This window comes from Panthera leo, chromosome E3, assembly GCF_018350215.1.
Source record: "Panthera leo isolate Ple1 chromosome E3, P.leo_Ple1_pat1.1, whole genome shotgun sequence".
Lineage (NCBI taxonomy): Eukaryota > Metazoa > Chordata > Mammalia > Carnivora > Felidae > Panthera > Panthera leo.
This window is the reverse complement of record NC_056694.1, coordinates 21,364,461-21,418,218: the sequence shown is the minus strand read 5'-3', so window position 1 is coordinate 21,418,218 and position 53,758 is coordinate 21,364,461. Positions and strand designations below refer to the sequence as shown.

General features: G+C 48.4%; 2 protein-coding genes across 3 annotated transcripts; one reads left to right on the top strand and one right to left on the bottom strand.

Moving 5' to 3' along the window:
- The first annotated feature begins 17,345 nt into the window (after window positions 1-17,345).
- AQP8 (aquaporin 8) lies at window positions 17,346-25,244 on the top strand. 2 transcript variants are annotated; one of them, XM_042922326.1, is made up of 7 exons: window positions 17,346-17,357; window positions 17,774-17,923; window positions 18,066-18,319; window positions 19,694-19,820; window positions 21,411-21,625; window positions 23,422-23,556; window positions 24,792-25,244. In XM_042922326.1, the coding sequence occupies exons 2-7, from the start codon at window positions 17,912-17,914 to the stop codon at window positions 24,838-24,840; spliced, it is 792 nt and encodes a 263-aa protein (XP_042778260.1). In that variant the 5' UTR covers window positions 17,346-17,357; window positions 17,774-17,911; the 3' UTR covers window positions 24,841-25,244. The 2 variants fall into 2 exon arrangements, with proteins under 2 accessions (XP_042778260.1, XP_042778261.1); XM_042922327.1 differs by lacking the exons at window positions 17,346-17,357; window positions 24,792-25,244 and having other exon boundaries at window positions 17,627-17,923; window positions 22,562-23,514.
- A 9,976-nt stretch (window positions 25,245-35,220) lies between these two features.
- ZKSCAN2 (zinc finger with KRAB and SCAN domains 2) lies at window positions 35,221-50,600 on the bottom strand. Its single transcript, XM_042922453.1, has 7 exons — window positions 49,848-50,600; window positions 48,589-48,775; window positions 45,346-45,437; window positions 44,868-44,994; window positions 41,348-42,031; window positions 38,885-39,376; window positions 35,221-36,301 (listed from the first exon to the last, which is right to left on the bottom strand). Exons 1-7 carry the CDS (start codon window positions 50,250-50,252, stop codon window positions 35,379-35,381), a joined length of 2,910 nt encoding a protein of 969 aa, XP_042778387.1. The 5' UTR covers window positions 50,253-50,600; the 3' UTR covers window positions 35,221-35,378.
- Window positions 50,601-53,758: the final 3,158 nt, after the last annotated feature.

The window sequence follows — 53,758 nt, the reverse complement described above, 5'->3', positions numbered from 1 at the left end:
GGTGACCCAAGTAGCGAATCCTTTTGCAGGTATGGGAAGGTTTTGTTGCTTTCAACAAAATTGAAGGGGATACGATAGGACTGTCAGATGGATTAAAACATTTGTAAAAGGGGCGCCTGAGTGGCTCACTCGGTTGAGCGTCCGACTTCGGCTCAGGTCATGATCTCAGAGTCTGTGAGTTCGAGCCCCCTGTCGGGCTCTGTGCTGACAGCTCAGAGCCTGAAGCCTGTTTCAGATTCTGTCTCCCTCTCTCTCTGACCCTCCCCTGCTTACGTTCTGTCTCTGTCCCTCAAAAATGAATAAACATAAAAAAAAAACTTAAAACCCCACATTTCTATAAGAATAGACACTACGTTATATTTGGCATATAACTCAAACAGTGTTCAAAGAAGTGTGCAGCGTTGCTCTAGAAAACGTCTTACAATCTCCTTCTATTTATTTTTGTGAAAGGTCTTTCCATGCCTACATCTATAAAAATGAAAAATGGAAATTGAATTGATGTTGAGCCCTGACTGGTGGAAACAAGCTAGAGTCGTCTTGAGATATATAAACTCATTGAATAAATAAGTAAAACCTGCTCTATCCATCCCATTAAAAGATGCATTTCCAATGAAGTTTTAGTTTTTATGTTTAATAATTATCAACATTTGTAGTACATTGGGTTACATGGATTGATTGCCTACTACTAATGATTATAATGATAACTCAATCCAGAAGGGAATAAAATTAACTTTTAGAGCCAATAGTCACAGTGAACTTTTATAAAAGTATTCTCTGTGTATGTATGTGTGTATATATACACATATATGTATAATATATGCAATATACCATAATATATTTCAAGTATGTAATTATTAGGGGGAGAGGTATGACAGGATGACCAATAAAAAACTTTGAGCTTAACAAAATCTGGGAATGGTGGGGAGGGGGTTAAGTTAAATGAAAATGGAAGTTCAAGTTACTCCTTGAAAGAACCACGTTAAGATTTCCGACTCCTGAAGTTGAGCTTGTCTGTATATATTTTTTTCAATATATGAAATTTATTGTCAAATTGGTTTCCATGCAACACCCAGTGCTCATCCCAAAAGGTGCCCTCCTCAATACCCATCCCCCACCCTCCCCTCCCTCCCACCCCCCATCAACCCTCAGTTTGTTCTCAGTTTTCAAGAGTCTCCTATGCTTTGGCTCTCTCCCACTCTAACCTCCTTTTTTTTTTTTTTTTCCCTTCCCCTCCCCCATGAGTTTCTGTTAAGTTTCTCAGGATCCACATAAGAGTGAAAACATATGGTATCTATCTTTCTCTGTATGGCTTATTTCACTTAGCATCACACTCTCCAGTTCCATCCACGTTGCTACAAAGGGCCATATTTCGTTCTTTCTCATTGCCATGTAGTACTCCATTGTGTATATAAACCACAATTTCTTTATCCATTCATCAGTTGATGGACATTTAGGCTCCTTCCATCATTTGGCTATTGTTGAGAGTGCTGCTATAAACATTGGGGTACAAGTGCCCCTGTGCATCAGTACTCCTGTATCCCTTGGGTCAATTCCTAGCAGTGCTATTGCTGGGTCATAGGGTAGGTCTATTTTTAATTTTTTGAGGAACCTCCACACTGTTTTCCAGAGTGGCTGCACCGATTTGCATTCCCACCAACAGTGCAAGAGGGTTCCCGTTTCTCCACATCCTCTCCAGCATCTATAGTCTCCTGATTTGTTCATTTTGGCCACTCTGACTGGCGTGAGGTGATATCTGAGTGTGGTTTTGATTTGTATTTCCCTGATGAGGAGCGACGTTGAGCATCTTTTCATGTGCCTGTTGGCCATCTGGATGTCTTCTTTAGAGAAGCGTCTATTCATGTTTTCTGCCCATTTCTTCACTGGGTTATTTGTTTTTCGGGTGTGGAGTTTGGTGAGCTCTTCATAGATTTTGGATACTAGCCCTTTGTCCGATATGTCATTTGCAAATATCTTTTCCCATTCCGTTGGTTGCCTTTTAGTTTTGTTGGTTGTTTCCTTTGCTGTGCAGACGCTTTTTATCTTCATAAGGTCCCAATAATTCATTTTTGCTTTTAATTCCCTTGCCTTTGGGGATGTGTCGAGTAAGAGATTGCTACAGCTGAGGTCAGAGACGTCTTTTCCTGCTTTCTCCTCTAGGGTTTTGATGGTTTCCTGTCTCACATTCAGGTCCTTTATCCATTTGAGTTTATTTTTGTGAATGGTGTGAGAAAGTGGTCTAGTTTCAACCTTCTGCATGTTGCTGTCCAGTTCTCCCAGCACCATTTGTTAAAGAGACTGTCTTTTTTCCGTTGGATGTTCTTTCCTGCTTTGTCAAAGATGAGTTGGCCATACGTTTGTGGGTCTAGTTCTGGGGTTTCTATTCTATTCCATTGGTCTATGTGTCTGTTTTTGTGTCAGCTTGTCTGTATATTTTTAAAAATAGTTGTCAACTACATATGAAAGTCACTATGATATTTGTATTTTATTGCTTAGCTTTGAAATAATAACACTTAAGTGACAATTTTGACATTAGCTCAGATCATGATCTCACAGTTGGTGGGTTCGAGCTCCGTGTCGGGCTCGGAGCCTGGAGCCCGCTTCTGATTCTGTGTCTCCCTCTCTCGGCCCCTCCCCTGCTCATGCTGTCTCCCTCTCTCAAAAATAAATAAACATTAAAAAAATTAAAAGAAAAGAAAATATTTTCCCTAAGGCTGAAGTTTGTCATTTCACCCCCTTACAAAATTTTTTGAAGAGCTAAAATTGGTATCAAACCTCAGAATTCTTTGTCTTGCCTAGCTCTAGATCCTGAAGGTATTCTCTTATGTTTTTTTTCTAGAAGTTTTATAGTTTTAGAACTTACATGTAAGTCTATGATAAATTTTGAGTTCATTTTTTATGAGATGTGAGACTCTGGTTGAAGTTCTTTTTTTTTTTTAATTTTATTTATTGTTGCCTATGGATATCCAATTACTTCACCATGATTTGTTGAAAAGGTCTCTCCTTTGGATTGCTTTTGCAACCTTGTCAAAATTGTCAGTCTTTTTCTGTACATGGTATGTATTTTATGTCCTGCTCAGACAGGTCGTCCCCATTTCAATAGTAAAAATTAATCTACATTCTTCTCGATGTTTTTACATCTAAATTTTTACTCTATCTGAAGGTTATTTTAGTTTGATTTTTAAAAAAAACATTTATTGATTTCGTTTGAGAGGGAGAGAGTGAGCTAGTGGGGGAGGGGCAGGGACAGAGAGGGAGACAGAGAACCCCAAGCAGGCTCGGCAGTTGTCAGCGCAGAGACCGACCCGGGGCTCGGTCCCCGCAACTGTGATTATCACTACCTGACCCGAAACCAAGAGTCGATGCCTAACTGACTGAACCACTCAGGTGCCCCAAGGTTATTATTGTCTTTTGTAAGGAAGAGCTAATGATCCAGTTTTCTTTTATTGCCCCAAAGGTTACCTAATGTCCCACTATCCTTGTACTCCCACTGATTTGAAACCTCACTTTTATCATAAACTAAATTCCTAAAAATATTTGTGGCTGTTCCTGGGCTGTTCATTCAGTCCCAATGGCTTGTCTGTTTGTTTCCTCTCTACTCCTAAACTGTTGAATCTATTTTAATTGTTGTTATTTGGAACCGGGTAGAGCCAGTTCCCTCTACTTCTCCTGTTTCTCTCCTGGATATTCTCACGTGTACTTTTCCTTAGGAAATTCATTGGCAGGTGTAGTTAGCTATCCCCCAGACATTCCTTCCTTCCTTCCACAGTGGTGGGATGATGGGTATGAAGCTGCTGGCCAGCCTCAGACTACATTTCCCAGCATGCCCCTCCCTCTAAGATGTGGTCATGTGACTAGGTCTCACCAATGGGATGCCAGGGGAAATGATAAGGGTCCTGCTGCCCCTGATGGGGCTAAGAAGTGGGTCTCCTTCTCTACCTTTTCTATTCTCCTTTTCTGACAACCTTGGGAGCCAAAAGTTTATAATTGTGGGGACGTGGGATGGAAGCAGCTGGTCTCTGAATCACTGCGTAGATGGTCCCCTGCTGAACACTCAGGCGTGAGAACAAAAACAGCAAAAAACCCCACTACACATTTGGTGTGTTTAGCCAGTGACATGAAAAGTTTGTGTCACAGCAACTCCTGGTATTTTAATGGCTTTAATATCACTTCAGCAAATTCTCCAAAACTCCTCGTCTTACTTAGGGTGGCATTGAATTTATAACTCAGAGAGACCTGGTATCATCACAATATGGAACATGACATCTTTCTGTATAATTAGGTCTTCTTTTGTGACCATCAGTAGAATTTAAAACATCTTTCTTACCATCCAAAGATAGTGATAATTAATATATGGGGCTATATTTCAGGAATCTCTCCATGCAGTCATATACGGTATACATATTTACTTTTCCCTAAATGGAATCATATGACACATGCTGTAATTTTATAAATATGCATGTTTTTTCATGTTTATTTTGAGAGAGAGAATGAGCGGGAGAGGAGCAGAGAGAGAAGGGGATGGTTTTTGAAGCAGGCTTTGCACTGACAGCAGAGAGCCCCTGAGCTGAAGTTGGATGCTTAACTAACTGAGCCACCCAGGTGCCCCTATAAATTACATTTTTATTCCAAAATGTGTACAACACTACATAGAGACCTACATACAGAGGCTGGAAAAATTGTTTTAAAAGGCCAGATCATTAATATTTTTGACTTTGTGGGTCCAGAGTGTATTATTACAGAGGTACTTAACCATTTAAAATGTAAAAACCTGCTTAGCTTTTATTCAATAAAATAACAGGCAGCCAGCCAGAGCTGGCCCACAGGCCATAGTTTGCCAATCGCTAGTACACATCATCATTTAAAAAACTACTTCCTTAAGTAGTCTTATGTTCATGTACATTGATGTGGCCTTCCATATCAATTTGCTATTGTAAATACTGTGGCAACATTGTGTGTAAACCCCTTCACACTAATGTATTTACCCCCAAAGGGTAAATTCCTGGAAATAGAATTGATAGGTCAGAACATATGATATTTTACTCTGTGATACATACCATCAAAATATTCTCATTTATGTTTACAGTCTCATCGGTTATGTGCAAGACCTCCTGTTTCACCACATACTTATCAACACTGGATATTATCAAACTTTTGATTTTTTCGGTCCAATAAGTGGGAAAAAATGATGTCTCACTGATGTTCTTACACTCACTATGGCTATCTTTTTGCATATTATTGTGAATTTATTATTTATGAATTCCTTCTTTGTGCGTTTTGCCCATTTATCTCCGTGATTTTTTCACATTGATTTGTAACAACTCTTTGCATAATAGAGATAGTAACACTTCATCATTTGTGGGCAATATTTTCCCCCCCAGTTTTTCATTTATCTTATTTCTGGTAATCATTTTTCCTTTCCATTTTGTAAGTTTTATATTTTATCTGGTTCAGGTCGTTAGAAACTTTTACTATGTAATAAGTGTCTGGTATGCATTACCAAGCCTCTCCCCTTTTATGATTACAAAAGCATTTGCCTGTGTTTTGTTTTAGTGCTTTTATGGTCTGTCTTTTACATTTTAACCTTTGGTTTATTCAGAATTTATTTTGAAGATTCACCCTTATTTGTTTGTGTTTTTTTTTTTTTTAATAAGGCTAGCCAGTTTTCCTAACCTTTTTTTTAATGTTTATTTATTTTTGAGAGAGAGAGACAGAATGTGAGCAGGGGAGGTGCAGAGAGAGAGGGAGACACAGAATCCGAAGCAGGCTCCAGGCTCCAAGCCGTCAGCACAGAGCCCGACGTGGGGCTCGAGCTCACAAACAGTGAGATCGTGACCTGAGCCAAAGTCGGACGCCCAACTAAGCCACCCAGGCGCCCCTGTATAGACATTTTTAATCCACAATTTTGAACCCTGTTATAAATTTCCATGCATTTAGCCTAAAAAATGTCATTGAAAAAACTCACCAGATATCAAGGAACTGAGTATTTTGATTCTAGCAAGTTATTCACTTCTGGCTTTAAATGAAGAATTCCTTGAAAAATGAGGTATGCCTTATCTTTGACTGGAAGCTTTTTTACCTGATGGCAATTTGTGTATCAAAGATAAAAGTCTTATTATTCAGGTGGATAGGGTTGTTTGTATGTCCCCTGAGCGGACAGATACAATTATTTAGAATTGAGAAATACAGCTATACTGTTGCTGTGCAGCTATACTTTGCGTGTATGTGTGACCACGATTACAGACACGAACAAGTTTGCACAATGGGTCGCCAAACCTAAATGTGGGGTGTCCCGATCGGAACGGGGCAGGGGCACCAAATGTAGGGTGCTCTGATTGGGTGGCAGCCGGTGGTGCGGGAGGTGAAAGAATTCACCCAGAGCAGAACAGAAGAGATCAGAGTTTATGGAATATACTGCAGGGGGGCAGCGGGCAGGACAGCAAAGGAGAGACTGCCTTATACAGGGGTGTTGAGGGGTCGCAGTTATAGGGCAGAGTGAGGGATCCTGGGGATGGATGGAATTTTCTGTTTTTTGGGAACTTAGGCACTGTGCCCGGTTGTGACTGGTCAGTGAGGGCCTCTGGCTCTTTTGGGGTGGGTCGCCTAAAGAGCCTGTTTGCATTCAGCTCGGTGGCTTTGGGCCCTTTGGTTTTGCTCTATGCTAAAGAGTTAATGATCCTAAGATGACGTTTCACCAAATTTAAAGAAATTTTTTTTTTTTAACGTTTATTTATTTTTGAGACAGAGAGAGACAGAGCATGAATGGGGGAGGGTCAGAGAGAAGGAGACACAGAATCTGAAACAGGCTCCAGGCTCTGAGCTGTCAGCACAGAGCCTGACGCGGGACTTGAACTCATGGACCGTGAGATCATGACCTGAGCTGAAGTCGGCCACTTAACCGACTGAGCCACCCAGGTGCCCCACGTTTCACCAAATTTAAAGAATAGAAAAGGCACCAGTTTGGGTGCAGCCTTGCATCCAAATTCCAGCTCCAGAGTTCACAAGTCTGTGGTCCTGAGCGCGGCCCTTCCCATGTCTGGGCCTCCGCTCTCTCATCTGTAAAATGGGTTAATAAGTATAACACCGATCTCATACTGCTGTTGGCAGGACTGGAGGAAAGCTGTAATCTGCTGTGGCCGGGGTTAGCCGCTGACACCCCAGTGCCCTCACGCCTGTGGTCTTAAGGTAAACTCCCTTTTTGGGACAACAACCGAGGTGTTGATGGTTTCTGTTTTGTTTTTTGTTTTGTTTTGTTTTGTTTTTTTGTTTTGTTTTTTTTAACAAGGCACAGTACATGTAGCAGAGTCCTTGACCTCGGCTTTGTTCCTGCCCACCCCTCCCCCACTGCTCCCGGGGTCCTGCACCCACCGCAGTCTAGTGCCACTCAACTTCCATTCTCACCCCAGCCCGGAAAGCCCTGGCCCAGCGTGGGTGGGACCTTGTTGCTCCATCCAGAGCTCGCCCTGTCCTCTGAGCCCCCTCTGCATTGGGCTGCTGGCTGGGGTCCCACTTGGTCCCGCCACCTTTCCCTTCCCTTGGAGGATACTTACCCCGAGGTGTCTACATTCCCAGAGAGGATGATCGGGAATACGGATGTCTGCTCTTACTGTCCGACTTCCTGGCATCATGACAAAGAGGCTGTCGGATGGCCCAAAGTCAGGTCATCAGGGTGGCAGCCATCCATTCCAAGGCACTTCATCGGAAGGTGGCTTTTGCCCTCACACTTTGCCTTCTGTAACAGTTCTTTATGTGCCTGGCACATGTCCCTGATTCACGAGAACTTATCTCTTAATCATCTCTCTTCTGGGTAGGCAGGCGTGCCTCTGGGTGACTAAGGCCTTGCCCTGCCCTGCACCCACCAACAATTGTCTGTGGTCCTGACACAACAAGGACAGGTTTGCTTGCTCAGATTTCAGAATCCTGAAATCTGAAAAAACAAAGGAAAGCTGGAGAAGAAAAGAGAGTGTTGTAAGTAGGAGTCTTTTTTTTTTTTTTTTTTTTTTGCAAGGGACAGAAACCCAGCTCCAACTGGCTGAAGAAGGACAAAGACCTGATCGGGGAAAATCCAGCCTGGCTGGCTCGGGGCCCGGTGGGCAGACAAAATATCGAGCTCATCCACCTTGTGCTCCGTTTGCTTTCTTTTCCTCGGTGAGTTTTCCGTTCTCTTTGGGCTCATCCATCATGGTGGCAGTGATGGCCGCTGGTGACTCCTGGTCCCTCCGCCCCTCCGAACCGCCACCACCTTCCCAGGAACTCTGGAGGAATAGCACATCTCGTTCCCAAAAATCTCCAGAAAAAATGCCCGGAATTGCAAGTCAGGGCCTGACTTGGACCATAAGCTCATCCCCAAGTCAGTCAGGATGGCCTGAGTGTTTGACTGGCTCGACCCAGGTGGATGTCCTGCCCTTGAAGGGGTGGGGAGGACAGGTTGGGGAGCTGAGTGGTGGCAGAAAGCTGTCAGCTCTTCCCAAATTGTGTGAACCGAGAGAGCCAACGGAAGACCTGTGGTTTCCCCCGGGAAAATCAAGAGGCTATCACCCAAAGAAAGAGGGATTAGGTCTTAAGTAGACACTAATGCCAGGTATCCATTACGGGGACAGAGCAAGAGAGAGAGCAGATGAGAGAGAGACACATACAGAGAGACGGAGATATTAGGGAAGCCGACCACTGACACAGAGGAAAAAGACATTTGCAATTTTAAGAAAAGAAGTTCCTTTTTTTTTTTTTGTTAGCAATCAAGAAAGAATTATTATACCCATGTTCCTAGTAGCATTATTCACAATAACCATAAGGTGGAAACGACCCCAATATCCATCGATAGATGAATGGATAAACAAAATGTGGCATATCCGTGCAATGGACTATTATACGGTCTTTAAAAGGAAGGAAGTTCTGACACCTGCTCCCACCTGGGTGGCAGCTTCATCGCAGGAGTTTTTACCCAATACCCGGGATTCGTTGTCTTGCCACTTTGAAGCATGAAGAGGTGGACAAAAGTTTATTAGAGCATCCGATCAGAAAGGAAGATTAGCAGGAAAGCTCTCTTTACAGAGAGGGGGCATCTGAAAGTGAATGCCCACGGACTACAGGTGAGGGTCCTTGTTTTATAAGGTCCTGGTCAGCCCTCCCTTCCCTTCCCCCTCGTTCCTTCTCAGGTCCTACCCTTACTGGCTGGATAGCTCTACGTGCTGGGCTGTGCGGTCCTGACCGGCTCGACTCCATTGTGTGAGAGCTCAGACTGGTCTGTGGCCATATCATTCCTTGTGGGTCATAGTTTTATGATCCACTACTTATCTTTTGTCATGTCTTTTGTCAGATTCCTGAGGGGAACCTGAGGGGCGTAGGTGGTGTCCGTTTCATTCTTAAGAGGGACCTGACGCTGGAGGGGGTTTGCTGTGATGAGCCGCTCCCAGCATTGTTCCCAAATCTGTTTTTTTCCCATCCAGGGACCTCAGGCCCTAACCTTTCCCTCTCTTTTTACCTAATTTACCTATCTTTTCCTATCATACCTTGAGGACATTATGCAAAGTGAAATTAGCCAGACATAAAAGGACAGATATTGTATGATTCCACTTATATGAGGTAGTCAGATTCAGAGACAGAAGGTGTTTGTGAGGGACTGGGGGGCAGGGGGACGGCGAGTCATTGATGGGTAAAGAATTTTGGTCTGAGAAGATGAAAACATTCTGTAGGTGGATGTCATGATGGCTGCATGTAATATGAGCACACTTCATACCCCCCGAACCGCACGCTTACAAATGGTTCAAATATTAAATTGTCAGTGCGGGAGACAAGCCTCAGATGAGAAGAAAATATTGCCAAACATATCACTGAAAAAAGGACTTGTATCCGGAGTATATATGCTAGTCCCAAAACTCAATAGTGAGAAAACAACCAAACAGCTAACATACGGGCTTGAAAGATTCGAACAGACATCTTAGCAAAGAAGATAGGCACGTGAAAAAAAAAAAAAAGTTCAACAAAATGAGTCATAATTAGTGCAAATTAGAACGTCTGAACTCCAAAAGACTGGTCATACCCGCCGTTGGTGACAATCTGGAGAGCCCAGAAGTCTCATACACTGCAGGCAGGACCTGGAAACTTGCTTGGTGGTTTTTTAAAAGTTAAATTCACACCCACCGTCCTTCTCTTAGGTAGTCACTCAAGGGAAATGACAACACGTGTCACTGAAAGACTCGTACAAAAATGTTCACAGCAGTTTTTTGGGCAGCATCCCCAAATTGGAACAAGGCCCATCCAAGGGCGAGTGGGGGAGGAGGCTGGGGCATGATCACACCGTGGAGACATCCACAGCAACCAGAGGAAGGGGACCTCGTGCGTGCTAGAACCTGGATGATGCCAAAATACATACGTCCAGGGAAAGAGGCCAGATGCTTGGTTTCACTTATGGAAAATTCTGGAAGACTCAAACCTATTCATAGTGTGAGAAAACAGATTAGTGGGGCGCCTGGGTAGCTCAGTCGGTTAGGCGTCCGACTCTTGATTTTGGCTCAGGTTGCGATCTCACGGTTAGTGGGTTCGAGCCCTGTGTTGGGCTCTGTGCAGAGCCTGCTTGGGATTCTGTCTCTTCCTCTCTCTCTGCCCCTCTCCCGCTCATTCTTTCTCTTTCTCTTTCTCTTTCTCTTTCTCTTTCTCTTTCTCTTTCTCTCTCTCAGAATAAACATAAAAAAAAAAAAAAGAAAGAAAACAGATTAGTGTTTGCAGACAAGAACAGGGTCACAAGGGAACTTTGGGGGATGATACATACGTGTTTGCTGTCTTGATTGTGATAAAGGTCTCATGGTGTGTCCAGATGTCAAAACATCAACGTTTAAATGTGTGTAATGTATTATGTATCAACTATACCTCAGTAAAGCTGCTCAAGAATTGATAAAAAAAAAAAAATCCAAAAGATCCTTCTGGTTTCTATTTTGAGATCGTTTACCTGTGGAAAGCAAACCGATTCTGAGCCCAGTTACCTTTGACCTTAATTGAGTTGCTGGGCCTTTGAACTTTGATTTCCACATTTGCAAAATGGGGACAATACCTGCCTCACGAGACTGCCCTGAAGAATCAGCAAGGTCAAGTTTGTTAAATGCTCAGTAGGAGGTCTGGGATCGACTCGACCCCTAACTTTTGTTGTTATTGACAACAATTTCAATTACTGGAATACTAAAGGGTGTGGAGTAAAGCCTTCTGATTTTTAAAGGCAGTTTCTAAAATGGCATATTCTTATATTATGGGCATAAAACCTGGCAGCCCAGGACACAGAGACTGAATTCAGTGTTCTCTCCCAGGGACCCTAGATTCGCCTGCAAATTCCCTCCTGGTTTTATCCAAAAGGTAACTTCCTAAACACAGACCGGTTTTATTTGTAACTTTTTTTATTGAAATGTAATATACACACAGAAAAGCACACAACTGTAACAGCTCAGTGACCTTTCACAAACAGAACTCACCCTTGCCAGCATCCAGATCGGGAGACAGAAGGTGGCAACGCCCCGGAAATCTCCACGTGCCCTGTCCTTGGCTTTGCTTTGTTTGGAACTTTTTATATAGGACGTGTGCTTTTTCATGTCTGGCTTCTTCCACTTTGTGACATGCATCTAATTGTTAGCCAGCCCCCGTGATTTATATTTTCCATACTTTCTCTCTTGCTACCTTTACAAACATTCTCATATCTTTGTTCAGACTTGAAGGATGAGAGGTTTTGCCAGATTTAGAGAGCAGTGTGGGTAAAAGAAACAGACCATCCAAAGGCTTGAAGGTGTAGAGAACTATGGGAGACATGCATTCTGGGGTACATATTTCCTGCTTAGTTCAAGTGTTTTCATAATTATGATCTTTCAAGTAGTTCCCAGATTTTTCTACAACAAACGATGAAATCAATGTCCCTGTATATATACTCTTACCTATTGGAGGTTATCTTTTGTAGGATTGATTTTCAAATATGAGGCTTGCTGGGTCTGTGAGTTTAAATATTTAATAACTATTGCAAGATTGTGTTACAGAATATTGTAGCAATTTACATTTCCACTAGCAACAGGAGTTTACCTATTTCCCCATCGCAGTCAGTATTGCTGTTTTTAAAAAGGGGGTGCCTGGGTGGCTCAGTCGGTTAAGCATCCGACTTCAGCTGAGGTCATGATCTCGTGGTTGTGAGTTCGAGCCCCACGTCCGGCTCTGTGCTGACAGCTCAGAGTCTGGAGCCTGCTTCAGATTCGATGTCTCCCTCTTTCTCTGCCCTTCCCCTGCTTGCACTCTGTCTCTGTCTCTGTCTCTGTCTCTGTCTCTGTCTCTGTCTCTGTCTCTCTTTCTCTTTCTCAAAATAATAAACACTTAAAAAAAAAACAATGTCTGTTCTGGGGATGGCCCGGTGGCTCAGTCGGTTAAGCATGTGACTCTTGATCTCAGCTCAGGTCTTGATTGCTGGGTCGTGAGTTCAAGCCCCATGCTGGGCTCTGCCCTAGGCACAGAGCCTACTTAAAAAAAAAAAAAAAAAAAAAAGAATTCTGTCCTGTTGCTTTAATTTGAATTTTCTTTTTCTGGCTTTTAGAGAGACTGAGTGTCTTTTCATGTTTGTTGGCCATTTGGTTTTCCTCTTCTGAGAGTTATTTAATTTGGATAGTAGACACAGGATAAAAGCCAAAGCAAAAAAAACAAAAACAAAAAACAAAAAACAAACAAACAAACAAAAAAACAAGACGAGAACATTCTAATCACGCATACGGAATAAGCTTGTGGTGTCCAGCCCACAGTAGGTCCTTAGTAAACAGTAGTCATTCTACCGTTTTAATTGTTCACCATTTACAGATGGTGACAGTGAACTTTATTGATGAGACTTAGCAGGCTGCTTCTTGAGTCTGATGACCCTCCTCTGGCTGTAAAGGGTTCTGAAATAACCCACATGACTGATGTCTTGTGACTCAAAAGACATCAGTCAAGGAAAGGACGTGCTTAGGTTTAAACGAAACCTGCAGTTTCGCAGACAGAAAAGTGGAAAAAAAAAGAAAAAAAAAAAAAAAGCTAGACTCTTTTCCAACCACTAAGTTGCCCTAAGCCCCTGGTCATCGTATGCTGAAAACAACGGCAGGGCTATTTAGATAGAAATAAAGCCACTGTTTCAGAAGAGACAAAGAGTTCTGCTTTTAGTTTCTGTGATTGTCCATCTCAGGATCAGCCTGAATTATCAAGCATCTGCATTGCAAATACTGGCTGGTTTCAAGAAGAAATCATTCAATTGAAAGCCTGGTGTCGCCAGGCAATTGGGAGAGTGTGTACTAGCCGGAAACGTTCTCTGCTGCAAGCGATAGAAATCTCAACTCCCACTTCCTGAAACAGGACGTATATTGTTCATTTCACAGGCTCCCAAACTGTCTTGGGTTCACAGCGTTCCTGGGCCAAAAGAAATGCCTGCTGCTTCTTCTCATTAAACAAATAGGTCCAAAAGCATGTAGCATTTATGTCCTAACAACTTAGCCATTTGAAAAGAAAATACACATATATTGAAAAGTATTTTATTTATATTTTCATTTCATTTTCAGATGACTACACATAACTCAGTTGAATTGAGTCCTTAAATAACTTCCATTATTAAATTCTACAGTTAATTACCACGAGACATGTGTACTTTGGGGCACTGCACAACTTCCCAGACCTCGGAGTCAGGTTGGAGACCCTATTCCCTACATTTCCTCTTCCACATTGATTTTTATGCAGTACTTGCTTTTTATTATGGCAACTCCCATAAAGCCAGCTTTGCAAAGATATGATGTTATTGGAGAGAATGTAGGGCCATTTGATATTACAGCCTTGAACAACCTTGAGCTAGTAATTCACATGGTGTTTGACAGATATCGAGAATCACTATATTTCCCTTGAAGTTTTATAATCCCCCAAAGTCCCTGTGAGTTCAGCGTGGCTCTCTGGGGTGCCCTGGTACACAATCCGAGAAGATCAGGTTAATTTAACAAGGAAGTCAGATCTTGGGGTTAGTCTGGTGGCTTGGTGATATCATCAAAGATCCACCCTTCTGGCAAGTGGGACCTCTTGGTCTCAAGACAGCTGCTATGGCACCAACATCACATTCTTGCCCCACAGTGCAGCTATCAAAGTGAGAAAGGAAGGAAGAGCAGTGTGACAGGATGACATAGAACTGCTTTTATACTCCATCTGGACCTGGTGGTGGAGGGCAGACAGGTGTCTACAGCTGCAGAGACATCTTGAACTAAACAAGGATCTAAACAGAGATAAAAATCAGAGGACTCAGTCATGTCAACCAGACCTGGGATTGGAAGACTGAGAAGTTTGCCAAGCTAAACAAGTTCTCAAGGAGACACTATCTCACTAGCCCACCGGTTATCCTAGTCGTTTGCGGGGGGACCAGTGTGTTGCTTATGGAGACGGCAGTCCACACGAGAAATCTTGAGTTGTGGAAATATGTTGTGCCTGAATGACATTCAGGTTTTCTTTGGAGAGCCACTGTTTTTGGAGCTACCAAGACAGTCCCTGGATCTAGCGAGGGAGGCTGTGTCTGGAGAGGTGACATCTAGTTGACCAGGGGTCACGGGAGAGACACCCGATCTGAGATTTCAATGTGCAGTACAGGTTGGCCCAGGGGGCAAAACAGGACTTCAAACAGAGGGAACAGCGCTGGCAGGGAGGGGAGTGGGCACATGGCTCATCGGACTGTTTAGGGTTTGTGTGACCAGAGGTGAGTCAGTGTAGGACTCACAGCCTGTGTGGCCGGCTCTGGGAGTTTGGTTTTGCCCTGAAAGCCATAGGAAGGGCTGAAAGGTTTTAACGCAGGGAAGGATGTGATGAGGTTGATAGTCTGGGGAACAACAGCATCTGTCATGTGGCAGAAATTTCTGGTGCTCACAAAAAGCCTTTCTTTTTCCTCCTGGGCACGTGGTTAGACTACATTTCCCAGACTCCTTTGTGGTCAGGTGAAGCCATATGATGGACTTCTGGTCAACCAAACATGGAGGAAAGGGATATTTGCCATTTTAGGCCTAGCCCGTAAAAACGTCCCCACGTCCTCTCTCCCCCATCTGCTGGCTGGTGCAGAAGATCTGGGGACCTAGATCGTGGGTCTCCAAGATGGAAATGGCTTGGATCCCTGAGTCACCATGTCAAAAAGGGCCTGCTATTGTGTCAACAGTGAATCAATTTTTATTATGTTAACCCAGCTAAATGTTGGGTTCTTTTTTACATGGGTTAGCCTACTCTGACGAAAACCACAACAATAGGTGCTCTTGATGGGGCCTGCTCTGAATCTGGCACTGTCTCATTTAATCCGCACGACAGCCTTATGGGGATGGGGGACGCCGTCTTCCCACTTCTCCAAAAGAAAACACTGGGGCTGAGGGAGAAGCCAGCAGGCGATGGTGGAGAAGCCTGATCCCCACCTGCACCCAAGTGCTGAACCGTGCCCTGCTGGCTCCCAGTACAAGAGGAACAGATTAAAATTGGGTGAGGCAAGGGGACCAGATGAGGAGCTATAGTGACCCCAGCTGGGAGTTCCTGCCTGTGACGCGGGGAAGGTATCAGATGATTGTAAATCTTAACCGAGAGAATGCACGTGAGGTGTCCAGTGCAGGGCCTAGAACCTGGCAGGTGTATCCTGAACGTTTGATTTTTTTTTTTTTTTCAAGACACTAAGCAAGAACTCATGGAGGCCTGGGTGAAACCAGGAGAGACATGTTCTGGAAGCAGCTCTTGGCAGGACTTGGGCAGAGCGTGAAGGAGATGGGGAAGCACAAGGTTGGACAACTGCCTCGTGTTGCCATTTGCAGGGACACGGGAGGAAGGGTGTGAGACATCTTGTACAGCGTGAGGTGGGTACAGAGGAGGGAGAGCACAGGGCTCAAGATAATCAACCCTAAACCTACCCGAGCTGTGCAGATATTCAAAAGAGGGGCTGCGTTCCTGAGCCTCCAGCTGAAAAGAGCTTTTAGCAAACCATCAGACCCTGGATGGATTCGCTCTGTCCTGGAGTGGATACTTTTTATCTACACAACCTTGGGCAAGTTCCGCAACTCTTTGTGCCTTGGTTTATCTTTGTGCCCTGAAGATAGGGATAAGAGATCATGGGGTTGTTGTGAATATATGCAGTGTGCTCAGCACAGTGTTAGATATGCAGTAGTAGTAAATGGGAGACGTCTTCACTACATTCTCTTCTCCCTGACGTTATTTCTCTATGGATCTCTATCTGTACAGAAAAATACTCAGGTAACAGATATGAGCACTGAAAGAATCTTTGCCCATCTTATTCACTGCTACATTTCCAATTAGCTCTTAGAACTAGTTCATGGCAGGTACTTAAGTATTTGTTGAATGGATGAATAAAGGAATGCATCTCTCTCCTCTTTTTTTCTTCCTCCGTCCCTCCCTTCCTTTCTTCCCTCCCTCCTTTCTTCCTTCCCTCTTTCCATCCATGCATCCATCCATCCATCCATCCATCTACCCGTCCATCCACCATCCACCCATCATCTACCCACCCATCCACCCATCCATCCATCCATCCATCTTAAAAAGATACTAGACTGTAGTGGCTTAACCCACAAGTTCTTTTTCCAATTGTGGTAAAATACACATAAAATAAAATCTACCACTTTTAACCACTTTTAAGTGTATACTTCAGTGGCATTAATTACATTAACATTGTTGTGTAAACCATCCATCTCTACGACGTTTTCATCTTCCCAAACTGAAACTCTGTACCCATTAAACAGCAACTCCCCATTCCCTCTGCCCCCCGCCCCCAGCCCCTGGCAACCACCGTCTCCTTTCTGTCTCTAGGACTCTGACTACTCCAGAGACCTCCTATAAGTGGAATCACGCAGCATTTGTCCGTTGTGACTCCACCCACACGTTTTGCAATCACAAAACCTATGTGACCCTGGGAAACGTAACTTTCCTGAATCTCCACCTCCCCTTGTGGAAAAGTAGGAGTACCTACGTCGCGGGCTTACTGCTGAAGTGAGATAATGCATATAAGGTTCTTAGCCCGGTGCCTGGCAAGTAGAAGGCTTGTAGAAATTGCTCAATAAATACTTGTTACACGTAAATATCTGTTCTTCATTAGTAGACACCGGTGTTGTGCTGATTGTGTCTGCCAGTGTCACAAGCTCTTTGTCGTATGAACTCATTCAAACCACAAACGCCCCTATGTCGTCGGTTCTATTGCTATCGTTCCCGCTTCACAGCGGAGAATACTGCGGCGCAGAGGGGACAGCAACACAGGGCTCCAGAGCCAGTTCACGGCAGAAACGGGCTTGGGATCCAGGCAGCCTGTTTCCGAGGCCCGCAGGCTTTCCCGCGACGTACGTTGTTACCGTGGCTGCCGCTGGCTGTCGGTGGGTGGACGGTCATCCGTCTCCGCGCATTCAGTCCTGGATCAGGCAGTGAGGGTGAGGGGAGTTGTTGAGGCCCCAGATACGAGGAGGAGACGTCTGAGGGAATCCACGGAAACATCACTGAAAATGCGCTGGCCATTCTCTCCCACGTGCGGTCCCAGCCCAGAGGGGCCCTCCTCGTGCGCACACGCTGGTCTCCTTCGGACCCTTTTGGTGGCCGCGGGGACCCTTGTGGTGGCCCCACTCCCCAGGTGGTGCAGGTCAGCCGGCGCCTTCTCCCCTTGTTGGCAGAAAGCTTAGCGATCCTTGACCATCCCCTGCCCTGCCCAGTGGAGATTAAAAAAAAAGAAAATGTTTCCTCTTCTGGGCCCCAGGGCCACCTCCCACCGCGCTTTATTGCTTTCTTGGCACCCTAGGGGAGCCTCCGCAGCCCTTTAAAAGGAGCAGAGCCCGAAGGAGAATGAGCAGCCCCGGTCTGAGATAAGAGCCCGACAGCAGGTGCACTCTCCCAGCCAGCTCAGGCAAGAGCAGGTGCGCGGGTCACTCGGGCCCTGATGTCTGCGGAGGTGAGCCCGCAGCTGGCCTCTGCCTCTGCCTCCGCACCCTGGCCGTACAAGGGGTGCTGAGAATTGACAAGGCTGGGGCACTGGGGGCTCCTTTCGGGGCTTTCCTCCCACCCGTGTCCGCTCTCCCTTTTCCCCGCTGCAGGCGGCTGTGTCTGTGTGTGACGCTGAGTTTGTCGGTGGCAAGGGGAAGCAGCCAAGCATGGGAGGCAGGTGTCGTGAATCCTGGTATGAGCGGTTCCTGCAGCCCTGTCTGGTCGAACTGCTGGGCTCTGCCCTCTTCATCTTCATCGGGTGCCTGTCGGTCATTGAGAACGGGCCGGACACTGGGCTGCTGCAGCCGGCCTTGGCTCACGGGCTGGCCCTGGGCCTCATCATCGCCACACTGGGGAATATCAGGTGAGACCAGTTCCGAGGGATCGGCCTAGGCTAACCTGGGCGGGCAGAGGCGGGGAGCAAAGCTACCAGCGGGGACCCTGGGCACATACGCAAGTTTCCCAGCATTGTACATAGGAGCGTGGGCTGGGGACTCGGACTGCCTGGGTTCAAATCCTACCTCTGCAGCCTACGGGCTCTGTGGCTTTGGGCAAGTCCCTCTCCAAACCCTAAATGCCCCACCCGTAACATGGGGAGAAGAGAGTATATTTTAGTTTTTTCCTCAAGCCCACACATATACAATGCTAACCCAGTGCCAGGCACTGTTCTAAAGACTTCCTTCCTCCCTCTCTTCCTTCTTCCCTTCTTTCCTTCTTTCCTTCTTTCCTTCCTCCTCTTTCTTTCTTTCTTTCTCTCTCTTCCTGCCTGCCTTTATATATATATATATATATATATATATATATATATGTAAATAAACATGTAAAAAAATTTATATATATATAAATTTTTTTACATGTTTATTTATTTTGGAGAGAGAGCCTGAGTGGGGGAAGGGCAAAGACAGAGGACAGAGGCTCCAAAGCAGGCTCTGCACCATCAGCACAGAGCCCAATGCAGGGCTCAAACCCACGATTCGTGAGATCGTGACCTGAGCTGAAGTCGGATGCTTAACCAGCTGAGTCACCCAGGTGCCCCTCTAAGCACTTTCTAGATATGGACTCATTGAATGCTCTCAACAACCCCTTGAGGGTAGTTGCTATCATTATCCTCACTTTCCTGGTGTGGCCGAGAAAGGCCACGGGACTCGTCCACGGTTTCTTGGTTAGTAAGTGGCAGAGCCAGGAGGAAGCCCACGCTGAGAGCCCCGCGGGAATCAAACGGCACCAAGTGCTCAGCTCCACATTACTGGTGCCATTAGAATAGGGTTTTCCTCCAGCCTAGGGAAAGACGGAGTTCAGCCACTCGGGAGCTCTTTTGCAGAGCCCGGACACTGGTAAAGGGACGCCAGGATACCTCTCTCTGTCTCCTAATTTGGAGTCTGGGGTCTCATTCTGACTGATGGCCACATCTCTTGAGGGCTGGAGCTCTGAGTGAGTCCGGAAGGAGTTAAGGGATGGTCGCCCACCAGGTCCTTCCTCTGGACACCGTGGGCCCTGGGTGTAGGGCAGGAATGGGGCTGCCCGCTTCTCCCCGGCTGTCCCCCACATCCCTCACCCCACCAGTGGGCACCTCAGGGAAAACGGGCAGGATCTGGTGCCTGTTTTCTACTCGGGCAAGGTCCTTGGCTCACTCTGGTGCTGCAGGGCCATCCTGGGGGGCCACCTGGGGGGACACATGCGCTCTAGTGTTGGCCTAGACCTTGGTCTCAAGACTTCCTTCTGCTTTTGCGGGTGACAGTGGTGGGCACTTCAACCCTGCGGTGTCCTTGGCGGCCATGCTGATCGGAGGCCTCAACCTGGTGATGCTCCTTCCCTACTGGATCTCCCAGCTGTGCGGGGGGCTGATCGGGGCCGCCTTGGCCAAGGTGGGTGATCCCCACGGGGGCTGGAGTGAGGGGAGTGGGGAGTCGGAGGCGCCCCACTCTTTTCCTCTAGGATTTTCCTTCATTGGGATCGGGTGGGTCCTTTTCTCCTGGGAAGGGGGCCTTTGGCTCTCCTTAAACACACCCTGTTCTGTCAGTGTCTGGACACAGCTCTCCCCGGGACAGACTAGGAAGCAGAATTTGGGACTTGAAGTTTCTCTCCCTGAGACCATTTCTGGCTTTGGAATGGCTTTGGATAATGTTTCTAGTGTTTTGCCGTTAATTCATTCACTCACTCATTCGTTCATTCTACAAACTGAGGGTGTGGGAAGGCTCTGGTAACTCTCCTTGAACTAACTTCTCTGCCTGTTCTCCAGTTTGCCTGCCTTTGAACCGAGTCCCTCGACGTGTGATGGGAGTTAACAATCAGTTTATGTCTGGAATCTTCTCCTGGCAGGACGGCTACCGCCTCCTCCCCGCCACTCGGGTTTTTATAGACCCACACATCACTTCACGGACGGACTCCCTCCTTGCCTCCTTCCCTTCTTTTTTCCCCTTCCTGTTGCTGTTAAGTCTCAGTACAACCAGGGGCCCTGCAGGATGTAGGGCTTGTAGGCAAGTGTGTTAAGGGGCGTGGGGTCGGGTTGGAACAGGGGGCGCCCGTTGTTAGCCTGGCTGGGGTTCGGCCTGTAGCTCTAAGCACTGGCCCATGGCAGACTTTGGTCTGGAGTCCCATTTTGCTGTCTTCCCTGCCCTGGTCTCCCCGTGTTCCCCTTTGAGAACCTTATCCCCTGTCTGCAGAGTGGGGGCTGGACCTTCCCGCTCTGATCCCTGATGGAAAGCAGTTCCTAGGCTCTCCCTCCAGCCGGGCCACCCGCAAACCCGCCCAACACAATCTGGGCAGTGCAGGGCGGAGGCTCTGGTCACTGAGCACACCCTCCCTGTGAAGCAATTCACGCAGCCTCTCTCGGTAAATCTCCCGGCTGCGTCACAAGGAGCCACAGTCGGTTCTTAGAGGGCACTCGCTGCCTGAGTTCAGAGCTCTGATTACCATCACCTCCGCTTTACGGAGGAGGAAACGCAGATGAAGTCGGTAGCTGGCCCAGGTTCAGCCGAACCGGGAAGCAGCCGGGTCCAGATTTAGGTCCAGGGTCCAGAAGCTTGCTCTGCTCTCTTCCCTTTCCAGGTCCCCTGATGACTCCTGAGGCTGACTTCCTGTCAAGCCTCAGGGTTTCCTGACCCCTTCAAAGGGGCCTTAAAGGGGGCTGGCAGTGGGTGCATCTGGTCGGATGTGTTTGCAGAGTCTGTTGAGTAAGGTTTTTTTGTGTTCTTTTTTTCAAAGAGGATCGTCTAGTTACATGAGCTCTGGGGCCCTGACCCCTGCAGCCACTGCTGGGTTATCCCGTTTTACAGATGAGGCTCAGAGAAGTCCGGTGGCTCTCAGTGAAAACCGAAGCTGGGGTATGCGTGACTGTGGATTGGACAGAGCCTGTCACTGCCCCAGCGGTTGGGGGGCACGCGCTTCCCCTCGCTGCCCACCGTCCCCCTGGCCTGCCCACACGGTGAGGCCAGTGGCTTCTCTTCTCTCCGCAGGCAGTGAGTCCTGAAGACAGGTTCTGGAACGCGTCTGGGGCGGCCTTTGTGACGGTCCAGGAGCCGGGGCAGGTGGGGGGGGCGGTGGTGGTGGAGCTGATCCTGACGACCCTGCTGGCACTGGCTGTTTGCATGGGCGCCATCAACGAGAAGACGCAGGGCCCTCTGGCTCCATTCTCCATTGGCTTTGCCGTCACCGTGGACATCCTGGCCGGGTGAGCGGTCCTGGGCCAGCCTTTGGGGTTGGGGTACCCAAGGAGGCACCCCTCTGCCCCTCTAGTAAGTTATTGCCGTGATGGAACGTGGGCCTCAAATGACCCTTCTAACATCATTCCAGGGAAGTCAGAAAACTGGCTTCTCATGTGAAATTTTCCTTTCTTTTGAAAAAGTTTTTTTAATGTTTATTTATTTTTGGGAGAGAAAGAGAGAGAGAGAGAGATGGAGAGCAAGTGGGGGAGGGAGACACAGAATCCGAAGCAGGCTCCAGGCTCCAAGCTGTCAGCACAGAGCCCGACACGGGGCTCGAACTCACCAACTGTGAGATCATGACCTGAGCTGAAGTCAGACGCTTAACTGACAGAGCCACCCAGGCACCCGGGAATTTACCTTTTTTTGTAGCGTTAAACATTTCTGTGAGCTGTGTTTGTTCAGTCAGTGGGAAGCCAGGTTTTAGCCTCAGCCTCACAAAGAGCTTCCATACCCACTGACTCATCTAGGGTGAGCCCCTCAGGGGTGCAGGAGGGGTTTAAGGAGACAAGCTTGGGTCAGGGATTGTTTCTCCCATTTTATATATGAGGAAACTGAGCCCAGAGAGAACACACGTGACTTATTTAAGGTCACTGGACAGTGGCAAATTAAAGGACAGATCTGGGATAAGAGCCCAAATCTCTTAGGGAAGGGGACAAGCCCCTTCCTCTTTTTTTTTTTTTTTTGGGGGGGGGTTTATTTATTGGAGAGAGAGAGGGAGGGAGAGAGGAGGGGGGTGGTGCAGAGGATCTGAAGCAGCCTCTAAGCTGACAGCAGAGAGCGGGATGCGGGGCTCGAACTTATAAACCAGACCCGAACCAAAGTCAGCCGCTCAACTGAGCCACCCACGTGCCCCGAGGGAGCCCTTTCCTAATGCCCACCTCCTTTCTTTCTCTTGGACACAGAACCAAGTCTAGGCGGTCCCGGCTCTGCCGCCCACATCGCTGTCATCCTTTGGGAGGTGGAGTCTGGGGAGCTTGGGGGGGTGGGGGGGCGTGCGGAAAGCGCGTGTAAAGCCGCGGCGGTGCTTTGCTGCCCCCTAGCGGCTGTTGGTTCCTTTACAAGCCAACGATTCATCCTTTGGACTTTGGCTGCCGGGCAGGGGACCCCGGGAGACCCTCAGCAACGCGGCAAGGATACCGACCCCAGAACCAGAGAGGTAGCCCCGGAGAACAGCCCCCCTCCTCCCGTAGGAGACGCCAGGCCCCAAGCTTGTGGCACAACAAGGGCTAATAAGGGTTAGCTAGATTAAACGCTTGTACGTGAATTATATTGTGAGTCTTGGGCTCCTAAGTGCATTTTCGCAGTGGCTCCTGACAAGAGCCAATGAGATAGGTACTTTCTCCTCGAGCGAAGGGCACACAGCTAGAAAGAGCTGGGCTGGGTTTCGGATGCAGGTCAGCTTCACTCCGAAGTTCATGCGGTCGATGCTGACTGCTTGCCTTGGTTTCTTCAACGTCGACGAGGACCTGGACCCGTTTTCTCTTCCTGTCACCACGGAACACTCTCTGCTGTCTGTTCTTCTAGAAGGGCGTGGGGGGAGTGACAGAGAAGCCTTCCACTTCCCGGTGCTAATAGCCTCTTCGCCTGTGTCTTCTTTGGGATCCACCCCCCTCCCCCCGCCCCACCAGAGCCCCACAATATGGTGGCTTCAAGAGGGTTTCTGGGTGGTGTGTGACTTAAGCCTAGCTGGGGAAATGAACTTGACCTTGACGCGGCTGGGGCCTGGCTGGGATCTGGCGACCACGTGGCTGGGTGTTTGCAGGGGTGCTGTGTCCGGAGCCTGCATGAATCCTGCCCGTGCCTTTGGACCTGCTGTGGTGGCCAATCACTGGGACTTCCACTGGATCTACTGGCTGGGCCCGCTCCTGGGGAGCCTCCTCGTAGGAGTGCTTATCAGGTAGGAGCGTGACCCAGGGTCACCGGCCCCTCTCGTGGGCACCTGGTGTCAGTTCCCAGAGCATCCAGGGCTAGAGGGCTGGGATCTCACTTGGGTTGGAAGAAGGGAAGAGGGAGTCTTTTCCAGAGACAAAGATTATGGCTCCGGGACCTTTGGTTCCAAGTGCCGGAAATCCATCTCGACGTAGTTTACGTCACAAGGGGGAATTCACTCACTCACATAAATGAGAAGTTCACACGTGGCACCGGCTTCAGGTGGTGCTCAGTGTCTTCAGGACTTGGTCTGCTATCCTCTGGGCGGCTTCATGCTCTGAGAGGCTCTCCGGGAGAGGCAGAGATGCTCGCCGGAAAAGCTAGGCTTCTATGTCGGCAGCTTAACAACCCCAGAAGAGATAAAACAACAGCTCTGGCAAAAGCCCGGGGTCTCACGTTCACTGGTTTGGACCGGCGCAGCGTGGGTCGTGTCCCCCTCTGCATCCACCCCTGTAGCCACGGGGCTCAGGCACTCTTCCTGGCTACGTCGGGAGTTGGGGTGAGGTCAGCCTCACCTGCACGGCCACGTGGACCACGAGTCGGGGAGCTCCTCACGGGGCGGGGGAGTCCTGTCCACAGAGAGAACCGTGGAGATGGTGCCCCCAAGAGCACGCGTGCCAGGAGATGCCATTGACACGAAATGCAACGTGAGCAGAGCTCCCGGGCCTCGTGCGGTGGGGAACAAGGTTGATGCCACCACAAGGATAGTATCTGCTTGACTGCTTCCCCTTGAGCTCTCCTTTTGTGAGCTTTGAAGGTCTGCAGGGGCCTGGTGTGTTTTTTGTTTGTTCGTTTTCCCTGCTCCAGGCCCTGCAGGGACCAGGGTCTGGACTTGGTACACGTTGAACCTACCTCCCGCAGCCTGGGAGGGCACAGTGGCTGGGCTGGTCTCTAGCGTTTGCCGCCACTGCCCATCTGCAGTCCGGCTTAGCCCACGGGTTGGCGATGAAGGGCATCACTGTTGCTTTCGGAATGGCCGAGAGAGCATCTCCAGGGAAAGGTTACTGGAAAGCAAACAGGAAAGAGTTTCTCCCTTTCCCTGAGGGGATTTGGCTATTGAGGCTGGAAGGGCTCAGGAGAGCATCTTTCTGGAGAATTCTGGGCCTGGAGACACTTGATGAAGGGCTGGGTCTCTCCTCCAGAGGCTCGGGGGCCTTATGGAGCCATCTTTTTTTTTTTTTTTTTTTTTTTTTTTTTTTGTAGGTTCATCATTGGTGATGGGAAAACCCGCCTAATATTTAAGGGACGGTGACCCTGGTGGCATTGCTGCGGCCCCACCCAGAATGCAGACAGGTCACCTTCTGCATTTCCTGCCTGGGCAGAGGCCCAGAGGAGCCCCTCACTTGCTTCCCCCCCATGTGCGCCTGGCTTCCCAGATAGACAGACTGCCGCTAAGTTCTGAGGATGCTCTACGTTCTCCGAACTCCACTGGGCTCGGCAGAGACCTCAGCCTGGGGGGCGTGTTGCCAGCAGGAGGGAGAGGTCTTTCTCGGGAGGGAGGGTCCCAGGAGCTGAATAGGTGGCTATTTATGCGCAGGAGTTCACTGCCCCCGGCCCCTTCTCCTTCTCCTTCTTTGCTGTTACAGAAGGGCCTTCAGGGGGTTTCCCTGCTTCCTGAGCTGCCACTTTAGCTTTGCAATAAATAGTCCACTATTCCCTTTTGGGTGCACTTGCCTTTCATTTCGGACATGGGCGCTGCTGGGGAGGAAGCAAAAGTCTGGGCTGGGCCTTAGCTGTCCGGAGCCTGGCTTAGGGTCCGCATCAAGGTAGGTACTGAGGACGTGGGCAGTCCTAGAGCCCGTCTTCCACCAGGCCAGACCCATCCTGGAGCCCTGCCAGGAGCTCAGAGTCAATCCCTGATCAGAGGCCGCAGGGTCCAGGGTCTGGTTTAGTGGCCAGTGTCACCTAGGACACGGATCAGCCCACTGGAGGTGCTTGGCCGGGGATGGGGGTGAGTATGGGGGTCGGCCAGAGCTGTAAGGATCTCCCAAGGAGATCAATAACATGGCATAACATAGGTCTGGAGAGAGAGTGGTGTTTCGATGGAAGATATGACTATCACGAATAAGGAAGGATTGAAAAAAGATACGGAGACACATTCGTAACCTCATACCTTCCAAAAAGAGCGCATCATCTCTACAATCTATGGGTCACCGATGGAAGTTGGTCATTGTAACACCATGAAGAAGGGCCGGGGAAAAGTAATTCTCAACAACGAATGAAGACCCACCCACTTCTACGAGATGAGCAAAATGCTCACCTGAGTAAAAATGAACAAAATGCTTAGAGAAAATCACCGATATGCTTTAGGCTGCCTGGTGAGAAAATGGGCACACCACATACCCAAACATCCAGAGCAGTTTTGGGAGACAAGGAGAATAACAAATAACAACAACAACAACCCTAAAAAAAAAAAAAAAAGGAAAAAAGACAAACAGGCAATAATATAAAACCAGTAACAAGCAAATTAGAACATTTACAAAGAGTGACAAGTGTGAAAAGTTACCGTTTCATTTGTTTATGGGATGAAGTAAACCTTTGCAGGATGCTTGGGTGGCTCAGTTGGTTAAGTATCTGACTCTTGGTTTCAGCTCAGGTCATGATCTCACAGTTCGTGAGATCAAGTCCTGTGTGGGGCTCGGTGCTGACAGCTCGGAGCCTGCTTGAGGTTCTCTCCTTCTCTCTCTGCCCCTCCCCTGCTTGTGCTCTCTCTCTCTCAAAATAAATAAACATTCAAACAATTTAAAGAAAGAAAGAAAGAAACCTTTGGTAAATCTAGTAAATAACAAAATAGTTATATATACATACACATACATGCGTGCAAACATATACGTGTACATACACACATACATATACACATGTGTGCACATGCATGAACACGTGTGTAACTAACACTGATCATTTAGTCCATGCTTGGCACTGTGCATAATGCTTTCTATGCCTTATCTCATTTACTCCCCACAACCCTATAAGGTACAGCACAGTGGGTTGAATAGCGTCCCCCCACACTCATGTCCACCTGGAACCTCAGAGGGTGACCATATGTGGAAATAAGGTCTTTGCAGTGTAATTAAGGAAGGGATCAATCAAGGTGAGATCAGGCTGGGTTAGGGGGGCCCTAAGTCCGATGGGAGTGTCCTTAGAAGAGACAGAAAAGGACACACAGAGACACAGAGAAGAAGGCACGCGGAAGAAGGATGGGGACAGAGACTGGAGTCACTGCGTCACACGCCAGTACCAGGAGTCCCGGGAGCTGCAAGAGGCAACGAAGGTTTCTCCCTCACAGCCTTGGGGAGCCTGGTGCTGCTGACACCCTGATTTCAGACTTGTGGCCTCAGAACTGTGGGAGAATGAGTTTCTGTTGTCTTAAGCCACGCAGTTTGGGGTAATTTGTACAGCAGCCCCAGGAAAGTAACACAGGCAGGCGCCCTCACCCCTTCTCATCTTCCAGGGGGACAGATGCGGCTTCCAAGCGATGGTGTCACCCAGAGTCCCACAGCCCGTCGGTCGAGCCAAAATCTAAGATCAGGAATGTTTGTAGGGTTCATGACTTTGCCATCACACTTGGACGTTTCTGAATGAGGGACAATATGTCTCCTGCCTTATCTCCTATTTGCCGGTTAGTCCCCATTAGGAGGGGGCAGGAAGACACGCACTGTACCTTCTCACTGCTTACTTGCAACTGGACTTCGAGTCCTGGTCTTTCATGACAATTTCTGGACCATAAGCTCTCAAGAGGAAGGTTGTTGCTAATTCGTCTTTGCATCGCCACATTGTTTGGTGGCAAGTATGTCACAGGCTATGGCACAAGAACAGCCACTCAGATCAATGGCACAGAATAGAGAACCCAGAAATGGACCCACGGACAGATGGCCAACTCGTCTTTGACGAAGCAGGAAAGAATAGCCAATGGAATAAAGACAGTCTCTTCAGCAAGTGGGGCTGGGAAAACTGGACGGTGACACGCAGAAGAATGAACCTGGACCACTTTCTTTCACCAGACACAAAAATAAACTCCACATGGATGAAAGACCTAAATGTAAGACAGGAAGCCATCAAGATCCTCGAGGAGAAAGCAGGCAAAAACCTTTTTGATCTTGGCCACAGCAACTTTTTACTCAACACGTCTCTGGAGGCATGGGAAACAAAAGCAGAAATGAACTATTGGGACCTTATCAAGATAGAAAGCTTCTGCACAGCTGGGGCACCTGGGTGGCTCAGTGAGGCGTCCGACTGCGGCTCAGGTCATGATCTCACGGTTTGTGAGTTCGGGCCTCGCGTCGGGCTCTGCGGTGACAGCTCAGAGCCTGGAGCCTGCTTTGGATTCTGTGTCTCCCTCTCTCTCTGCCTCTCCCCCACTTGTGCTCTGTCTCTCTCTCTCTCTCTCTCTCTCTCTCTCTCAAAAATAAATACATTTAAAAAAATTTCAACATATTATAACTAGTGTAGTATAATAAAAAATTATGGAGAGCCTGTGTGGCTCTGTTGGTTGAGCGTGACTCTTGGTTTCAGCTCAAGGCAGGAGCTTTGTGAGTTGGAGCCCCACACAGGGCTCTGCGCTGGCAGCACGGAGCCTGCTTGGGGTTCTCTCTCTCTCCCTCTCTGCCCCTCTCCCCCTCTCGCGTGCTGTCTCTCTCAAAATAAATAAACTTAAAAAAATTATATTACGGTCAAAAGACCCTAAATTTAGGACCTAGTTTTTCCACTTTCTAGACCTGTGACCAAGGAAAATTTCTTAAATTTTGTCAATTTTTTCTTTTTTTATTCTTTTTTTTTTTTTTTTTCCTAATTTTTTTTTTTTTTCAACGTTTTTTATTTATTTTTTTGGGGACAGAGAGAGACAGACAGAGCATGAACGGGGGAGGGGCAGAGAGAGGGAGACACAGAATCGGAAACAGGCTCCAGGCTCCGAGCCATCAGCCCAGAGCCTGACGCGGGGCTCGAACTCACGGACCGCGAGATCGTGACCTGGCTGAAGTCGGACGCTTAACCGACTGCGCCACCCAGGCGCCCCTCTTTTTTTATTCTTAAATGAGGACAGTAATATTAAGTTCTCCAAGTCCTTTCCAAGTCCTAATGTTCTGGGAATCTATTGCAATAAATCACCTCTCCAAAGGCAAAAATAAGTAAGTAAACAAATAAATAAAAATAAAAAATAAATACAAGAATGGCACAGGCAGGCTGATCCCAATGACTCTCAAAAGTCATTCAGACCCTCCAGAGTAGAATCCAAATTTGACCCAGATCATCCCCACCCCACCTCTCGTCTTCTCAGAACAAGGAGGAACTGGAAACGGGGGAGGTCAGAGCTGGAAACTCCATGACGGTAAAATGCGGTGGCTACGAGTTTGGATTCTGAGCAAGATCCGAGCTTAAATCTTAAGACTGTTCACGTCTTGGGGCGCCTGGGTGGCGCAGTCGGTTAAGCGTCCGACTTCAGCCAGGTCACGATCTCGCGGTCCGTGAGTTCGAGCCCCGCGTCAGGCTCTGGGCTGATGGCTCGGAGCCTGGAGCTTGTTTCCGATTCTGTGTCTCCCTCTCTCTCTGCCCCTCCCCCGTTCATGCCCTGTCTCTCTCTGTCCCAAAAATAAATAAAAAACGTTGGAAAAAAAAAAAAATTAAAAAAAAAAAAAAAAAAAAGACTGTTCACGTCTTTGCTGCGTAAGCTTGAGAAAGGCGACTTCACGTCTCTCCGCTGCTTTTTCTGTACAGCGGAGGCAGGGCCACGGAATGCGTGGGAGTATAACCTGACATTTGTAGAGCGTTCGCACGATGCCCAGTACAAGCGAAACGGAAGACGTGTCAGCTCGTGGTACGTGGTGTGATGTAATCAAAGGCTCTGACTTTGCAGGTACCAGAGTCATGGTGAGGGGCGGAGGTCTAGAAAGGAGCTTCTAAATGACCTTCGCACATGTCTATTTTTTCACCTACCTTCTTTGGGCCTCTCAAAGGGGGAGAAGTTGGGAACCACTCACGGCTGCCTGACCCCAAAACCCGGCGCAGCTGAATAATTTGACTAAATCACAGAGCGATCTAACGGCAGAGCTCAATAGAATCCAGGATTTGGGACACACAGTCTAGTTTTCTTTCTTTAAAAAAAATTTTTTTTTAAATGTTTTATTTATTTTTGAGACAGAGAGAGACAGAGCATGAGCAGGGGAGGGGCAGAGAGAGAGGGAGGAGACACAGAATGTGAAGCAGGCTCCAGGCTCTGAGCTGTCAGCACAGAGCCTGATGCAGGGCTTGAACCCACGAACTGTGAGATCATGACCTGAGCCGAAATCGGATGCTGAACCAAGTGTCCTTTTTTTTTTTTTTTTTTTTAACTTATGTATTTAAATCCAAGTTAGGTAACATATAGTGTAACAACGGTTTCAGGAGCAGAACCCGGTGATTCATCACTTACATGTAACACCCAGCGCTCATCCCAGCAAGTGCCCTCCTTTATGTCCATCCCGCCTCCCCTCCAGCAGCCCTCAGTTTGTTCTACTTAAGAGTCTCTTCTGCAACTCTCCGTCGTCAGCCTGTCCAAGAACCCTGGGAGTTGCGGCAGCCCCGAAGAGCAGAATGCCGGTCTCCCACCCTCCTGCCAAGCGTCTGTCTTCGTGCCTGCGGTGCTGCCCGTGTCTCTCTGCCACGTGGTGCTGCTGTTGGGGCTGGTCCTCGGACGTGGCGCGTGCCCAGTCGCGCTTGTCCGGGCCAGGGTAGCTTCTTGGGAGAGGGATCCCTTACTGCCACTTCCACACCTTCCATGTCAAACACGCCAGCATGACCCGCGGGCCCTGTGCTCAGGTATCCAAGCACCTTACGCCTGAAGGCTGTGGGCTTTCGGATCTCGTCCCCCTTCCTCCATTCTCAAGTGCCACCATGTCCAGGTGGGTCTCGGTATCCACCTCTCGTGCAACCCAAAGCCACGGTTTCCCTTCGTGTCCTCGGACTCATTGTGAAGTTTGGGCGGTGTGTGTGTGTGTGTGTGTGTGTGTGTGACTAGCTGTAGACCTTTTTTTTTTTTAATTGAAGTATAGTTGACACAGTGTTATATTAGTTTCAAGGGTACGACAGTGACTGGGCAACTGCGTCCTTATGCTGTGCTCACAAGCGTATTCACACTGCCACCTGTCACCATACAACGCTATTACATTGACAACGTTCCCTGGCCCTTCATCCCGTGACGTACTCATTCCATCGTTGGAAGCCCGTTCCTCCCACTCCCCGGCCCCCAGCTATGTTCCTTTTAGTCCTTAAACACAAAAACGTTCATTCACCTCCCTTCAAGTCTAGTTGATTTAACCGTTTCTAGAAATTGCAGATGTGTAGCCCTTACAGAATTGTCTTTCCCCTTAGAGCTCTAAAGTCTCTCGTGTCATTCCCAGACCTGGGTCTGTTCACAGACTTCAATGTCTGTGAGGGAACGGAGGCCAGAGGATGACGCCATCGTCTTTACTTCCTCCCAAAGGGTTGTGCCCATTTACTCAAGGAAAACACGGAAAATTTCCAGGGATGCTTAGACCCTAACTCGGCAGTTGTAACTCGCGAGGACACCGGGCACCAGCAGTCCAGCACAGGGCAGAGGCACACGCGGTCCACCTCACGTTCGGGTGGATGGCTCCCGAACCCTGGGACTCTTCTCGCAGTGCCTGCGACTTTAGTTAGAAACACGTCCTCGCCCAGCGGCAAAGTGTCTACACTGACTCTATGACCGTGGAGTTGAAATTGTTGCCGCAAGAAGGGCAGACGGAGGCCGCTGGAACTCTTCCAGGGAAAACGGTAAATCTAAAGCCGCCCTGTGTCTCTGGGGAGATCGTCCATACTTGTTCAGGCCGCCAGGAGAGGCCGTGCGTGGGGGCCTCCAGGGCGAACTCCACCCTGGAACCAGAGCCATTCCTTGGGACTTCTCTGACCGTGACAGCCAACGGCGGTGGCCTCGCAAGCCCCCCGGCCCCTCAGGGCAGGGAGAGCAGGGAGCTGCAGTCACTCCGAAACTCTCTTGACACAGCCACTGGGACCTGCTTTTATCACCCCTGTAAGTTCTCTTTTCCCTTAATAGAACGCCTCCTTCAAATGATGGCAAAAACCAACGGGAGTCATTTATTTTAGACATTTATTTCACAGACAAGTTTTCAAGAAGACAGCTAAGCGAACGCGGATACAGAACAACGAAGAGACGCACGCGGACAGGTGGAACGCCCTCGGCGGCCGAGCGAACAGCTGCACGGGCGGCCGGCACTCCTTGTTTTGGGGACTGCCCCCACTCGTCACAGCCCAGTCCGGCCCGGCCCGGCCGCCAGACCTCCCACACCGCTTCCATCACCGCAGCCACCTGCCACTGGCTACCGAGGCGGGGAGCCGCGGGGGCTGCCTGCTGGTGGACACGAGTGACCTGGCCTTTCTCCGCACCGCGCGGGCTCCCGGCACCCCTCTTCCCAAAGCACGCAGCGGTTCTGTGTGGCCTGCACGTCGCACGCCGTGGCGGGCCAGGCTGGGCACCTGGCCTTATGACCTCTTCCTCATCCACACTGTGCCCCGTCATCTCACTAAACATTAGAGCCAGAGCAGTCTTGCAGATGAAGTTCAACGTGTCTCCAGATAAGGAACACGGGCCAGAGAGGCAGAGATGTGTCACACGACACTCAGTGATAGCGACAAGACTAAAACGTGTCCCTTTTGGTTTCTGGTCTAATGCTCAGTCGCCTGGGGCAGGTGGCCCTGAGGGGCTTAAGCGTATGTGTGAAGTTTCCCTCTTCAAAGAAGGTTTATGAATAAATTAGGGCATATGGGTAATAAAATCACCAGTAGGAACTGGAGGTCTTTGTGGGGGTAACAAAGCAAGTGTAGGCAGGGAATACAAGCCAGTTTCCAAAGTGCCTTGGATAAGATGTCAGAGAATAAAATGTCTACTAATTCAAACTACTCTAAAAAAATAGGACTGGGCATAATTTTTAAAGAAACACAGTAGGGTCAAACAAATACGGGTTTTAGGTAGTTGGCTGAGGTGGCCTGTACGTTTTGTTGAGCTTTCCAGCAGCCGGAACAGAGAGAGAAAAGGAAGAAGTTATAAAAATCACAGTGTTTGTAATTTTTTTTTTTTTTCCTGCTTAGGATCAGAGCTTTCCCTGGTACCGAGACCCAGAAAAAAACCTTTTCCTATGGATCTTCATAAAGGCAATGTAATGTGATATACAAGACACATCACTACTCATTTTGACTTTCATGCTCCAGTTGGAAAAAGACAGAATGCAAGATGTCTTGGCCTAAGATGGTGGGTGGGACCTTCTATTTCCTCAGAACAGAGACAGAGTTCAGGAAGTCAGTTTAACCCATGTCCAAACAGCCCATTTACCATCAGGAATACGGGTAGGGGAACCCTGGTTCCACCTCTGCGCGACCCCAGACGTACGAGACTTCCACAGGACCGGCGTGTTCCGCTCGAGATGGAATGAATGCTGCACCCTTCCCGCCGCCGGGCACGTCTGAGAGGCGCAGGTACAGACGCAATTTGGGGCAATTCGGAAAAACTCTTTTGCAGGTGAAAGTGATTTTCTCACAGCCGAGTCACCGACCTTCGGCAAGTGACACGAAGGTAACCGGCACTAATGACCTTTTGCTGCGACACTTCCTCTGTCCGACTGCAGGTTCCTGGGGCATGGGCACCGTGTCTTCTTCCGCTTTCGCATCCCTCACTGTGCCTGGGAGACGGCCTTACACATAGCAGTACTTAATAAATACGTGTGAATAAATCATCTACTTTCCTGAATCATGCTTCAATATAGTTACCAGTCCTGTGTACACGTCGCTAAGTGGTGATTCCTATCAATGTGCATCTTCTCTAGCACTGGGATTCCAGAGCATCTACGCACTATCAGCACACGCCCACGGGCACGCACGCGTCTTACTGTGCTAGGCACAATACCGACAAGACACTGCACTCACCATTAAAAGTCTATAACTCGGACCACACGCGGGAAGTCAACCTACTGAGGTGTGAACAATCGTAACGTCTCCAACCAACGTAAATCAGAAACATCTGTCGATGCGTACCTGAGTCACCTGCCTTCCGGCAGGCCACACCCTATTCTGGCACCACGAACTCGACGTCTTTCTACACCGCCCACCCTCCTTGGTATTCTGCTGAACAGGCTTGGAAAGATTCAAATGTCCCCGAAGGAAAAACATGATCTCCAGATGTCTCCAAGTAAGAGGACACCTGACACGGGAGAGGAGGTAAGATCAAAAGTATGATCTCTGCACAGCCCTGACTCTGGCTGTCCTTCCACTAAAGTCAGGACTTCCCTTCCCTAAGCCAAAGCCGCCCCAGGCTGCCTATGCACTAAGAGTATAAATGTCACTGGTCTCGTCCTGGAGGAACCAGCCTAGGATGACCAGGTTCCCTGGTTTCACCTGTAACTTCCAGGAATGAATTAATTACCTCCCTTCCCACCCCCACCTCCCCATTTTGACTTTTCCTTCAATACTCGTTGGGCTAGTGTGAGGGGGTTATTGAAGAGATTTCTCAGACCTACAGGTAAACGAGGAAAACAACAGTGTTCTGGATTGGAAGTTTCTGCACATCTTTCCACTTTTCACTCAGTAAGCTACAGAGTATATAAATTACTCCGGGCTCTACAGTTAGGTTGACGACCCTAGGAACAGGGACTAGAAGCCTCAGAGACGGAGGGTGTATTTAACAAACAGCCTGGAGGTGGTGCTCTGAATGAGGTGGGGATCTGATCTACAGCAGGCCCAAGGGGTCTGACTGCTGTTAGAGAATGTTTCCGGTTTCTACCTCACTTCCTCCCTAACCTCTTAAAGTTTTAGAAAACGATTATTATGTAATGTCATACTAAGCCGTGGGGTTGGGAGGCATAGAATGTGCCAACATGCCAGTCACGTTCTAGGTAAGACCCAGAGCAGGTGGAGGGCAGAACGTGTCTGAATGAAGATTCTACTTTCTGTTAATGCCACACACCACAGGCATGCATCCTGTTCAAACTGGAGAGGGCCCGGTAGTTCAGGAGAGTCAGATAAGAGCACCCGGAACAACTAAGAGGTAAGTGTGGGACTTACGAGAAACGGTAAAAGGAACCGGATAATTTCGTAGAGGCTGGAGAAACCGCAGCCAGGGGCAGAGGGGTTCAGTCTTCAGGTGCAGAAAAGGTCAGCCTGGTGGGTGGTGGGTTGCCTCTCATCTCCACGGAGGGTGAGGGGGCAGTAACGTGGTTTCAGTGGCAGAACCTCCACCCTCGCTCTGTGGGTCAACCGGCCACCAAAAGGGCACAATTGCAACAGACTTCTGAAGGGGGCTCAATCTCCTTAACGACTGCCTTCAAAACCAAGATGCATGCGATGTCATCCTGATCAGACTCCTGAAAGTTCTACCCCCAAAAGAAATCTGGGATCAAGTTGCATCCAGGATCCCACGCGGTGGACAACCGGAAACCTTCGGCAGGTTGGGTCCGCTCGAAAACAACTTTCACAGCGCGGAGGGACCTTGAATGTTGCTGGACTCGGCAGTCCCGCAGCAGAGGCCTTGACATGCCGAAGGGGCCGCCGTTCTGAACCCTGACAGATGTCCTCCCCACTTGGCCAAGGGAGACGTTGAGACGCACAGAAGGAGAGGAACGGATAGCTCAAGTCAGAGGCAGAGGTGAGGACGTGAGGCAGGCCCTTGGTTTATTTATATTGTCAAGCTGGCCTCGGGAATCACCCTCCCGAGCTAAGAAAAGATCGCTTCCGAGGATGAGATGGGGTGAAACGACTAAAGGGGCACGTTAGGAGGAGGAGACGTCAACGTCAAAACGTTTTCCTGAAGTCATCAGTCTTTCCCTTAGGCGGGCTCTCCAGGGCACAGGCGGGCGGTGGGTGTGGCAGAAGCTTCTCTCTGGAATGAACCTCCCGATGCTTGGCGAGGACAGAGCTCTTACTGAAACGTTTGCCACACTGGGCACAGCCGTAGGGCTTCTCTCCGGTGTGTATCCTCCGGTGCTCGCGAAACCTCGTACAGTTATTGAAGCTTTTTTCACAGTCCGCACATTTGTAGGGGTTCTCGCCAGTGTGCACCCTGCGGTGGGCGCTGAAATGGGAGCTGTTGGTGAAGCTCTTCCCGCACTCCCCGCACTGATAAGGCTTCTCTCCCGTGTGCGTCCTCTGGTGGATGATGAGGCTGGAGCTCTGACTGAAGCACTTTCCACACTCTCCGCACCTGTAGGGTTTCTCCCCCGTGTGGACTCTCTGGTGGGCACCAAAGTTGGAGGAGTCGTTAAAGCTTTTCCCACAGTCAAGACACTTGAACGGCTTTTCTCCCGTGTGGATTCTTTGGTGTCTGATTAGGCTCCTGCTTCTGCCGAAGCACTTCCCGCAGACACCGCACTGGTAAGGGTTTTCCTTCTGGTGGGTGACCCGGCACATCAGACGAGCATTCCTCCCGAAGCCGTCTCCGTATTTGAGAAGCCGGTAGGGTCTCCTCCCCACCAAAGGCCTCGGATGCGCTGCGGCTCTCCCTGAATCTCGGGGCTGAGACATCAGCTTTCCCTGCCTGACCGCTTGAAGGCTTTCCCACTGTCTTCCTGAGATGCATTCCCTTTTCCGGTATTTACCTGGATCAGCGTTCTGGGAAACAACCCTCTTAGACTTTCCTATCAGTGCCCGATGCTGTTCCGTGTCCTTGTAGATTACCTGTGTTGCATCCTCCTTGATACTACGTCCAATTTCAAAATCTGGAAAGGAAGAAAGAAACGAAAGACGAGAAAGATTTCCGAGCGGTCCCATATTAACATAAACAACACGGCCTACGAGGCTTTGTTAGGATCCCTGTATTGTCCTCGGGCCTCTTAAGCCCTGTTACCCTTCTCTGATTCATTACGCCTTATGTGCACTCTGTTCCACCCATAGCCAGCAACACCTCGTACAAAGGAGGCTTCCAGAAATGTTTTCCAAAGCAAACTGTTATTCCCCGTCCGTGTCCTGAGTCACACGGGACCAGCTCAGCTTTCTCCCCAAGTTCCACTCCCTCCCACCCTGCTTTCAAAATTTCACATCTGCGCTCACACACCCCGTGTGGCACTAGTGTTCAGAGCAGAGTCCAGTGCCCAGGTTCCTCAATGGACCTCCAAGTGCATCAATATCTGATCACGTTTCTTTCTCCTCCCCAAATGGTCTTTGTCACTGCTTTTCTCTGGCTGTCTCGCACACGGGCCACACGGGCTCAAATCTTAATTCTCCCCATCCCCTTCCCCAAAGTGGAATTACCTTCCCTCACGCTTTCACCCACGCCCCATACACACTGCAAGGTGTATCCTGGATGCCAGCTTTCCAGGAAGTCTGCTCGACAGACAGAGTGAGGTGGTGGAAAGACACAGGCTTTGGAATCACACAGCCCTGGTTCAGATTGCATCCTGGTCACTTATTAACTATGTGGTTCTGTATTAACTTTTTATTATGGAAAATTCAAACATGTAGCAAAGTAGAGACTACGGTCTGTAACATGAACCTCCACAAACCACTCACCTGGCTTTGACAATGACCTACTTCTGGTCAATCTAATTTCACCTCTATTCCCACCTGCTTCCTGCTCCCTCTACCCAGGTCATTATTATTATTATTATTATTATTATTATTATTATTATTATTTATTTTTTTTTTTTAAAGAGAGGGAGGGAAAGAGAGGGAGAGCATGTGCATGCGTGAGCAGGGAAGAAGGGCAGAGGGAGAGAGAATCCCAAGCAGGCTCTGTGCTGTCAGTGCAGAGCCCAACGCAGGGCTCAATCCCACAACCCTGGGATCATGACCTGAGCTGAAATCAAGAGCCGGACACTCAGCTGACTGAGCCACCCTGGTGCCCCTACCCAGATTATTTTGAATCAAATTCCAGACATCATATTATTCCATCCAGGTTTGTCTTACCCCCAAACCCTCGTTCCTCAGCACTTTGCTGTGCTGCCTTGTTTCTACTTGCCAGTTTCAACACGCCTCTCCCTGCACACACCCCTCTCCCTGCACGCACCCCTCTCCTTGCACGCACCCCTCTCCTTTCAAGCACAGAGTTAAAACTGCAGATATCCCTCCCTCCCAAGTTTGGTGGCTGTGGCATGGGTTGGGGAGAGGAGGGCACCCATCAGTTGGTCCATTAAGGGAAAGCCCTAACCATGCCATCATCTTCTTTCATTCTGCAGTTCTTCTGAAGCAACCTCACTGGGTCCAACATCATCCTGGGGTTTGGAGGAAGTCATAGCCTCACGATTGGCTCTGACAGAATCTGACAATTCATGGACAGGTCTGTAGCTCGATTTAAAAAATGAGATTCATGAGGGATGGCACCAAAGGACTCTGTTTCCAGTAATCGAAACCAGGGTCATGTCGCGCTTAATGGTTTCAGCCTTCAAACTACAATTTCCCACGTAAACACTAGCAGAAAACATACGTATGTTCCTTCTCTAGCGTTTGTTTTGAATAAGCATAGAGTGCTGGAAGGAAGATGGTAACAGGTAAGCACAGAAAGAGGAGCTCAGACTGAGGATGGCTGTGGAACTTAACACAAGACTGATGGGGGAACCTGGTTTGGAGACTTTTACAAAAGTCTAGGCCACAGACAGAAGAAAAAGGCTGAACCAGGGCAGTGGCTGTGCTGACTAAAGAGGGGACAGAAGTTCCAGAACCGTTCACAAAAAAGTGTTATCTGCTTCGATGTATATGAGGGAGAAAGCATCAGAAACATCTCTAATGTGTTCAGGCTGGATGTGAGAGGACACAGGAAAGACCCAAGGTGTGGGAAGAAAGACGGTGACTTAGTTTTGAAAATTTTAGGTCTGGGCCGCTGCAGAGGTAGACACCTGCGAGGGTACCAGCAGTCAGCAGGGAAACACGCAGATGGGGCTGCGGGGCTGAGAACCAGAACAGAGTCTCTCTCTCGTTTTGTCGCTGCCTAGCCTCTTCCTCACGCACATCACAGAGAACTGAGATGTCTGTGTTTTCAGCCTACTTGCTCTGAGTTTTTGTTCCACATATGTCATGTGTAATTCCAAGTTCTTCTTCCGCACAGGATTTTCAGGAGAGATGAAACATGGGCCCGTATAGACCAACACTGAGGCTGAGATCCCACAGACTGAATCCCTAGAATGTAAGCTCCTTCCCTGAATAGAAGCACCATGAGAAAAGAGACTGTGTTTTATTTGCTGCTATATCCCCTGTTCCTCATGTAACACAGGGCACTCAAATATTTGTGGAATGAATACATACTCACAAGCAAAATGCCAGAGCTACCGATTTCTCAGTAAATCCCACTTTCCCCTGATGGTCCTTACCGCTCGGGCTTTGCAGTAGACCCGGGGGCCCCTGGAATTCCGACTCGTGTACGATTTCCTCCTCACTCGTTCTCTCGCTGCCAGAATCTTCTCCCGTTGCCTCCTGTGAGGTCTCCTCAGGTTCCCAGCCTGTGGGTTCCTGGGACTCCATCTCAACCTCCTCTCTCTCCTGCCCTGAGGGTGATGGGACTTCCTCTGGAGTGTCGGCGGAAGGGGCAGCGGCCCGAGAGTTGATCAGCGCGTCCATCTCCTTGTAGAACGCACAGGACTCCAGCACGTGACCGTTTTTCACTTTGCGGTAGCTCTTCTGGAGGCTTTTGAACTTGGTCCGGCACTGCTCCGGCGTCCGGAGGAAGCCGCACTCCCGGAGTTGTTCAGCCACGGCCCCGTACAGCTTGCTCTTCCGATGACAGGCTTGGAGGGCTTCGTAGAACCGAGTCTCCCGCAGGATATCAAGAAAAGTCTTGGTTTCCTCGTAGCCCCAGTGCACACCTGCCAGGGAAGGATAAAGTTCAAAGAGGTAAGAAAAAGAGTCTATAGCCTCTAAATATAAGGAGTAAAAGAAAGCAAATCCCCTTCACTGTGGCAATAGGAACTATGATATGCCTGGGAATAAGATGTGCAAAATAAAGGAGAGGGTCTATATAAAAAAAAAAATCTGTAATTTACTGAAAGACATAAATGAACTATAAAAAAATGGAAAGGGGCGCCTGGGTGGCGCAGTCGGTTAAGTGTCCGACTTTAGCCAGGTCACGATCTCGCGGTCCGTGAGTTCGAGCCCCACGTCAGGCTCTGGGCTGATGGCTCGGAGCCTGGAGCCTGTTTCCGATTCTGGGTCTCCCTCTCTCTCTGCCCCTCCCCCGTTCATGCTCTGTCTCTCTCTGTCCCCCCCAAAAAAAAATGTTGAAAAAAAAAAATGGAAAGACACTCCGTTTCTGGATAGGAAGACTCAAACTGTACAGACATCAATTCCCAAATGAATCTGTAAGGTCTAAATCCCAATGGGATTTCGAAATTGAAATTGATAAACTGATCTCAAAGTTTCCTTGGCAGAGTAAGAACGCAGTCCCCCAAATCTGCCATGGCTATGGCGGTCAACTGAGGATACAGCTATCTTCTCTAAATGATTAAGAATAACAGATCAGGACACGTTTTTAGCCAGCCTTCCTTGAAGAGTACAACTGTGTCCAGAGTAGTCTTTGATGTCCCTGAGTCCTCTACTTGGAGAGAGGAAATGATCTGCAAGATAGGCAGACGCTGTGCTGTTACAGCAGAGTAAACCTTTTCAGGACGTGTCTGAATACAGTTTGTTAAACTGTGCTTTCTGTGCGTTTTGTAAGATGAAGTCACTTCTGTCCTCAGTCTCACCAGGTGGCCTCCTCCAGGGCGGGCACTGCTTTCCCGAGTCTGGGCCCGCCCCCGTGTCTATGGATTTCCAGACTGCTGAGCACCTGTACGTGTACGATGTATCTTCCCGTCTTTTCCTGAGCTGTCTCCCTTGAACAGATGCGGTCATGAGGACACCCCCCCCCCCCCCCCCCCCCCGGCTCTCCTTCCTGGATTTATCTTTCCACCCTAAGAATTCACCATCTTTTCGACAGGCGGAGTGGAGAAACTTTCCTGGTAACAGTGACACCAGGCAATGCCTCCCCGCAGTTAACATTTGCGGAATGCCATCATCGATTTTTTTTATCTATTATCTCATTTCACACTAACAACCCTGGAATCCTCAGTCGCAGTTTACTGATGAGAAAACTGAAGCTCCAAGTTCTTACATGATGTGCTTACTGTCACACAGTCACTAACTGCCACTTTAGTTCTGCATGTTCCCAGTCCCCAGATTTCAACACCAGCCTCCGTTTACATGGTATGTTGTGTATCTTTTTCTATCTTTTAATTTCAAGGCCTCTGGTCTTCACATGTATCTCTTGTAGGCTATATTTAATTGCTTTTTTAGACGACTGGTCATCTTAGTCTTTTACATTTGTAACGAATGATGTATTTGGATTTACATTTACCATTTTACTGTGTTTTCCATTTGACTCGTCTACTTTGTGTTCCTTCTTCTTTCCTTTCTTGCCTTTTTCTACAATTCCACTTTTCACGTTTTTTTGTTATACATTCTTATGCTACTTATCCTAGACAGTGCAACACCGTATCTTTGACTTATTATACTGCAATTCTGCTAGCTGCTTTACATAAGGCTCAGATGCTGGATTCCTCACAGCCCTTGGACTCCACTTATCTTCCTTCCACAGGCTCCAAATACGCAAATCCATGCTGCGCTCTAGCCCGAGAACGGCCCTTTGCAGCAACAGCCCCCCCACCCCAGAGTACTTTCAGCGATGGGGGGCAAGAGGCGCAGACCAGCGGTCCCCGGGTTTGGCTGCCTCTGGTCTACTCCTGCTACCACAAACCCGTATCATCCATTTTCACACCCAAAGCAAAGAGCACAGTCCTTACCGCTCAGGTTCTGGAACAAGACAGGGGCGCCTCGAATCTCAGACTTCCGGATGAACGCAACACCCCTCTCGTCACCATCGGATGCCTCTGCGGCTTCCTCCTCCTCCAACAAACTGGTCTGTTCTTTAGCATTGACATCAACTCTCTTTAGTCTGGGGAGAGAGATAATCTCCTTTGGCTTATCAGCGGCTGAAGCATGGGCTGCGGGGTTCAACAGGGCGTCCATGTCCTCAAAGAAGGCACAGGGTTCCAGCACGTGGCCGTTTCTCACCTTCCGGTAGCTCTTCTGGAGACTTTTGAACTTGGTCCGGCACTGCTCCGGCGTCCGGAGGAAGCCGCACTCGCGCAGCCACTCGGCCACGGCCCCGTACACCTGGCTGTTCCGGGGACAAGCCTGCAGCGTTTCATAAAAGCGAGACTCCTTGAGAATCGCGAGGAACGTCTTCGTCTCCTCATAGCTCCAGTGCACGCCTGCTATTTTCTCGTCTTCCAAACCCCAGTGCTGCTGCTCGCCCCACATTCGCCCCGCACTGCGCGCGGGGATCTGAGTCGCGTGAACCGGCTTTTCCTTGATGTAGTTGCTTCGGGGAATACTCCTTTTGTTAGAAGAGTGTACACCTAGGGTCCATGGCTCCTTTCTTTGCTCCAACCGGGCAATCTTGTTAGACACGGACACGGTACTTCCTACAGGGAGAGAAATACATTCCATGCTGAACACGGAGGCCATAGCCGCACAGCCTGATCTGCTGCCATAGTGTGATGTCCTGGACACCTGTTCACACCTATCCTTGAAAGGTCTTGTCCAACCCCCTTCTCTTTTAGAAACTTCCTCAACCATGACAGTGTGCAGTACAGTTATTGCTACTACTTACGGTGCAGTATATAGTTATTCTGACCCCTCTCTTCTTTGTCACAACCATCTAGTAACTGACATTATCATTTTATTTCTTACATATGCACCACCTCTTTCTCCAGCTAGTTCTTAAGGGAAAGTCTTTAAGGTTAAGACACATACAGTTTATTACCTTTGATTTCCTCTCAGTGTCTAACGTCGTATTAGTTTCAGTGTCTGCTCCTAACCAGTATTTGTTACTTATAAAACAAAGTGTGTTCGTATCTGCCCACCACATACCCCCACTCCAACCCGCACGTGCACGCATGCGCGCGTGCGCGCGCACACACACACACACACACACACTGGGGCTAGGACAGGCGAGAAGGCAAGAATTTGTGGATACATCTGACAAGGTTAATAGGAAGAGACAGAAGGCCAGGGAAGCATACCGACAATCTGTTGCATTACAGCACTATGGAGATCAACGGGTAACGGGTCTTAAACGTGAACCCTGGCTCCATCACCTGCTTTACTCTTGGGCCAGGGGAACTTTCTCAATCTCTGAGCTTCAGCTTCCTAGGGAATGATGGCCTCTATTCACAGAAGTGCTGGGAATATTAAATAAATGATCGCCTGTGAAGTATCCGATGCCCAATAGGTATTGTAATAAAATTCACTTTTCTTCCTCTAGGTAATACACACAGAAACTCCACGGAATTCTCAAGGGAAGGAGCATCACAGCAAATCCTTTCTGAAAGAACCCCGGGGATGGAGTTCTTTATTTTTACTTGATATAGGAAGTGTAGGAATAATGAAAGCTCAAATATCCACAATAAGGACCAGGCAGGCAATGCAACTGAGGGAGAAATGTGGCAGTTCAGCACCAGCTCCTTGATTCAGCTCTGGCGGATTGTTGCTATGTGAGAAGGTGGGCCCGGGGTGCCTGACATTTGATTTTTCAAGATACACAGGAAATCCAGATTTACAAACTAATTTTAAATTAAAACTCTGTGCAAGGCCAGAATGTGTGTATAGGCTAGATTCGGCCTATGAGTCATCCGTTTACAGTCTATGATAAAAGACTGGGGCAGCTGTCTCCGGGCCTGGGCCTTTCCACATGTAATCACTACTGACCCTGAACAAAGTGGGGGCTGGGGGAACCAACGCCCCATAGTAAAAAAATTTGTGTATAGCTTCTGACTCCCCCAAAACTTAACTATTAATAGCTTAGTGTTGACTGGAAGCCTTACCGATATCATAAACAGCCTATTAATATGTATTCTGTATGTTATATAGATTATGTACTGTATTCCCATAATGAAGTAAGTCAGAGAAAAGAAAAGGTTATTAAGAAAATCTTAAGGAAGGGAAAATACATTAACTAAGTTAACTGTGAGTACTTTGGATAGATACTGGACGGTATTTATCGAAAAAAAATCCCCATAGAAGTGGACCCATGGAGTTCAAACTATCTTGTTCAAGGATCAGCTGGCTAAATCTGAATTCTCAGAGGATGACCCCCAGCCCGCCAGTGGCACTTTACTCAGGGCTCTCACGGCACCCTCCAAGGCCTGGATGCACGCTCCAAGGTCACACCAAGAAAGGCCTGCGTGAAACCCTGGCAGGACGCTGGGTGCCTGCTGCTACGGGAAGACCGCTTTGCCACCAGGGTGTGGCAACCTATGTTGGTCATTCTCAGAGGACTTAGTTGCCTTCTGATTACAAACAACTGTTGGTGTTATCTTTTTTATTCGGTTTGACATAGTCCACTTTATAGTCTCTATACTTCAGTGTCTACAGGCAGCGTGTCCAACGGAACTTTCTGTGATGACAGCAGTGACCTCTAACTGTGCTTTCCAACACGGCTATCAAATGTCCTAACCGCGACTACTGCCCCTGAGGAACTAAAACTTTTATTTAATTTTAATTAATTGTACAAATTTAAATAGCTGCTACCCTATTAACACATATCTATAACGTGTCTAGTGTGGATCAGTGCACATTTCGGGCCTGTAATTTTATTAACAAGCAGTCTTCGACTTTCAGCTTACGTATAAATGAACTGTACTTGTCCCCACTACTAATGCAGGTGACATAATCCTTCAGAAGTCTGCTTGTAAAGTGACACTTCAGTGGTTACTTGTGCCTGTAAATTTGTGCTATTCAAATAACTCACAACACACTACCAAGGTATTGAAATTGTATTGTGTTGAATTGTACTGAAATTACTTTTTTCCTTTCATCTGTAAGATTTCCATCCATCCAACAAATATTTGCTGGGCACCCACCCGTGTGTCCCGCTATGTGCAAAGTGTTGGGTTGCTACAGTTAAACAAAAACAAATCTTACAAAGACCTTGTGACTTTATGGTACTATTAGTCCAGTGGTATCTGTAAGCTTATATTTAAGTAATACAAATATGACAGTCCTATATAACCCCTTGCCAATGTCTTCACCCCTAAGTTAGAAGAATATGCATATATTCTAAACTGGAAGGGAGGAATGAATGAATGAGTTAAGACAGCATGGACAAGAGAGGACTAGGTCTGGTAAACCAGGCCACAGAAATGATTAGACAGCATGGAGGTCCTTTAAGTGTTGACATTTTAATGATTGTATTATTGGTAGAAATAAAGATATAAAAAATCCCCAAATCTTTTATGTGGAAAGGGAAAGAATCCTTACCCAGGGAGACCATGTTCCCAGCACTCTCTTTCCTAATATCCCGGTACAGGTCTCTGTGAACGGGAATCTGATGTACGCTCTTTTTGTAGGAAAAGCCTCTCGCCACGCGGACATCTTTCACCGGCCCCTGTAACAACAACAGCAATGACTACCGAGATAACCACGTGGGTCTTTAAAGGGTGAATGGTCGTGGAGGAAACACAGAAGGGAGGGCCCTAAGGGAGAATTAAAATCAGGGAACCAAGTGTGTATGATGTGCCAGATGAAGCAGATGTTATAAAGGGTCATAAGACAGATGATCCAGAAAGGAGTCTCATTACTCAGAAGGCTGGGTCCGGTCTTCTCTGCAAAAGGGGTAGGGGGTAGGAGGTGCGGGGGGAGTCTCTTTGAGGGGGTGTAGAAGTTTGAGGGCAGTGAAGGCACGGAAGTCCTTGTGACTGGATACTCTAGGAAGGCAGAGAGAAGATCTACAATTTACCTGAGACACAACAGGTAGTGGTGTGGTTGTTCTTTCCTGACCTATGTTGTTCCATTCAGTAGCAGGGACAGGAAGCCAGGGAGAAGGCCGAGCTGTAAGGAGAGAGAGAAACAATTAGGGTTCTGGGCTCCGGCCCTTTAATTCGTGCAGCTTCTTTTCTTCTTTTTTTTTAAGAAATGAACGTGTGTGTGTGTGTATACGTACATATATATACGTATATATATACACACACACACATATATATACACACATATACGTATATATATATGTATGTATACACACACACACACATATAAAATAAAAAAAAACCCCAGTAAATAGAAATTGATCATTTCATCAGTGAGTTCAGAACAAATGCCCGAAACCGGGGTACCCTAAAGCAGGGCTCACAGATGCAAACGCTTTCAGGGAGTTAGCAGGCAAAGCAGATTATGAAAGGGGCCAGGTAAGGAATGGGGGACCTGGAGAGCACGTACACCACTGAAAAGGTGTGGCCAATGCCCAGTCCCAGTTGATGCTTCACTGTGATAGTCAGAACTTCTAATATTTTTCAGGAGAAGCCAGAAATCTGGACTTTTCTATGAAATCTCAAAAACCTTAAACCTGGGAGGCTCAATTGGTTAAGCGTCCAACTTCAGCTCAGGTCATGATCTCATGGTTTGTGAGTCTGAGCCCTGCTTCAGATCCTCTGTCTCCCTCTCCCTCTCTCTCCCTCCCTGGCTTGCACACATGGGTGCATGCGTACTCTCTCTCTCTCAAAAGTAAATAAATATTTTTAAAACATCTTAGGGGTGCCTGGGCGGCTTGGTCGGTTAAGCGTCCGACTTCGGCTCAGGTCATGATCTCACGGTCCGTGAGTTCGAGCCCCGTGTCGGGCTCTGTGCTGACAGCTCAGAGCCTGGAGCCTGTTTCAGATTCTGTGTCTCCCTCTCTCTCTGCCCCTCCCCTGTTCATGCTCTGTCTCTCTCTGTCTCAAAAATAAATAAACGTTAAAAAAAATTTAAAAAAAAATCTTAAACCTTAGAACTAAAAGCAAACAAATGCATAAAACCCCCAAACCAAAAACACATTGCAGGTGAAACAAAAGAAGTCTGACTTGGCATGTGAGTTACCAGTTTGCAATCTCTAGTATAAGTCATTCAATGCTTCAATACGCTAAACAAGTTAGCACACATAGATACACAGTCCTGGACAGGCAAACACACAATACACTCCCTCAAAAGTCTGTGGTCTAACTTCTACTCTGCAACTCACTATGTAGGGAAAACTTCCGGAATGGATTTTACTGTGGTTGAGAACTCAAAAGCTTGTTCCACCACTTTCTAAAGAAGCAAACTGAACCACTTCTTTGGAAACACAGTACAGGTATCCCTTGCTTTTCAAAAGTTCATGTCATGCCACTTTACTTTTACAAAAGACACACATCAGTACCTCTTTTTGCTAACCGGAAGAAATCCAAAAAAGGATCTTCACTTTTACCAAAAAAGGGGGAAAAGCAAATATTGTTCGGAGTTTGTTTTGCAGTGAGCTATTAAAAAAAAATTTTTTTTTAAGTTTACTTATTTATTTAGAGAGAGAGTGAGCAGCGGAGGGGCAGAGAGAGAGGGAGACAGAGACCCCCAAGCAGGCTCTGCACTGTCAACGCAGAGCCTGATGCAGGGCTCAAACTCACGAACCGTGAGATCATGACCTGAGTGGAAATCAAGAGTCTGACTCCTAACTAACTGAGCCACCCAGGCGCCCCTGCAGCGAGCTATTACAGAGGCAGTGTGTACCCGAGCAGGGGGAGTAGCACGACCACAGTGTCACTGTCCTCGTAAGCACCTCGAGAGAACCCAGAACACACTTTTCCACTTTGTGAATTATCACCCTGAGCTGTCAAAACCCAGAAACACCATAAATTTACTGTAGCTTATCAGCTACAGTAACTCAGAACATGTAATCCATGTGAACTTTGAAATTCAGAAAATATTAATATTTGCAATGAATTCTACCACAATGTGAATTTCAGGAAAGGTAAGGAGGTTGGGTGCACAGTAGTGAATCTTGCCACTTGGTGAGGGGCTGTGTAAGCCAGACAGATTTGAAGTTTAAAGATAATTGCGCTGTTACGGGAGAAAGGAAACTGACATTTACTGAGCACCACTGTGTACTGGTCTGTTTACGTTGCCTCATTTAACCTACACTAACCACCTTATTATTTTCCTTTTACAAATGACAGAATGGAAAGTTTGAGAAGCTTAGTAACCTGACCAAGGCCACACAGATAAAGAATGGCAGAGCTAGGTTCTGAGTCGGGTTGTCTTCCTCTAAGGCCTAATCGCTTCACCTCTATGCATTAATGCGCCCTTCCGTATTACTTGCCCAAGGACAGATGGAGACAGGTGCAGAGACAAGAAGATATAAACCCAAGCCTCCTACTGTAGGTTCAGTGATCTTTCCATTCCTCTCTTTCGGCCTGATACCAGACTACAGGGATGATGAGATTACAGTGGACGGGGAAAGACAGGGTGTTTAGTTTCCTTCTACTTGACTTATTAATGCCCAGGGTGGCTATGAAACCTGTGTTCCCTTGTCTATGAAATCTTACTGTTTACCTCTCTCATATGCCACTTCTGGGATGCCTTACTTGTAATTAAAAAAAAAAATTATGTTTATTTATTTTTGAGAGCAAGAGAGACAGAATGTGAGCAGGGGAGAGGCAGAGAGAGAGGGAGACACAGAATCCGAAGCAGGCTCCAGGCTCCGAGCTGTCAGAGCGGAGCCCAATGCGGGGCTCGAACCCACGGACTGTGAGATCATGACCTGAGCGGAAGTCAGACGCTTGCTTAACCGACTGAGCCACCCAAGTGCCCCTGGAATTTTTAAAAAGTAAATATCTTGTTTCCCTTTCCAAACAGTTTTGAAAGTTGTTTATAGCCAGCCAAGAACATATACACATATACACACAGCAGGACTGAAAAATACAAGCTGATTACAGAAAGGAGATTCTTAAGTTACACTGCAAGACCTCGAGGCCAGTCTGGGAAAGCCAAGTTTTCCCAGAGTCCATCCCTATGATGGCTTTTACTTATGCTGCATGTGTTCCCAACTCTTGAAGCTGATGAAGTCTTGCTCCCCAAATATTTAATTTATTCTCAAATATGTACTGAGGGGATCCTAGTCTGAACCAGTCACAGTGTTACGGCTAGAAAATAAATCTGCCATGGTCTCTGCTCTGGGCATGCTCTGAGTCCTTCTCACCATTCTTGGGTAAGGGCCGATGCTCTCTCTTCCAGTTCAGCTGCTCCTCCCGTCCTGAGCGGAGGCTTCCAGCTTCCTCCAGAGACACCAGTCTGGGTTGGGTCTCCACCTGCTCTGGCTGAAAGTCCGTTACCTCCCATGCTGCTCCCAGTGGTACCTGCTTCTCTGAGTGCACAGGACTGCTAACCTGGGAAATAAAACCAATGCCATAATGGAAAGAGGGAGGAAAACAGGGCCCGAAGAGGACCAAATTTCCCCCAGGAAGACATCAAAGAAGGAAAGAAGATGTGAGAAGGAACGAAAATTTCACTCCATTCACAATGGAGCCTCCAAGGGCATTGGGTGAACAGTACTGTCCAGGAGTCTAGGCGAAAGGGAGCAGGAGAGTGCTCTTTATTAGTATACAGAGGGGGGAAATCTAGCAGGAGTAAAATACAGAGCCTCCTTGTTATTAGCATAGATATGGAGTTCTCCCATCTATTAGGTTCACAGAGAAGCGAAAGCTATCAGAACAGAAATAAATTCACTAGTGAACTGAAAACAGAAAATTAATTTCCACATGTAGTGTCTATGCCTGACCAACACAGCAGCCTGATAGGCAGGTCTTTATACAATGCAAATCCCGTGCAAGGTGAAACTGCAAGTCTTGCAAATCTTGCAGGATTTCATGAGGTTAATGAAAAGGCTCTTGAAAATGACTAGAAGACCATGAAATGCCACTGACAAACAAAGATCTGGCAGTTAAGCTAGACAAGAGTGACAAGGATGGTGGCATTGAGGGCACTTTGGAAAACACACATTGAAATATTAAAGGACTAGAGAGAGCCCTGGGATAACTGACGAAGTCCGTCCTTTCTTTTTTCCTTTCATTTTTTTCTCTTTCTTTTTTTTTTTTTTTTTGGTTGTTGTTGTTGCAAAAATAGCCCTTTTTAGGATCAAACTACAAAAGTCCAACCCTGCAAAGCATAACGTGGTGTTCCCTTATATAATTTTTTGGGGAACGATAATGCCAGAGATTTATACAAACACTTAGATGTATAATGTTTAGCTTCCTTTGCAAAATAATATTTTAACCAAGGTTTTTTTTTTTTTTTTTTCTGTTTAATATGAAATTCTGGTCCTCTTTCAAATTGATTCGCTTTAGAAGTCTCTCAGTACCATTTATCCCTGCATAGTAAGCCCTATCTGCAGGGCACCCCGGCCCCCCTGCCTTAGCCATCCCCTTCGTTCTAAAAACAATTTGGAAAATCCTCTCTCACCTGCTGTCTTAGTCTTCCAGTCTCTTTCTCCAAATGTATTACCAGGGCCACCGCCTCCTCTCCACTTTCCGGACACTGTTTCTGAGCCCACGCCTGAATCTTCTCGGGCAAAATGGTGAGAAACTGTTCAATCACCAGCAGCTCAAGGATCTGCTCCTTGGAACGCATTTCGGGCTTCAGCCACCGGCAGCAAAGTTCCCAGAGTTTACTGAAAGCTTCATGGGGTCCAGTCACATCCTCGTAACAGAATTGCCTGAAGCATTTGCGAAAGGTCTCAGACTCAGAGCTCTCCGATCCTTCCAGAGTGGGCTCCGATGCCCACTCGGGGTCCTTTTCTACCTTCATTATTAAGCATCCCTCAACCTCCAGGGGTGCGTCCATCTGAGGGTCCAGGGATGCATCCATGCTCTAACCCCGGGGTCAACCTCACGTCTAGCTCAAAGTAGACGCAAATAACCCAATCCTCGGAACGCTCCCTGCTTAATGATTTTGGAAGTGTGGGAGGGTAGGGACGTGAAAAACGGCAGTGTCAGCAGGAACAGGGTACCCCAGGCTCATTAATCAAATCTATCCTAGGCGCTTGAAATGGTGAATGTGTACCCTAAGGTCCCAAACCCGGCCTCTCCTCCAAAGAAGATGGGGTTTTCCGGGGTGCATCTCTTTAGTGCAGTGTCCAAGACCCAGGGCAGGGGATTGGGAGAAAATCTGGGGAACTGAAGCAAGGGTGGGCGGGGGCGGCCGCCCGGGCCGGGAGGGGGCTGGGCTCTGCGGAGGCAAGACCCCGGGTGGGTGGGGCCGGATGTGCAGGCCCCGCCCGGCCCGGGGATCGGGGTTCGAGGCTCAGCCCCGCGGCGCTCCCAGGCCGCTGCGGGAGCCGGTGAGGCCGGCGGCGTTCGACGCCAGCGCCGGGCTCTTCCGGGCCCAAATCGGTCCCGGCCGTCCTCAGGAAACCTCCGCACGCCGAGGAAAGGCCGCGAGGTGGTTCCGCCCCTGAGGGGAGAGAAGCCGCGGGGACCCAGCGAAGCTTCGCGGGGGGCGGCTGTCGGCCCGGCGCGCACGGCCTGCTTCGCTCCGCCCGCGGACTGCGCGGGGGGCGCTGGGAGCCGCTGGGAGCCGCGGCCACGCATGCGCCGCCCGCGACCGCGCGCCGCGGGGTCCGGGGAGGCTACCTCGCGGGCGAGGGGCTGGGGGAGAGGGCTGCGTGGTGGACTCTCGCGAGAGCGCGCAGCGTAGCGACTCGCCGTTGAGGGACTTCAGGAATGAGGAGGGCGCGGAGGAACTGCCCGGGGGCGGAGGGACACAGTCGGGGGCCGAGCAGGCATTTTGCGGGAGACGGCGGAACTGCCTGGAAAAGGGGGGTGTCCCTCAGCGGTGGATCTGGGAGGCGGGGAGACGTCTCTGAGGTGAAGGAACACTATTGGGGAGGGGGTGCAAAGGTCTTTCTGCGGCGGAAAAGGGAGAGAGACGGGGGACTCCTTTGCCTGGCGGAGGGGTCTGTGGCAGTGGGATCGGACGCGTTTGGGGTTGCTCTGCAGGTACCTTCGCCGGGGGGCTTGGGCGCCAACCGCTCCTGCAGGAGCGTCCGGGCGAACCTGTCCAGGCCCCCGAGAGTGTCGTGGGGGCGCCCTTTCTGTCCACCGCTGCGGGAGCACCTGGGCAGCCCCTTCAGGCCCCCAAGCGTGTCGCGGGGGCGCCCCTTTTGTCCCTCGCTATGGGAGCACCCTCTCAAGTCCCCCAAGGGTGTTGCGGGGGCGTCCCGTCTGTCCCCCGCTGCGGGACCATCTAAACAGCTCCAATCAGGGCCCCAGGGGTGGCGGGGGAACACCTTGTCGTCTGGGGGTCCTACTGTCGCACGCTCTGGGAAAATCTGGTGTGGCTGACCGTGAAGGGGGGAGGGGAAGGGGGGCGGTCCTGGCCCAGAGTCCCCGCTCCTCCTCCCCACCCGCCACTGTGGTGCTAGAAGGAGCTGTTGACGCCTCCCAACTTCTGTGAAACTCGGAGCGTTGCCTGCCTGCCCATCCATCTGTTCCTTTATTGATGAGGTGCCGGGCAGTGTTTTAGGCACTTGGCATACATCAGCGGGCAAAACAAAAATCCCTGTTTAGGGGTCGGTAGCCTATTAGAAAAGAAAGCTTAGTGACTTTTCTTTTTCAGCGGAAATCTAGTTAAAATTCAACCTACATATCCTAGCAGCCCAGAAACTACGAGTAGCGTCCACGTCACAGGGAAGGTCCGAGAGAATCTGTCGGGCAACCAATGTGTGCAAAGGGGTTGTCTTTGCACAGTTTACTTTTCTTTCTTTCTTTCTCGTTAGTACTTTTTGAGCATCTATTTTGGGCCACACGTGATGACGGGTGGCGAGTGAAAACAGCCCTCGTCACTGTTGCACTTTCAGCCTGCTGGGAGGGGCAGGCGTTAATCCCGTAATCCACGAGCTAGAGTAGGATTGTGACTGCAACAGGACCAAGAAGAGGAATGTGCTGTGTAGATTAGAGGGATTTGACCTCGCTCGTCAGGCGTCTGGGAAGGTTTCTTTGAAGACGTAGTGATAAGAAGGAGATCCAAAGACGGAGTGAGAGCTGATGGGGCAATGGCTAGTCCTGACAGCAATCCCATAAAGCAGATACCATTGCCTCCACTTGACAGTTGAGAACATTGAGATCTCCATGAGGTGATCTAACCACCCAAGGTTACTTCAGACTAGTGGCAACCCAGGATATGGATTCAGCTAAGAATAGGGTCTTTAATATGCTTGTTGGGCCATTTGGTGCTTTCAGGAGAGACAAGCGTCACAAGCAGCCCCGGGGCGTCGGAGAGCATGGGTCACAAACTCACAAGCCTGCAGAGCTCAGGCAGATGACATAAAAGAGTGAAGTCGGCAGAGTGCAAGACAATAGGGAATGGTGGGGACTGCAGCAAACTGGAAGCCACATTTTCTGCCTAAATGAAACAGCCAGTCAGAATTCACACGCCCGGCAAATACATTTATTTGTCTCCCTTACCAGAAGGTTAGCTCAGTAAAGCTGGATTTTTTTTTTTTTCAATCATGTTCTCTGGGGACTTAGAGCAGTGCCTCACACATAGTAGGCCCTCAACGTTATCTGCCGTCCGTAGTCTCTGAATGGTTCTTACCATGAGTGTGCTTACATTCATTCTCTTATTTTATCCACCAGCCTCTCTATTGGCTTCTTATTTTCTTCTGACATGGCTGCTGCATGAAAAGTCCCTAGTGGCCCCCCCCCCCAAATAGTTTAGGTGAGTCTTCCTTTTGTACCTCTCCACCCTCTTCATATTTTAGCTCCTTTCCATCTAATGTGCTTGGCGTTATATCTCGGTTCCCTCTATTTATCTAGCCCATTTAACACTTAAACAGTGTTTTTGTTTTTGTTTTGACTTAGAACTTTAGTGTATTGACCTTGGGCCCACCCAGAACTTCAGTGTGTGGACCTTGGGCTCAATCTCACAACCACCTCCTACACTCAGCCTCATTCCCTGCAACCCTAGGCTGCGGCCCCCAGCTGCTTCTTATCAGGGACAGTGATGAGAGGTTTCATTTCTTAGAAACTGCTCTCCTGAAACATCTTGCTTCTCAAGAAACGGATCGTCTATAGACGTCTGAACTTCCTATTCCGTCACACCGACTTCCGCAAGACGAATCTCATGTCCATGGGAAAGTTACAGCCTAGCCTTCTCAAAACTCCACTTGGAACAGAGGGTACTGGGGCTTATTGTTCATTATCTCTTACATGTAGGATCCCAAGGTCTTTAGGAGTAATTTTTTCTTTCTTTTTTTTGGTGGCCTCTCAGTAACACACGTGGATATTTTTAATGGAAATTTTCAAACATAAAAAAGTGGAATTAATTCTCATGTTCTCCCCTCCAGTTTTAACAATAAGCCGCTGTCTTTGAAT

Bases quoted from the DNA above. Each gene is read 5' to 3' on its own strand.
- AQP8 (XM_042922326.1), top strand. The intron at 18,320-19,693 runs GTGAGACCAGTT...TGCGGGTGACAG, and splicing joins GCCACACTGGGGAATATCAG to TGGTGGGCACTTCAACCCTG. The intron at 19,821-21,410 runs GTGGGTGATCCC...TTCTCTCCGCAG, and splicing joins TCGGGGCCGCCTTGGCCAAG to GCAGTGAGTCCTGAAGACAG.
- ZKSCAN2 (XM_042922453.1), bottom strand. From the start codon at position 50,252: ATGGATGCATCCCTGGACCCTCAGATGGACGCACCCCTGGAGGTTGAG. The intron at 45,438-48,588 runs GTGAGAAGGACT...CTCTCCTTACAG, and splicing joins TCGGCCCTTACCCAAGAATG to CTCGGCCTTCTCCCTGGCTT. The intron at 36,302-38,884 runs GTAAGGACCATC...CTTCCTTTCCAG, and splicing joins TCTACTGCAAAGCCCGAGCG to ATTTTGAAATTGGACGTAGT.